Source organism: Sminthopsis crassicaudata, chromosome 1 (assembly GCF_048593235.1).
Source record: "Sminthopsis crassicaudata isolate SCR6 chromosome 1, ASM4859323v1, whole genome shotgun sequence".
Taxonomy (NCBI): domain Eukaryota; kingdom Metazoa; phylum Chordata; class Mammalia; order Dasyuromorphia; family Dasyuridae; genus Sminthopsis; species Sminthopsis crassicaudata.
The window spans coordinates 293,004,199-293,076,287 of NC_133617.1; the positions used below are offsets into that span (position 1 = coordinate 293,004,199).

Here is a 72,089-nt window from a genome sequence, read left to right on the forward strand (position 1 = left end):
AGCTGAGTTTGGCCTGGGTATAGTGGACCAAGCCAGTGATAACAGTGATAGCTAGGTTCACTGCCAGGGGAAAGCATGAAACCCAAAGAAATGATGAAAGATATGGTAATTTAAGTTGAATAAAACAAGTCTCTTTGTCACTATTTTCTGACATAGCAACAAACTCTTTGGCTTGATGGACCAATGTTGTACTAATTTCCCCACTTCTGGGAAATTACTTTGAATTTTGTCAATCTGAAGAAACCTATTGTTGACCCAATCTGGCCTTGTTTTATTTTTGCTTGTATCCTATTCAGGTTCTTGCCCATTTACCCGAGAACATAGTTTTCTCCTAATGTAATGTTAATTTTTCCTCCTTTCCTCTCCTCCCCATACAAATAAGGAAGCAAGAGAAACAAAATCTATTAGAAATATATCAAGTCATGCAAAACAAAATATCACAAAAACCATGTTACTAACAGCCTCCCCAACAACAACAAAAAAGCAAGAAAAAGAAAAAAAGTTTTCATTTACATCTGAGTCCGTCAGTTCTTTTATCTGGAGGTAGATAGCATTTTCCAATATCAGCTCTTTGAAATTATGGTGGGTCTTTATAATAATCAGTTACTAAGTAATCTTTCAAAGCTGATTATCTTTACACTATTACTATTAATCTTGTATCTTTCTCCTGTATTGTTCTCCTGACTTCACTTTTTATCAGTTTATACTGGTCTTCCTGAAACCATATCCTTCATCATTTCTTACACTATTTCATCACAATCAAGCATGAAATTTGTCCAGCTATTTCCCAATTGTTATTCCCTCAGTTTCCAATTCTTTGCTACCATAAAAAGAGCAGCTAAGATTATTTTTGTATACATGGGTCCTTTTTCTTATTTTCTTTTAAATTTTCTTTGGGCTATAACTCTAGAGCAGAATATCTAGGTCAAAGAATATATATTGCACTTTTAACAGAGTTTTGGGCATAATTCCAAAATACTTTCCATAATGGTTGGACCAGTAAGTTCATAGTTCTTCCAAAAATGCATTAGTTCCTTTAAATTGCTAACCTCAATGATAAAGGATTATGCAGTTTTAAATGAATTCATGAAAACCCTTTTATACTTGCTGCATATAATTTAAGCAAAGTTCTATTGATATTTTCTGTTTTTATATTACAATCCTCAAAAATCTGACACTTGGAGATCCTCCTTCCCCCCCATTCCATCTTCCTCCTTTCTATCCCCCCCACCAAAAAAACCCAAAACAAAATTTAAAAACACCACCATCATAAACAAAACAAAAAACAACTAAACATAAAAAACAAAAAATCTCCAAATAAAAACATATAGCTACCTTCTCTACTGTGATGGGTTTCCAAGCACTACTTAAAACTTACAGTGCTGAGACCTTTGGCCATGTTCAGCCTACCAGCACCTACGTACCATGTATCTCTGCCCCCAAGTTTTTCTTCCTGTTTTCCTCTGTTCCAGGCTATAACACTGTAGAATCCTTTTCTAGGCCCCTTATCCCACAGGTATTCCCTTTCCTGGTTCCTTCCCTCTCTCCCTTCCCTATGGGCAAATTCACATTAAGTTTAAAAAAAAAAAATCATTTACAAAGAGGTCTGTTGAACAGTCCAAGTGATAACTGTAGTTTATGAACCTTATAGGTATGTATGTATGTATGTATCTATCTATCTTTCCTGGATATGTAGTCTGAAGTGGTGATAGAAATGTAATTTCTGTCAAACTGCTATCCTGTTTTGATAGTAATTTTGTCAAGTTCTTCTCCATTCAGGAATGGGGGCTTCTATGTTTATCAAGCAGCATACGTGTTTGCTCTTTTTTGTTGTGTACTACTTCGCTTACCATTCATTTTTTAAATCGGTGCCAAATAATTTTGAAGATTACTGCTTTGTGGTATTTTCTGAGTTCTGCTATTGATAGATTCCCTTTCTCTTCTTGGTTTTTTCATTAATGAAATTCTTGACCTTTTGTTCCTCTCATATGAAATGTTATTGTTTTTTTCTTACTACAGAAATCCTCTTTGGGAGTTTGGTATAATAATGAATAAATTTATTTTAATTTAGAGAATATTGCCATTTTTATTGTATTGGCTCAATGTCCCCAAGTACAATTTTTTTTAGGTCTGTTTCTGAATTTTAATTCAGCTCAAAAAAAATTTAAATTTAGTAATCAGAATTATTTATTTTAATTTTGATCTCCTTTGGCTATAATTGTGAAAGGAAGAGACTTGAATGATATTTAATGAGCTATGCTTTTCTTCCCCCATGAGAATAAATACTTGTTTTTTATTGCTTTGAATCAAAGCAAAACTTATAATTAAAAAAAAAAGTTATTTTCATGGTACATTGTCTATTGGAACTTCTATCTGTTATACTAACAAATAATTTCCAAAGTTGCTCTTTTCACATGAATAATATTCAAGTTGGTAGTTACATTTGAAATTACTATACCTATGCATCGAAGACTCAAAATCATCAATAATATGGAACGTAGATTTATGGGAAAAAAATTCTATAAATTGTACATTTAAATTTCATTCAAATTTACACTAAGGAAGTATGGGATGGAGGAGAGGAATACATACAAGCTAGGTAGAAATTTTTTAGAGATAAATATTTTAGGAGCTATAACTCTGGCTCATTTTAAAATAAGTAAATTATATTACTTCAGTAATTGGGCAAAGATCAAATTCAGTTAAGAAAAAAACATTAAATATTTTGAATATTTCTAATGAATTTCTTTTAATCACAATAATTCATGAAAGATGTTCATTAAATTGTGAAAGGTTTTCAGTTTTCATAAAAAAAAAATAAAGGCATACCCATATGAAGTCATATTCTTGAAAATATTAGACACATTTTTTGGTCCTTCTGATAGGAATGTGAACTCCTTTAGTGCAGGTACTATTCTTCATTTTTTCTTATTCCTTAACAGGTGCTTAATAAATACCTGTTGTTTTCCACAAAAACCTAAATTAGATTGTTGATACTTTCAACCCAGACTATTCTAATTTAGAAATAAAGGTGAGCAACATTTTATTCTTTGAAAGTGTTATTAGAATTTTAAATAGGTATTTGTTGGTAGTAATGGAAGAGAGAGAAAACAGATAAACAGTTACAAAAATGGACAGTCACAACTTTATTTATCAATTTCTTTCCATTTCTAGGAAAAAACCACATACATATATACATATATATGTACACAGCCAATACATTAACTTAGTTTTAAATTATGCACCTTAGTCATGCTAGCATTAAGCAAAACCATATGGGCAAAAAACATGAAACAACTTCTCACTGGGGGAAAAACAAAGGCACTTCCAATAACTAATGGCAGGGCCAAAATAAACATTAAAGAAGTTTCACGAAGTTGATCCACAGAATTCTAAGACTTCTGTAACAGTTAAATATTAAAGGCACTACAAAATCATTTTTCCTAACTCCTCTCTGTAATGAAGCTATTAACCAATTAAACTTGGCACAAAGGAGTTTTAATCATTGTAAAGTGCATCACTTGGCTAAATAAATACATTCTGGAAAAAAAAAGTTATATGCTGAAACATCTCAGCTACACTGAAATAAAAATGCATTGCAATTGGGAACAACCTAGATATTAACTTGGCAGAACTATGGCTTTCTCTTTTGGTTATAAATTAATTATCTTTAGATAATCTAGAATACATTTTCAAAAGAGCATACCTTATTTAGTAAGAGGTAGTATTTGGGGAAAAAGGCAAATTCATTATCCCTATAGTTCAAGAATGAGAGATAAAAATAAACATGTAATACAGAGTAATAATAATAATGTAAATAATACAATATCTGTATATCAATTAGTTATTTTTATCAATTACTATTTTACTACTTTCTTTCCAGCAACCCTAAAGGGAGAGTTGATTGTTGTTATTTCAGGTACTTTTTATTTGGTAATAACAAGTTCTTCTTTTTTTAATGCATCAAAATGAAAATTTCTTTAAAAAAATTTAAGGTACTTAAAAATCAATGTCTTAATTTAAATAGTTCTTATATCTTTACTAAAAAAAAATGCTATTAACTTATTTTAACCAATTAAAAAATATGTATGAGATAGAAATAAGTGTGCTTCACACATACTAAATTTTCACGACTAATATTAATGGTGATGTTTATGTGTCATATACATGTATATACAGCTTAAAGCATATTGCAAAATTTCATAATCATTTATTTACAATATTTAAGAATATAGGTCTAGGTTAAAATAATCCTAACTAGACCTTTTTAAATATATTAAATATGAAGGCTAGATAAAGCAATTTAAAAGCAGCACTGAATATTTCCTATGCCAATAAGTTATAATTTTGTTTATGTAAACATCTCACATGTGCACCCTTCCTTCCCCCACAAATGCTTTGCAGCTACTTTTCTTTTTTTAAAACAGTTTTTGCTAAAATATAATCCAGTCCAAACTGCTAAATTTCCAAAGATTATGGCAGCTGATGCTGATCTCTTACTCTTCTTCAGCAGCATAGGCCACTTCAGCTACCTCCACTTCGGTTACTGAATTTTCAGGTTCACAATCACTCCAGCCAACCTTGGGAATCTTATCAGACCTAGAACAATAGCAAAACTTATCTAATGAATGAACTCAATATATATTCTTATTATCTTTAAAAGTCTTATTGAAACTGCCAAATGAAATGTATCTACCACAAAGCTACAACATATATTTACTGCTGTGAAAGCAATCTTGTAAGCACACTAACCCTCGTTTTATAAAGAATCCGTTAAAATAACTTATTGTAAAATTTGTCACATTTGACTTACCATAGAACATTTTGTTGGAATGACTTAATTATTGCCAACAAAATATTAATAAGATTACCTTGGCTACTATAATACTTCACTATATATCCCACATACATTACATTTTAATCTCTCCAGAATTCTTTTGGAGCACATTAGGTGATTGCTATTATAAAATTCAGATATGGTTCAGGTGAGTTGTCCAGATTTACAAAATTCACAAAAGGCACAGCCAGAATAAAAAACCCAATCCTTAAATTCTAATCTAAAATTATATAAGTGACATCAGTGACAAGAAGCAGAGGGCTTGTGGACTGGTTAGTGCTCAACACGTGGAGGGTGGTATTCTGTTGTACATGTCTGACTCCTAAAGCTTCTACAGACTATAATGGGCTCCAATCCATTCCCTTCAATCTTATCAATTTTCTTAACTCTCCCCCCCCCCCCCCCATACAAAGGACCACTTTAATTAAAAGAGAAGACTACTAAAATGATCAAATCTACCCTCCTCTTTTTTTGCTTAACAACTTTAGCATTCGGTTGGTTCAGTTGTATCAGATTCTTCATGAATTCAGCTGGGGTTTTCTTAGCAAAGACATTGTAGTGGTTTGCCGTTTACTTCTACTGCTTAATTTATAGAGGAAATCTGGGCCAAGTGACATGCTTAGGGCTATTACCTAGCTATTAAGTGTCTGAAGCAAATTTGAATTCAGGAAGATGAGTCTTCCAGAAATTAGCCAGTTTGGGAAATCTTTCTCTTAGATTTCCATGGCCAAGATATTGTAAAAGAAATTTTAAGTTTAGGCTACTGGATGGATTCCTGTTCACTGCATTTTACTCATACAAGTCCGGGAAAATGTTGATTCTTCTTTTTGTAAGACAGGTAATATGAAAATATCGATGTCTCTTTGACCAAGATTTGAATCACCCAAGTACTACTTAATAAAGTCCACCTTTACAATGCAATATCCATTTTCTCATTAATTGTTAACCCAAGTTGACTGATACCTTCAGGTACACCTACTCTTTCAAAAGTATATGAATTGTGAGCCCATCGTGAGGGACTTTTGATCTAAGAGGGACCATACTTTTATCAATGTATTAATTTATTAATAATCATGTTAGCATTATTAATAAAATGATTAAATTACCCAGAAACTATGTCCCTCAAATCTTTTAAACATCACAAAACTCTAAGGCTGTTGTTGAGGAAGAGCTCTTCAGATAGTGTTCAAAAAGTCTTATTGTGGTGGTAGGCTATTAAAATGTAAGTTACTTTATTATTCTAATGAATAATAAAAAATTGAAAATAGCCTGCATATGAAAATATGCTTATATATAATGAATAATACTATATAAATGTCAAAGTACTGCTAGTGTTCCCTTCATTCTCAATTAATTTGCTTTATAAATCATTTATAAAAATAGGTAACATATAAGTCAAAGTTTAATATTGCCCATTCAAATTATCACAAATTCAAAATTCATGATATTTCATTATACTTTTAAAGTTACTTACCAGAAGGAAAAAACAAAACAAAACTAAACTATCCATTAAATACTGGATATAGAGTTAAAGAGATATTAGAAAACATCTAGACTAATCCCCTCATTTAAAAAAAAAAATGACTCAAGGAAAGCAACTGGCCTATAATGGTATAACTAGTGACAGAAAATACAATATTGACTTGGCTAGCTGAATTGGATAATGATTGGAATTAATGCCTACTACCATAAGACCTTCCTAATGCAATTATTATTCATTTATTCTCTTTTCTCCTGATAACAATGGACAATTTTTCATACCTTAGGACTAACAAATTTCCAGATCTTGGTCCCGGGAAAATTTAATTCAGAGTTGCCAAAAACTGAAGCAAAAACCTCTTTCACTTCCACCTGTCCCTGTACTTTCATTCTTATCCAGATTAGCCCTAATATTTCTTAGTCCTTACTTCTCTTCTGTTTTCACCTTCCATTTTATGTTCATTCTACAGATAACACGTAACATCTACCTCTTCGGCCCCCTTCCCCAGCATCCTTCATCTTTTCCTTTTAAATTCTTTCCATAATCTTATAGGCATAGAAAAATGACCCTTTATGTCCATTCTATGACTAAGTTACACAAAGGGATTGTCAGACGAGAGTCTTAATACTCCAGTGCAGATTTGAAGATCAAATGACATGTATGTAAAATGCTTTACAAATTTTATCAATGTCAGTTATTACTGTTCCTCATTCTTCTTTTTAGAAACGTTTATTTATTACTAGAAGTTTCCCATTTTTTATAATCTTTTCCCATTCAAAACTCATTTGCATCTGAAAAATTTTTATGTAATTTCAGGTACATAGGTATATAAAAGTGAACATTTACTGATAGAAATTTATTTTAAAACAATTCTTTGGTATACATATAATTGTACTATTTATCAAAGATGAAAGAAAGTTGCATACTAAGGAGATGGACATGCTTGTTTATTTTTACATAAAGAATTAAATTGTTGGCAGAATATTCTGATACTTTTTATTGCTGTCAAATTTTTCTGATACTTTTTATTGTTGTCAAATTTTTCTGATACTTTTTATTGCTGTCAAATTTTTCTGATTCCCACATTCAGTTATGCAACCCCATATGGGATCACAACCCACAGTTTAAGAAGCTTTTGCACTAAGTATAAGTAGTAGTCTTCTGTTAGGTTCCTAGCTATGTCTTATATTCGTGCTCCAGGAAAAGAGCAACAATCTGGCTATTCTCAGGTCAATAAATAGCTATCCCAGTATATTCCTCAGCAGGGTATCACTAACTTTTATTTCTTCTTTCCCTAATTCTACTGGAGGACTCATCTGCTAGACATCTGTAGATTTAAGAGATCATTCCCTGGAGAATAAACAACTAACCACAGCTTCTGCAAGTCCAGCTCCACATTTTTTTGGGGGGAAGAAATTTATTTTATTACTTAAGGCCAAATGTTTTTCCTCTATGATATAGTTATACCCTCCAATCTCCTGACGTAGATCAAGACACCACTCTGCCTTCTTCAGCTTCTTTTTTTAGAATACCTTGTTCCCTACTGCCATTTCCAGGTTCTCCTATACCACTCAATTTTTTTCTTTGAGGTTCATACAACATATCTATTACCTAGTGAAAATTTTGGTAGCTATTATCTATAGACTTCTAAGTTACTCCCCTTTCTTCCACTGAGTTCTGTACTTGGCTCACAATTTTTTTCTTTTTAACTCCAGCTCTCATACTAGGGGACTACAATATACATATTAACTCTCCCTCCAACACCATTACCACTCAGTTATACCATCCATTCACTCTCATGACTTAGTCCTCTACCTACCCCTTCCCCCAAAATGGTCATATAAGAATACTGATATTGCCATCACCAACAAGACTCCAAATTCCATGTTTAAGAATTTTTAAATCCCCATAATCTAGTGGCTTTCCATCTCTCTTTGCCTTTCTTTACTAAAATCTAATCTTTACACCCATCATAACCTCTAATTCCTTAACTACTCAGGTATCTAGCAGGCCACTGATCCTATACTAGCCATACTTTTCTTTTTTTCCATAGTAAACCAGTTCAACTCTGTGCTGTCCTTTTCCTTTGATTCTTGCCCTTCTTATTGAACTTGGCCAAGTTTAGGCCTTGGGTTATTCTCATGACTGATTTGTTCCCTTTGCTCCTACACATGTACACTACTATTGAACATGACATGTGATGTAGTCCACTACAAATTTGTTATACAACTCCAACTATTCCCTCACTGCCCCAAAGCAGTTCTCTACAACACTCTTATCAACTCATTAATCCACTCTCCACAGCAGTTCTTACAAAGCTTTTCATTCCTCCTCAAATCTCTTATGACTCTCTCTCTATAAATGTCACCTAGTCTCATATTTTATAGAAAAAATTGTTAAGACCATTCAGTATGAGCTCCCCCTTCTCTTTTCTTCATTTCTTTCCACTTGAGTGTCTTTTGCTATTATTTCTTTCTTCATCCCTGTATTATATAAAGAGATGACTTTATTCATGCAGAAGTGATACAATTCCATCCTATTTCCTCTAAGACTGCATCTTCTGTCATCTCCATTCTATCATTCTAATCTTTCCCAACCAGCTCTTTCCCTACTATTTATAAACATGCCCATGCCTCCCATTCTCAAAAAATCTTCACTCTTCTGAATTTTATGGCTAAATTCTTGAGAAGGCATCTACTATGTAGCTTTACTTCTCTTTTTTAACCTCTTACAATATTATTTTTGATTTCATCATTGCACTAAAACTGCTCTGTTCAAAAGTTAATAATGATTTCTTAATTGTGAAACCCAATGACCTTTTTTTACTCCAAATTCTCGACCTTTCTACAGTCTGTTAATAGGGATATGAGAGAAATAGTCTATTATGTTCTCTTTGATACTCTCTTCTCACTAGATTTTGGGGACCCCATTTCTCTGCTGGGTTCTTCTATCAGGCTGTTTATACTGTTATTTCCTCATTCAGGTGATATCTTTTAACTGTAAATTTCCCACAGTGCTCTGTCATATATCTCTTCTCTATATCACTTCATTTCATGATCTCATCAGCTCCAATGGATTTAATTATCATTTTTATGCTGATGATTCTCAAACCTATCTATTCTCCCCCAACCTTTCTGTTATCTAGTTTCAAATTTTTAACTGCCTTTTAAAAATCTTGAACTAGATGCCCAGAAGACAGCCTAAACTCAATAGGTCCAAAATGAAACTCATCTTTTTTCTCTCAAAATTTTCTCTCTAAACTTCCCTATTACTGTTCAGGGCTACTCCATCCTCCTAGACACCATACAACCAAGTTGTTACCCTAGGTTCCTCACTACTCAACCCTTACATCCAATCTGTTGCCAAGGTCTACTGATTTTGTCTTTGCAATATCTCTTAAATATATCTTCTCTCTTAACACCATCATCATGTCACACTTGCAATAACCTTCTGGTAAATCTGCCTACTTCAAGTCTTTGCCCACTCTAATCCATATTCCATTCAGTAGCCAAAATTGAGTCTCCTGAAGTGTATGTCTCATTATGTCTGATCCCTCTAACTCAATAAACTGAAGTAGCTCCCTAGCACCTCCACGATTAAATACAAAATCTTCTGTTTGGTACGCAAGCCCTTCATAACTCAGTCCCTTCCTATCCTTCCAGTCTTCTTACAACTTATTTCCCACTTAACTCTTTGATCTAGTAACAATGGATTATTCCACAAACAAGTCAATCCATTTCTTGGTTCAGACTATATTTTCTGGCTGTCTCTCACACCTAGAATACTGTCCCTCTGTATCACTGACTACTGACTCCCCAGGCTTCCTTTAAGTCCCAATTAAAACTATCCTTTATAAAAGTTCTTTTCTATTTATGCTACCTAGAGCTTATCTGTATATATTTGTTTGTCTCCCCCATTGAATTGTGAACTCCTTGAAGGCAAGAACTGCCTTTTGCCTGGCTTTTTTTTTTTTTTTTTTTGGTATCCCCAGAGCTTAGCATGCTGCCTGGCTGATAGTAGGTACTTAATAAATGCTTATTAACCATGTGACTGACAATTCTCTTCCCCTCAAAGAAGCTCATTCTCCTTGTCGATTTAGAGAGGACCCCTTTTACCTTTTCTACAGGGAGGGAGACCAACTTGCATTTTGACCATACTTTTCAGAAAGGCATATATCACACACATTATACAAATAATTTCAATTTCCTGTTTGCTATAGAACCTCCATTATTTTGTTGGAAAATTTTTACAAAAGACAATTCTTCTAAAATGTTCTACAACTTGAAATCACCTTCCCTTAATAATTTCAATTTAGTAAAGTCACGTTATGTTATAGTAAGATTATATTATGTAACATACCTGTTTTTTTCACCCAAGGTATCTTGATCTGCTTCAATTGCAGAAGACTCTATCTTTCTGGTACATTCACCTTCTCTTGAAACTCTAAGTGTTTCTTCATGTTCTAAAGACAATAACCTAATGAAATAAGTTGGCAATAAAAACCAGTTTATTTCTATCAATATTTAAAATGCATGATAGTTTTATTTGCAAAACACAAATTAGCAGTCCTCAGCAACAGCTGTCTAGAGGTTTCCAAAACAAGAACATTACTCTAGGAAAGTAGCCCCTTTTATGTTTAAAATGATATTCTATATTTTACACACTCAAGCTCCCCCCCGCGCCCCTTTCTGTTAAGAATAAAGGAGCCATTTCCTGAATGTGTATATTTGAAAAACTTAATTTGGAATTGAAACCTTTTAAAATAAATTATGCAATTTACCCATTTTTTTTTTCAAATTCTAATTTTTCAAAAGAGAATAGCACAGTATTAGTAAATGACTCTTATCTTTTCCTCTTAGGGCTTTCATAAAGATCAAGGTTGTGTTTTTCCCAGAACTATAAAATGAAGGAAAAACTATCATGGGGCACAGATATATACATAAAGCTAAATGATAATTTTAAAGAGTGTATCTTTGTGTGGGGGTGTGGCAATTAGCCTAGGGGAAGATTTTTTTTCTCTTTAACTATTTTATATTGGTTTTAAAATTATAAGGGAGATATTCTTGGGAAAATCATTCACAACTAACCTTTTACTTTGAATAGATATGATATTACATGCTTATAGAAATTTACAGATTCTTAGGACATGATTGGCATATCAAAAGAAACTGTGAACTTGAGGATTTCACTCCTCCCCCTTTTCTGAGGGCTTTTGAAAAGAAAAAAAGTAAGTATTAATGTTTAATAATTATGCCAATAAAAAAAAAAAGAAAAAAAAAAGTATCAATGACACTTTGGCAGCCAATGATAAACCAGGTAGTTTAATTATTAGCTTGTAAAATTTAATATACACTTATAACCAAAACAAATATGTTAGTTTCATATGATCCATGTGTGTTGATTTTTGTCAAGTTCATAATGAAAGGAAAATTGTGTACAAGAATAAGAAGAGTTAATGTGGGGCTAGAAAAAGGAGAAGTATCATTCAAAATTCCACTCTACTCCCCCACAGCAATCCTTTCTCCCAAAAACACATTCAAGAATCTTTTTTTACTATTTAAAGAAAATTTAACATTGTAAAAACTCTACAGCATGTTCCAATAAATAATAATGAAGATATGAACTATGGCAAATTTATTCCAAGTATAACTTGCAGAACTGAAAATATGTTTTTAAGGTTTTTCTACCAAGTTACACACAGTTATTCTTTACAAAGAGAGAAAACAAGTACAATAGAAAGGCTATTCAATAATGCATGACATTATAACATACCTAATTCTGTTTTCTATAGTGTCTATGTGAAGTTGTTTCTCATTTAACAATTTCTTCAGCGATTCTACCTCTTTTTGTCGTTCAAGTAGTTCTTTTTGTAATCTATAGTTTGTTTCTTCTAGAGTTTCACAGAAAGCCTTGAACAAAAAAGATTCATAAGGGAGATAAATAAGATTTATTTCCTTGAAATAAAGATTGTATATATTTTGTCTATGTTCAATTTGCAATTTGTAAACTAATCTTGTAACTTGGTTTTTAACTAGGAACATAACCCACTACAATGATTTAAACCAAATGTCATACTTTAATGTTTCAAATAATAGCTATAAAATATTTCTAAAAATGTATCATTTCCATTAAAAAATCATACTGAAAAACTTATGTAAACCATTTCCTTTTATTTCAATCATCCTTACTGTTAATTGTTAATTTGTTTTGAATATTCAAAAGGTCCAATTAAAAAAAATTATGCTTAAACAGTCCGAATAAATTCACAAACCGATCAGCAGACTAAGCTTTTTCTTTTAAACTACGGCTGATCCAATCCAACAAACTTTAGAATGATTGCTATCTATGTAACATATTAGGTACTGATAGTATAAACCTAAGACAAAAGTAGTACCTTGCTCTTTAAGCTTATACTCTATACATACAGATCTCTATAACGTGGAATCCTATAAACCAGGATTTCTTGGCAACACAAAGTTCTCTATACTGAAGTTCACTAGAGCAGTGTGTTTAGTTTACAGAAAGTATCAATAACAGAAACTGTTTACATCCATGTATTATTTAGTGTTGGATATAAAACTGACTTGATTTACATTACTGGATTGCTCATGGGTTTTATTGTTCTAGTAAAACACATCTCTCTTCTATACTTCCTTATTTTCTTTTTTCAAGATTGCCACCATTCTTCTAATCATGCAGATTTGAAACTAAAATCATAGTAGATTATTAAATCTGTCACTCCTCAAGTTTACCATCATAGTTTAGGTTTTATCATCTTGCAAAAGCTTTCTATTTTATTTCTCTGCTAATTTGTTTTCTTTCTCCAATCTATTGTCCATACATCTGCCAAAGAGATTTTCTTAAATCACAGATCTATCACTTTCCAAACTCCAGGGGCTTCAGATTACCTTAAACACCAGAAATAAAAACTCTTTTGTTTGTCTATTGAGATCATTCATAACTTAGGTCCAATTTACAATTTCTCTTACAATTGGAATATATTTATTATTTCTCTTCACACATCTTATAGTTTATCTACATTATCACTTCACTATCTTTCATACATGTCATTCCTATTTCTATTCTATGCCTTTGCATAGGCTGCCCTCCTTTTATTCACTCCTTCTAATACCCAAAGATTTTATTTCTCAGAATCCTGAATTTCCTTCAAAGCTTTCCTCAAGCGTTGCCTTCTACAGGGGGTATTTTTTTTGATCCTTCTAGCTTCTAATATATCTTCCTCCAACCCCGTTACTTAGTATTTGTTATACCCTTTCCTTTGCCCTACAACCTTACACCCTTTCCCCCTCCAGAATAATTTTCTGAGGGCAAGGACTGTTTGTATACCCAGCAACTAACACAGCATCTGGCATATAGTAATTTAATAAATGCTTGTTGATTTCTAGAGGCATACACTATCATTACGATGTAGTACAACTTTTAAAAATAGCAGTTTCATTATGATAGGTTTATAAGGTAAGAGAATCTTGGGGAAAACCTATGGAAATTGAAAAATATATATCTCAGGCAAATTTCTTTTCAGTGATCCTATCCTAATGAATTTGGATATGTGGAAATGATTTCTCTATTCAGGATTTATTATATACTTGACTATCCTAATGAAGAGAAAGTAGATTATAAAGAATTCATTTTTTTTTCTCCAAATGGGTAGAGGGTACTAATCAACTTCTACAACTTAGTTTGCTCTGGGAAACCAACTTCATGGCTTCCCATATAGATTACCATATTAAGGGCTTTTATTCATGGAAGGTGAATCACTAGGCTTTAGAAATTACAACAATGCTGAAACTACTGAATAATCTGTGTTGTAAAAAATCCAACATAGTTTCTTGGAAGCTGACATTATTACTCAGGAATAGAAGTAGGACTGACCATAATGGAAAATATAAATAATTATATATAATAATACTAGACATGGCTGACACACTAGTAGGTATTACAGGCTGTTGGTCACTAATATTTAATTGAATGTAGAGAAAAATGAAATGTGATTTCAAATGACAAGTGGCCACTTAAAAGAAAGGAAATTTATTCTTGGCTCTGATATTACCATTATTGTAACTCTGACAATTTATTTTGCATTTTGTTACAGGTCTGGACTAAATGAAAACGTAGAAAAAAGTGACTGTGTGTGTGTGTGTGTGTGTGTGTGTGTGTGTGTGTGTACATATGTGAGAAAGACATGAATTCAAAGCCTGCCTTAGACACTTCCCCCCCCACCCCAGGCTGGGGTTAAATGACTTGCCCAGGGTCACACAGCTAGGAAGTGTTAAGTTCCTCCTGAATTCAAGGCTGGTGCTCTATCCACTGCGCCACCTAGCTGCCCCTTGCCTTAGACACTTAATAGTTGAATGACCCTGAGCCTCAACTTCCTCACATGTAGGGAGAATAACAAAATAGCAATTATCTCATAGTGCTCAAGGAAGTAAAATGTACAATACTATATAAATGCTAGCTATTATATATACATATCTTCTGATGTACTTTTAAAAGTATTTTGGAAGATATTGCATAAATGACATTTTCCTGACTTTTATTTCAAACTTTAAAGCACTGCAAAAATGAGTTATTTATCAGAGAAAATGATGTTAGTGCTACATATATACCATATTTCCCAACTTCTCTGAAGGTAGAATGTCCTTAACCTAATGTTTGTTAGGCATGAACTAATTTTTTTTGGTGTTAAAGATTTTTATTAATTTTTTACCTAGTAAGTAGTTTACTATTTTTCTTTATTATTCCCAACATATAAAGCCATATTTAATATAATCAAAAATCTATGACCTAAGTATCCTTTAGCTACATTAATACCTTTAATACTTTATTGAAAATTGATAGAAAATTATTAATGAAACCAAGAATTTTTTGGCTTTTTAATCACTTTTTAAATACAACTTGAATTACAAAAACTTGAAAAAACCCAGCTTTTTAAATTTAATGTCTTTTCACAAGATGAAATAAACTGGCACAGAAAAACCTCTATAATCTATATTCTGTTAATTTGAAATTTGAGATAAATTTGATCTGCCCTGGCCTGATGTTAATCTTTCTATTTTCATAAAAAACAAGCGTAATAAACTTCAAAAGAAACAGAAGTCTTCAACAATAATTATTTTTATATAAAGGTATTTTTCATAATAAAAGACTGATTAAAGCTACTTGGAGTTTACCAAAAGTTAGTTTCAATAATCTTATAGTTAAAGTTTAATTCAATTTTGGGATTTTCAGAAAAGCTATATGACTAGGGATGTTTTTCTCAATGGAAGAAGATAATATCTAAGGAATTCAAAATTTCCTTACAAATATCTTCATAACTTGATTGCAGAAATATATAGGATCATAGCTAATGGGGATAGCTGAATCAAAAAGAGGTTTTTAAGGGCAACCAGATGATATGAAGTGGATAGATCATTCACCCTTCCTAATCTTTTCTTTATAGAATTTTACAATTTATAATTATACAATAGATATAATTTAGAATATTAGCTCAATCCTTTATAGTTGTTACTCATTAAGGAAAGGATGTGCTTAGATTTATGAATTTCAGTAAACAGTTCTACTGTAACAGAATAAAACTTATAATTTAATGGGAACCAAAAAATACAAAATGAAACGGAAAACAAAAAAATTTCCTCCAAACCTGCTATGGACCAAGAAACTGCTGGAATCAGGAGGGCTGAGTGAAGACTCCCCACATTCCCATAACCCCCAAGGAGAATAATGCTGGACACTAGGAAGTTTTGATCATAAGCCTGAGGCAATTAAAGTTAACTTTGTTTCTGGATGGGATGGCTTGAAATTAGACTGAGTTTGAACAGGAAGAATATGAAGGCACTTAGTTCTTGACCCTTAGCAGTGAGTCTGAATCTCAAGGAAATCTCCTTGCCAGCAGCTTTTATCTGTTTCTTTCTGAGCTTCTTTGTAGCTATTTGGAGAGTTGCCTCTATTTGTGGGCACTTGAACAGCTTTTAGTAAAAGGGCTGTTTGTTAGACCTTGAGGCTCCAAGTGATCCACTGTAACTGATGTGGAATAGCGACCTGGGACTTTTCACCAATTATGCATAGTCCATTTCAAACATGTAAAGCACTAAGAAAAGAGTTGCATTTATAATTAGGTGAGTGACCATTTAGATATTCCACTTATCCAGGTACCCTATTATTAACTAAACCTACTCTGTGAATCTAGCTATTGTTTAAAGATATGTGTCACTGAGACAGACGTCATTTAAAGTAATTTGAGTCACACTAGGAAAAAGTTGAATTTATGAGATATACCATCATAACTCCCCTAAAATCAGGGATTACTGCTGTGATCAGCATTCATTATTTTGACTATATAGGTGAAGAAAACTTCAACATGTAAAAGAAGATTTAAGTATAAATCTGACATTTTTAAAATGTGGTATTCATTTTCCCCTTTTGTATGAATCAATATGAATTATTTTGGCTAAAGAATACCAACATTCAAGGCAGTCTCTCTTTCTCCAGGAGTTCAGCACTTCATCATCTCTTCCTCTTCTCTTAATTCCTCACTTTAAACTAGACTATTAACCAGACAATCCTTGAAACTCCCAATTTTTTAGTCTCTTTAAATCCAATTACCTATACCATTCCACTTCAGTCACAAACATGCTCAAACTTTTGATTTCACTATTTCTCCAGAACATAATTTCAAATCATCTCACTTCTGTGTCATTTCTATTCTTTGCTCTCACTGAAAGATCAAATTCCTCCCTTTTCTTCCCAGTACTTTTTCAAACCACTATCCCCATTCTGAATTCATTTTTTACCTTTCCAACCCCAACCCAATTTAATGCTACCCATGTTTGCCCTCATGTCCTATTACTGCATATCTCTTAACCAAAAACTGAGCTCGTGATTATTCTAATCATCTAATTCTTCTATTCCTGAATGCAATTGGAAGAAGTCTCATGACTGTGCTGATTATGTTCTTTACAAAATTATATTCTCTAACTTCAATTTTACCCTCACTGCACAAGGCAATCCTTTTACTGATACTTAATTGGTATCCTATCTCACACCCCACAGAAACTATCCCAAGCCTTCTCTTATCTCCTTAAACCTACCAAAACTTCCCTACCTACCAGTCCCTCAGCTGAGGGTTATCTCCTATCTTATGGGGGAAAAAAAACAAACAAAACTGAGCCACTTGCTGGGAATCCCTCTCTTCCCATTCTCTTCATCTCAGTAGCCTTTGACATCATTCCTTATTCTTTCCCCTTATTCTCCGACAATCTCCAATAGACCACATCCTGAAAAGTCATTCTTCTTGCTTAAGTCTTCAACTTCTCTCCATCAACTACTTTAAAATACACCTAGGTCTACCTTCACTTTAAAAACAAACTAAAAAACTCAAAAAACTTTTCACTGGATTCATTCTTCCCTATCAATCTTGTATTTCTCCTTTCCTTTTAAGCCAAGCTTTTAGAAAAATCTAACTATGCCCAATTCTCTTTTATTCACTTCTTAAGCCTTGTTTCTGACCTCATTATTCCATTGAAACTACTCTCTCCCCATTACTAAATCTAATGATCTTTTCTCAGTCCTCATCCTTGACCTCTCTGTTGTATCTGATACTCTTGACCACCTACCCCAATTGCTCCTGGATACTCTCCCTTTCTTGGTTTTTATAATACTAGTCTCTTCTGGTTTTCCTATTACTTGTCCAGCCTTTCCTTAGTTTCTCTGGTTGATTCATCATCCAAATAACACCCATTAAGTATGGGCAATTCTTCAAAGTGTTGTCCTGTGCCCCCCCAACTCTTTTCTCTATTATACATTCAGTATAATACTCTTGAGCTTCAATCTCACATCACCAGAGTTTACTGAACATTTAAAACTCCAATGTTCTGAAAATATCTTAAACTCCATGTATGCCAAATTAAACCAATTGTCTTCTTCCTTTTCTAAACCCTTGCTTCTTCTAAGCCTCCCCATTTCTGTCACAGGCATTATCATCTTTTCACTCTCCCAGGTCTGTAATCTTGCTATCTTGATTCCTCACTGCGCTTTAACGCCAAATTCAATTAGGTGCTAAATCTTAAATGTGTCTATCTGCAACCTCTCTTCACTTACACAGCAGTCATCTTGATTTAGGTTCTCTTCATGTCACCATTATTTCAACTATGCCCTAATTGGTTTCCTTGACTTAAGGAGACTGACTTAAGTCTCTCACAATTCCAAGTGATCCTACATACTGCTGGGAAATTAAAATTTCCCTTCAATGCAGATCTGATCATGTGACTCATTTACTATAGTTGATTCAATAAAATGTGAAGCTTCTAGAATAATATATAAACTTCTGTTTTTTTAAAAAGCCTTTTACAATCTGAACCTAATCTATCTTTCCTATGACTCCTAGTCCTGTACTCTATGATTCAAATAAACAGGTTTCCCGGTTCTTTACTTATGAGGCTTCATGCCTTTGCATGAGCCATTTCTTCCCATATTTGAAACATGCTGTCCTTACCTCCTCAAAGAATGCCTTTTTTTTCTTTTAAGTAGATCAAGCACTATCTTTTGCAATAAGTTTTTCTGGATTCCTCCACCCACCTCAATTGCTAGTGTCTACACCCCAAATTATGCATTTAACTTCTTATATTTATCCATTTTGTATAATGTTGAATATATTTATAGTTGTATTTGTCTTTCTTAGCAAATTTAAGTTCCTGGAGAGCAAGGATTGTTTTATTCTTGGGGCCTGTATCCTCAAAAGCTAGTGCAGAATTCAGCACATTCTGTGTTGTTGTTGTTTTTTTTAATCTAATCTATTATAACATCAATATTTTCTACTTAGAATTATATAATTTTAAAAGATGGAAGGAATCTTACCTACCCTACCCAAATAAGAATCATATCTATAATATACCCAACATATAGTCATCTGGTCTGTCCATGAAAAAAAATTGAGTGACAGGGAATTAACTGGGCATACTCAACTGGATGTAGTATCCAACATGCTGTGTGATCAAGATAGAGGGACTATGTTCCTGTGCTCCTGATGTTTAACTTTTATTAACATAGATTAAGATCCAATTAGTTATTTGGAGAACAAATGATGCTTTGTGTTATACAGCTATCTCATTAAACTTGTAGGCTGCTAAACCTCTACATTTTTTTCACATGTAGTTTAGTTTAGCTATGTCTCCTCTCATGTTACACTCAACTTAAGTATAACACTTTTGCCTACTTCAAAAGATGTCATTAATATGATAGTTTTAACAATTAAATAGTTCTATTACATGAACAGTATATATCTTCTATAGAAAATTGCTACCACAATAAAATATGAAAATTCAAGATATTCTGGTTTTTGACACAAATCTTTCAGGCTAGTCTAAGAACAATATGCTTATTGAACTTATACATATATGTTTTCAATATGACATAATATGGCACTTACCCTACTTTCTTCCAGGCTATCAAATGGACCTGGTGGATCATCCAGACAAAGAAATTCCCTTACTGCAAGGCTTTTCAAAAGAAAAAGAAAAATCTATCAGATGGAGCATACTAAAATTCACACAAAATATAAAAATGGATTTTGTAGTAAACATAACTTATATCACCATACACATTAGCTGATAAATATATTTGACAGTATTTGGGTCTTCCCCCTGTAAACCCCATGTCTGCAGGGACTACTCTTTTAATTTAAACTTTGTATTGTTCCTAGTGCACAGCACAGTAACATATACAGAGATGCTTGTCAAGTCAAGAACTATACAAGAATGGTTTAGACCTGAGCTTTTACTGGTACAGGATTTTTCCCTTTTGCATTTGGCATTGCCCACTTATAAACTAAACATTACTGAGGCCCCCATAGTAACAGCTGTTTTAAGTGCCATTTGAAAAATTTCTCCCCTTCATCTTTGCATATGGTAGATTTCTTCTAGGTGTGTTCTAGCTCCTAGGAAGCTACCTTCTTTTAATTTAAACAAACATGGATAGACTTCAATTTGTATAGCAGGCCTAATATCTTTCTCCTAAACCCACCCTTATTCTGAATTCTCTATTTCTGATGAAGGCATAACGTTCACTCAGATTGCAAATCTTAGTGTTACTTTTGATAGTATATCTTGCTTATTCCAAATTTAATCAAAATAGTTGCAAAATCTTAAAATTCATTCTCTAGATATCTCTTGCCTCTTTACTTATTTACCTTTACTTATACAATCAGCAACCTAGTTTAGGGCCTTGTTAGCTCTTATCTGTACAACCATAATGGCCTTCTAATTGGTCTCCATGCTTCAATAATCTTATTCCAACCCATCCCCTACATAGAATCTATTATTCAGATATTCAATGAATCTTAACTATTCTTACTAATTCTAGGATTAAAATATTTCCTTTTTTCTCTTTTCCTTTTTGAATTTTTATTTTTGTGCGTATTTTATAATTATCAGCATATAATTCAGTTATATAATTTATAAATATATACTTAATATGAATACATCCTTTGAGTATGATCAAAACTATTTGGCAACTACTGCCCTAGACAACTGTCAAATATCCTAAGTTACAGAATAAGCTGCTGATCAGCATTGGAAGAAAAATGTATCAATGATATTACAGCTCCAATTTTATTTATTGATTGTTACCAAAAGATATTTTGATTTATGAGAAAAAGTTACACACAAAATGAAGAGGTAAAATAAGTACTAGGTAATATGGTAAATATGAAATAGATTTGGGAAAGCATGTAGTTAACAGGAAAGGGCTTTTAATCAGAAAAATCAGAAAAACGAGTTCCCTAGTGGAACTCAAAATTAACTAAGAGAAAGGGAATACATCATGAGATAGAAGTACACCAAAGAACTGGCAGGCTAAAACCATACAAGAGTTTAGTACCCTAAAAGACTTAGTTAGCTTTAGCAGGAAAAAGGCATCATGAGCCATAGTAAAGGGGCTAAGAGAAAACACACTAGGAGGCAGAAAACTATGGTGGGCTAACCTAAAATGGACTCAGCTGACATAGCTCCAATTTTAAAGGTTCAAATAGGATCCTAAAGAAGTATGTGAAATAAAATAATATCTTATTTTTTATGACCTTATTTAGAACTGTCTTATTTTAATTTTTGACCAATATCTAATTGGAAAATGAGCCTCAACAAAAACTGTTTTTGTTCAGATTCTAGAATAGTTAACGATCAATTCTGGTGAAGTTTAAATCCATCAGAACTGTTATTTTCAGAATAAATCAGAAACTATCTTTGGCGAGTCATTTATTATCATTTGCTTCAGTTTCCTAATTTGTAAGATGCCTACCACATACTTGTTGAGGCTCCAATGGTAATACAAAAAAATACAAGAGAAAAGGCCATAGATGCCAATAAGCATTATTACTTCAAAACTTAAAACAGATCCTATGCTACTTTATTAAGGTATGTTCCTCTCTGTGTATTAGTAGTTTTTGAAGGCAAAGACTTCACAGCAGCTAGCAGAGTGCCTAGGTAAGAGTAGCTATTTACAAATGCTCATTGATAGACTCTTTTTCTGATCATTATTTTCACATAGATCCTCAAACAAAAGATTTATTCAATATGCTGAAGGCATTTATTATTTTCACTAATTAATGCCACAGAAGTAGCAGGGGTGAAAACCTAGGTAATGTTGGTTGTTCTACTGTTTTTTTTTTTCTTTGCTTAGTTTAATAGTGCTATTCTAAGGTGGAATGGGATAATGTAGAAAACAGCATTAATTCCAATCATTGGAGATCTTCTAGCAGAGGCCGAATGATCCCTTATGGAGGATCAATTATTTGATAGGGATCTATTACATACACTGTGTTTGCACTAGGAATATAATTACAAAAGTGAGTTATCCTGCCCTTAGAAAGTAAACATTTTATTGGAGTAATGTAACATATTCACAAATAAGTCCTATGATAGATACAAAAAACAGAAAAGTAATTTTTCCCCCCTCAGGGGAGAAGAGGGAGCACCAATAAGTTTAATATTAATTAAACAAAATTAAAATTAAAATAAAATAATTAAATAAGTAATTAAACAATAAATTAAGACTGCTTCAAGGAGCTGAGTCTTGAAGGGAAGTAGAATTTCAAGAGGTAAAAGTAAAGAGGAAACGCATTTTAGGTATAGTACATACTATTTGTACAGACACAGAGTCAAGTGGTGAAATTGCTTGTAAGAAGAGTAGCAAGTGAGCCAGTTTGACTGGAGTGTAGTTTGAGGGCAAACAAGTATAATCATTTTGGAAGACAAGATGATTTCAGATCATAAAAAGACTTTTAAGTAACAAAGCTGGAGTTTTACTTTATCCTGGAGTCAATAGGGAGCCACTGAAGTTTCCAGAGCTGGGAATGACAATCATTAAGTAGTTATAGAGAGGGTGGCTAGAAGAGGGAGAGATTAGATAAAGGAAAAAACAGTAAGTTCACAGAAGTGAAGAGGTGATAGATACAAGACATCCTGAGAAGATTGTAACAAAAAGACTTGGCAACTCTTAAGACTATAGGAAGGTTAAGTGAGAATGAAAAGTAAAGAAGACTCTTATGTTGCAGGGCAAAGTCTTTTTCAAATATAGATTAGTTGTGTAGTATACACAATTGCAGAGATTATAGGCAATTAAAAAAAATCTGCGATTCTGTAAACAAAACAAATGAGGGAAAATTATACTCAATTTTTATGCTGATACATCTTTTTAAGACAAAAATTTTTTAAATGTGGTATTAAAAAAATTCTTCTGGGAAGATGTTGGAGTAGGTCAGAAAATTCCAAGCTTTCTACATTTCCCCCACAAACAGAACAAATGTGCATGTCAGGGTGAACAGACTGGTGAAAACAAAGGAGACTTGGGGCAGAGGTGTCCTCCTGGGGCAATCCAAGAAGACCAAAAGACTGATCCCAGAATAGGGTGCAAGTATGTGTATAAAGTGTAACGCCTCTAGGCTAGCTCCACAGAAATGATGAGAGGACTACTAGGGCTAGTTGGGTTTGTCTGGCACCTCAACCCAAACCTAGGAACTTTCCCAGACAGTATGGAGAATTGGAGCATATGACTTGGCTGAATAGGAACACTAGGCCCAGCTGTGCTGCTAAGACAGGGTCCTGGGCAAAGAAGAACTAGGAGATCTATTGAGTGAATAAATAGCAGAGGCAAAAATGCTACTGGCTGCAGGAGGCTGTAGCTTTTTTGATTCAGAGTACTATCCCCACAAACTCAGGATTAGAGATGCTTACATCAAAGGTTCTCTTTAAAAAAAAAACACATCAACAAAACTGTAATAGGCAAAGAAGAAAGAATGCAACCATAGAAATTTACTATGGGAATAGGGAAGAATAGGGTAAATCTTCAGAGAAGGACAGTGAGATTAAAAAAAAAAAAAAGCCTTTTCTACCCAAGAGTAATGTTTAATGGCTACCTGCCTAGAAAGAATTTATAAAAAAAACTCAAAAAAGACTTTAAAAATGAAGTGAGAGCAACTGAGGAAAAACGAAAACAAAGAAAAGGAGATATAATCTTAAAGAAGAAAATAATTCTCTGAAAATTAGAACTGGGTAAGGGAAATCCAGTAAAGCTATAAGAGACCAAGAAATTAAATATATATAAAGAGAAAAAATAGAATAGAAGATGAAATATCTTCTAAGGAAAACAACAGATCTGGAGAACAGATCAAGAAGAGAAAATATAAGAATAATTGGATTACCTGAAAGTCTTGACCAAAAAAGTACCCTGACACAATAATGCAAAGAAAACTGTCCTGGAGTGATAGAATCCAAGGGGGAAATAGAAAAAAAAAGAAAAGAGAAAAGAAAAAAAAAAAGAAAAAAAAAAGAAATTACCAATCACCAGTTCAGGGAGATCTTTTGTAGAAAACAAATAGGTATATTTCTGCTAAATTTTGAAAGAAAAGTTTGCAAGAAACAAAGAGAAAACAACAAAAAAATTCAAAATGCTAGAGCTGCAATTAGAATTGTACAAGATTAATGAGCAGCCACATACAATAAAGCATTGCAGGTCTTGGAATAATATATACCAGCAATCAAAAGAACTAGGCCTGTATCCAAAAATATCATATCCAACAAAATTATTCATAATATTTAAGGAAAAAAAAGAACATTCAATGAACTTCAGATTTTCAGGACTTTGTCTTAACCAAACCTGAACTTTATAGAAAATTTAACATACAAAAACTAATATCAAAGATTAATTTAAGAAACTCAACATGGACAAACTGTTTTTTACATGGAAATATTTACCATACATTTTAGATTGACATCAGTATTAACTGGGTAATTAAAAAGAAAAATTGGGACAAAGTTGAGCATGATCTGATTCTAAAAAACAAAACTGTCTAGGAAAAGATAAAAATAATAATTATGTTTTACAAATAGGGTGCAGAGAAAGAACTGACACAGAGGCATTAGAGGGAGGGGGGAAGAAGGCTCACAGTTCTCAAAATCTACTCACATAGAAAATGGGTAAATAGAAAACACTCTCAATATATACCATGAAGAATATAGCATTCTCCCAAATATATAAAGAAATAAGGGAATAAGATAAGATTGCTTATACATTTATAGCAATAGAACAAGGTGTATAGATTAATGGGCAAGAGATAAAGAGGAAGAAAAAGGGTGGCAAAGGTAGAGTATAGAAGGATGTTTAGATTAACAGGGTGGGATAAGGTCAATAGATTAATGGAAATGGGATAAAGAGAAAAAGAAAGGGTGGGAGAAGGAAGGTTAAGTAATATTAAAGCAAGTTAAGGAACAGAATTAAAGTAGAGGAGTTAGCAGAGATAGGAAATAGGAAATACACAAAAGCACTATAACAAGGATTAGGAGTAGAATTTATTAGGAAAAAAAAAGTAGGATCTAGAAGTCTAAATTATATGCCAATCATATTAATAGTTTTAGATGCATATTTATATATGGGTAAATATGTGTATATGTACATATGTGTCTCAGTATATGAAGGTATATATGCATGCATGTAGGGGTGTGTGTGTGTGTGTATCTATTTTTCTATCTATGCTATATCAGGCTATAGCCTGCTTGGAGGGAGAAAGGAGAAAAAAAGAATAAAGTAAAAAGATAGGTAGTCATGAATATATTATTATATGTGCTTTCTTATATATTTTGAATCCTTCCAGATGTTTTGCTGCTCACATGACAATGTGTTGCTTTATTTCTTTTAACTGTTCTTTTCTCTTTTCTCTTATATTGAATTTAGTTCAGTAAAAAAAAAAAAAAAAAAAAAAAAAAAAAAAAAAGTCTATCAAGATTTTTCCCACATTACCTGCCATTTTAATAATCAACCTCCATTTCCTATTCTAACATTAATCCCCAAGCAACATTTACTAAGCTCCATTTAAAAACCAAAATACTATTAGAGGGAACCATGAAAAAAAAAAATGACCCTTTTTACTTTTGGTAGAAATTTGCTTTTATCATTACTATCTTTCTACATACAGACTGTATATATGTACTTTTGATTTTTTGACAAGATGTATTATTTCAGTAGCATAAAATCATGATATTATGACTTTTAGAAATCACTCCACTGGGGGTTAAATAAACTTGGTAAAGTGGAAAAAACTATTAACTTGACTCAGGAAAGACTGGTTATTCACTAAGCTCGAAAATGCCTACTTTTCAGAACATGTACAAAGCTGGCATGACTGAAGCATCCTTCAGACTGGAAATATGAACTTAATTGGGAATGAAGAGCCAATATGGAATCTAGGCTGTGAAAAATTCAAAAGAAAGCCGTTCATACATAGCAAAACAACCTGAAGAGGCTGATGTAATAATGCTGGTCAATTAATGGAAGTGCTTGCTACCCAGATTATAGAACTCTCTAGAGAAACTGGACCCTAATGCTAACCTAGAATAATAAGAGAAACTGATTAAGTTATTAGTCTCAGGGCAGCTAAGGGAAAAAACAAGAGAAAGAGAAGCATATCAATACAAAATGGCACAAAGTTCAGGGTAGAGTCTGGAGTCATCTAGTATTAAGTCAGCTAGAATTCTCAAGAGCCAGGAATTATAGGACAAAAGAAAAGCACTAGCCTAGTATAGCATGATGCCCAGGGAAAGAACGGAGGATGAAGTGTGGGGTAAAAGAGAGAAGAAATGGAGGAAGAAGGAAAAAATGTATGAATAGCTAAAGATGTATTCCTTAAGGGAGATGCTTACCCGCTAGAGATAAACAGGTTCAAAAAGGTGTTGAAAATCCTTTCATAGGAACTGACCCAAACTTACTTCTTACTAGAAGACTGAGAACTTGGTCTAGCATCCAAATGAGATATAGAACACATCAATATGATGGGAGAAACAATTAATATATATTAATAAACAATTAATATATAATATCACAAGTTGTCTTTAAATGATTTTATAAATCAATAGAGAAGAGAACCTATCTATGAGTGATGTCCTTTTTATAATGACTCCTGAAAGCCTTTTAAGACTTGTCTTTACTTTGTAATCTATCACTTCTGTTAATTTAAAATTGTTTTTCTAATTAAAAAGAACTAGGAACTTCTACAGATAAGTGGAGTAATGATGAGGTTCACAATCTACTTGCACCAAAGGGGAAATAAGGAATTGATGATGTTATTTGCTAATTCAAGTACTTTCTGGTTCTCCTCTAGAAAACTATTAGGGGAAAAAAGTTTCCTGTTCCCTAACAATAGTAGTGTTCTCTCCACTCAAAAGACTGGGATCTATTCCCAACTATGGTGTAACCTGAACTCTTAATTGATGGGGCAAATAAGGTTTGTTGTTAGCAAAAAAAAATTAACTTTGTAACATTGCCCTAATTTCATTTGCTTATGTAGTTTCAAATGACAACTGTTGTCAAAAGCAACAATTTATGACTACCATAGATATTTTCCCCCTCTCCTTTTAGGATACTTACTATCACTATTCTGGTTTAAAATGCCCTATTTCCTTTAATTCCTATAATAACCAGATTCTGTTCATTTCTTTCCTTGAAATTGCTTTTTGACATTCAAACATTAATCTAGCCTAAACTCTCAGAACTGGATTTTTTGAGAGGGTAGATTTCACACTAGTGATTTTATTGATGTAAAGAATTCCTCTATAAAATCCTTCTGTAATATTACGCTAGCCCTCCATCTGTTTCTATGTCTCAAATGGTCTTCCTCCCTACTGTGAATGGGGTGAACTCTCCCATAAAGCATAAGCAGATAGCAGACTAGATTAAAAGCCAGAATCCTACAACATGTTGTTTACAAGAAACGCATTTAAAGCTGAGCAATACATATGGAGTAAAGGTAAAAGGCTTGAGTAGAATCTAGTATGCTTCAGGGGCAGTATAAAAAGCAGAAGTAACCATCCTAATCTCAGACTAAGCAAAAGTAACAACTGATCTAATTAAAAGAGATAAGGAAGTAAACTATATCTTGCTAAAAGGTACCATAAATAATGAAGCAATATTAATATTAAACATATATGCACCAAATGTATAGCATTTAAATTCCTAAAGGAGAAGTTAAGAGAACTGCAAGAAGAAATAGACAGCAAAACTATAATAGTGGGAGATCTCAATATTGCTCTCTCAGAACTAGATAAATCAAACCACAAAATAAATAAGAAAGAAGGAAAGATTTAAATAGAATACTAGAAAATGTAGATATGATAGATCTTTGGAGAAAATTGAGTACACTTTCTTCTCAGCAGTTCATGGAACCTATATAAAAATTGACCATATATTAGGACATAAAGATCTCAAAATTAAAGGCAGAAATAGTAAATGCATTCTTTTCAGATCACAATGTAATAAACATTCAACAAAAAGCTAGAGGTAAACAGACCAAAAAGTAATTGGAAACTAAATAATCTTATCCAAAAGAATGAATAGGTAAAACAGTAAATATAGACACAATCAATAATTTCATCCAAGAGAATGACAATAATGAGACAACATACCAAAATTTGTGAGATGTAGTCAAAGGGGTAATAAGGGAAATTTTTTATCTCTAGATGCTTACTTGCATAAAATAGAGAAAGAGAAGATCAATAAATTGGGCTTGCAACTAAAAAAGCTAGAAAAAAGAACAAATTAAAAATCCCCAATTCAATACCAAACTTGAAATTCTAAAAATAAAAAGATCAATAAAATTGAAACTAAAAAAACTATTGAATAAATAAAACTAAGAATTGGTTCTATGAAAATAAATAAATAAAACTTTAGTTTGCTTAACTTTTTGTCAATAAATTTGACAAGCTAAGTGAAATCTACAAAAATATAGACTGCCCAGATTACCAGAAGAGGAAATAAATTACTTAAATGAAATAGAACTAGCTATTAACTCCCTAAGAAAAAAATCCCCAGGGACCAGATGGATTTACATTTAAAGAACAATTAACTCCAATGTTGTATAAACTATTTGAAAAAATAGGGAATGAAGGACTCTTACCAAATTCCTTTTATGAAACAGACATGGAACTGATACCTAAACCAGGTAGGTTGAAAATAGAGAAAGAAAATTATAGACCAATCTTCCTAATGAATATTGATGCAAAAATCTTAAAATCATCCCCAGGATAATACATCACGACCAAGTAGAATTTATATCAGGAATTCAGGGTGGTTCAATATTAGGAAAGCTATTAGCATAATTGACTATATCAATAACCAAATTCACAAAAACCATGATTATCTCAATAGATGCAGAAAAAGCATTTGATAAAACCCAATATCCATTCTTATTAAAAATAGTAGAGTGTATAGGAATAAATGGACTTTTTCTTAAAAGTCAATAGCATCTATTTAAAATCACGAGCAAGCATCATATGTAATGGGGATAAACTGGAAACATTCCCAATAAGATCAGGGGTGAAACAAAGTTGCCTACTATCACTGTTACTATTCAATATGGTATTAGAAATGCTAGCTTTGTCAATAAGAGAAGAAAAAGAGATTAAAGAAATTAAAGTAGGTAATGAGGAAACCAAATTATCACTCTTTGCAGATGAAATGATGATATACTTAGAGAACCCTAGAGAATCAACTTAATATTATTAGAAATAATCCACAATTTTAGCAAAGTTGCAGGATACAAAATAAATCCACATAAATCATCAGCATTTTTATACATCACTAACAAAATCCAAGAGCAAGAGATACAAAGAGAAATTCCATTTAAAATAACTGTTGACAAGATAAAATATTTGGGAATCTGCCAAGGGAAAGTTAGGAACTATATAAGCAAAACTACAAAACACTTTCCCTTTTTTTCCCCCTACATTTTTGCTGAGGCAATTGGGGTTAAGTGACTTGCCCAGGATTACACAGCTAGGAAGTGTTAAGTGTCTGAGGTCACAGAACTCAGGTCCTCCTGACTACAGGGCTGGTGCTCTATCTACTGCACCACCTAGCTGCCCCTACAAAACACTTACCACATAAATAAAGTCAGATGTAAGCAATTGGAAAAATATCAAGGGCTCTTGGATCGGTCGAGCAAATACAATAAAGACGACAATGCTACCTAAACTAATTTATTTATTTAGTGCTATACCAATCAAACTCCCAAGAAACTATTTTACTGAACTAAAAAAAAATAACAAAATTCATCTGGAAGAACAAAAGGTCAAGAATTTCCAAGCAATTAATGAAGAGAAAAGCAAATGAAGGTGGCCTAACTGTACCAGATCTAAAACTGTATTATAAAGCAGCAGTCATCAAAACCATTTGGTGCTGGCTAAGAAAAAGAGTAGTTGGTCAATGCAATAGGTTAGGTTCATAGGACAAAATAGTCAATAACTACAGCAATCTAGTATTTGACAAATCCAAAGGCCTCAGTTTTTGGGATAACAATTCACTATTTGACAAAAACTGCTGGGAAAATTAGAAACTAGTATGGCAGAAAGTAGGCATAGACTCACACCTAACACTATATACCAAGATCAGATCGAAATGGGTTCATGACCTAGGCATAAAGAATGATATGATAAACAAATTAGAAGAACATAGGATCGTTTACCTCTCAGATTTGTGGAGGAGGAAGGAATTTGTGATCAAAGATTATATTGATCACAAAATAGATAATTTTGATTATATTAAGTTAAAAAGGTTTTTTTTTTTTTTTTTTTGGTAACAAACAAAACTAATGCAGACAAGACTGAAGAAGGAATAAACTGGGAAAACATTTTTACATCCAAAGGATCTGATAAAGGCCTAATTTCTAAAATATGTAGAGAACTGACTCAAATTTATAATAATTCAAGCCATTTTCCAATTGATAAGTGGTCAAAGGATATTAATTTTCAGATGAAGAAATTGAAGCTATTTGTAGTCACGTGAAAAGTGCTCCAGATCACTATTGATCAGAGAAATGTAAATTAAGACAACTCTGAGATACCACTATACATCTCTCAGATTGGCTAGAATGACAGGGAAAGATATTGCAGAATGTTAGAGGGGATTGTTGGTGGATTTGTAAACAAATCCATTATGGAGACCAGTTTGGAACTATACTCAAAAAATTTATCAAACTGTGCATACCCTTTGATCCAGTAGTGTTTCTACTGATATTATATCCTAAAGAGATCTTAAAAGGAGAAAAAGGGACTCACACGTACAAAAATATTTGTGGCAGCCCTCTTTGTAGTGGCAAGAAACTGGAAACTGAGTGGATGCCCATCAATTGGAGAATAACTGAATAAATTATGGCATATGAATGCTATGGAATATTGTTCTATAAGAAACAATAAGCAGAAAAAAAAAAAAGAAACAATAAGTACAATGATTTCAGAGAGGCCTGGAGAGACTTATATGAATTGATGCTAAGTGAAATGAGCAGAACCAAGGATATCATTGTACACGGCAACAAAAAGACTACACAATGATCAATTCTGATGCATGTGATTCTCTTCAACAATGATTCAACAACAATGATTCAAACCAGTTTCACTTGTTCAGTGATAAAGAGAGCCATCTACACCCAGAGAGAGAACCAAGGGAACAAAGTGTGGAATACAACATAGCATTCTTATTCTCTCTGTTGTTATTTTCTTGCATTTTGTTTTCTTTTTTGGTTTTTCTTTCTCAGTTTTTCTTTTTCTTCCTTCTTGATCTGATTTTTTGTGTGCAGCAAGATAACTGTATAAATATGTATACATATACTGGATTTAACATATGTTTCAACATATTTAACATGTATTAGACTACCTGCCAGCTAGGAAAGGGGATGGGGGAAGGAGGGAAAAATTTGGAACAAAAGGTTTTGTGAAGGTCAATGTTGGAAAAATTACCCATGCATATGTTTTATAAATAAAAAACTTTAATTAAAAATAACAGCAACAAAAAACAATAATTTAAAAAAAAAGAAGAAAAAAAATTCCTTGATTTAGTCTTTCAGGTATTTTTGTATATTAGAATGCTTTTAATAAATTTTGTCTTTTTAAGAAGTTACTTACCAGTTAGCAATGTCTTTGTGAGCAACTAAATTCTGTAGGAATGCTTGAAGTCCCAACTGTCTGTCTTCTAAGAAATCGGCATTGTAATTATCCTTGAACCAGCGTTTTGGTGGAAGAGCTAGTCGAAAGCCTGGAAACATTTCTTTTAACTGAAAATAGCATAAAAGTCAGCAAAAAAAAAAAAAAAAAAAAAAAATTAAGATTTAGTATGACCTTTAAAAGTCCCAATAAATGTGGACTAATTCTTGACAGATCACTGAATACACTCAATTACAAAATTAAAAAATACAAAATCCTTTGTTACTCTTGATCGTCACAATGTATTTAATAGTTTATGTTAGTAAGGACTTTGTAGCAAAAAATCCTTGGAACCAAAATGAAAAAAGTGACAGGACATAAAGATCTGAATATATGATGTAAGAAAATTTTATAAGCATCATGATATAATGAAAAGGAGTACTGGTTCTCAAATCAGAGAATATGGGAATTCAAATCTCATCCTGATGATGTATGAAATTGGAAAAAAAAATCACTAAAGCTCCCCATACTTTGATTTCTTTATCTATAGAACGGGAAGATGATCCCTTCCAGTTTTAAATCCATGAAAAATCTAGATTTTGTATATTAGTATGTGATTTATCATGACATGTTCTGTCAAATTCTTGACACATAGCATATATGCAAATTTTCTTACTAAATAGATTTCTATTTAATCACATATGCTGAGCAAATGTGTGAGGAATGCACCCTTTCATATAAGTTACTACAATGAATTAGAAAACTAGAGTCACAAAGTAACAAAAGGAAATTAGGATTAGTTTTATTATCTCAGTGCTAAAAAAAATTTATTTATGTAGATACTTCAAATATAGAATTTCTAATTTCCTCTCCTCTAAACTTTTCTCTCTTCTGATCTCTAGCGCCTAGTTAAGTCTGAATTACTCTACCACATACAGTTTTGTTTTTTTCATCTTATTTGTGGTTTCTTATCATGTTAGTGTATTGTTTATGCAACATTGTTTCCTGGAGGTAAAGTCTGACATAAGTTCATTTTCTCTTAAAGAGGCTAGCACAGTGCTAGATATATAAATTAGGGAAAAAGCATGACTTTTTGACATGTGGACAATTTGAACCAAAATAGAAATCCCCTATCTATGTAGGAGTTATATGGAGCTCTTTAAAGTCACTAGCAGCCAAAATGATGCTATATAAGAAAAAAATAGGCAATCTAGTTGAACCATTATCTAGCTAGTAACAACAATGGTGTGTGTCTATGGCAGGAAAACAAATGGTTTTTGCTGTTTTAAGTTATAAAATCTTTCTTCAAATGGCTTTAAAATTCTTTGGAAACCTGAATTTGCTTAGGATTAAAAGTATTCTGACAGTGAAGATTAAATTATTTGGATAGAGATAACGGGGTAAATATTTAATACTGGGTAAGCCATGGAAAGGAAATGGGCAATAAATATGAAAAGAGCAAATAGCTTTCAAATGGACCTTTTTAAAAATCAAGTTATGATTAAATAAAATTATTACAACTATGTAAGAAAGCTCAGGATTAAAATTTCAATTCCATATTATAATTCTAGTTATGACAAAAATTACTTTGTCACTCCTCAATCTCCATAACTTAACAGTCTTTTAAATGCTATTGAAACTCAGAAACATAATGAAATTTCACACAGAACAGTTATTTCAAAAACACTAAATATTTCTTTTAGGACACACCTGATTTATTTTAATACCACTGTTAAATTTTATTCAGAGAGGAATGTTAACAAAAGACAGTCTAAGAGAGCTTCTGGTTCTAAAATAATCTGGTATTCAAAATGACATCTTTTCTCTTATATTTTGAAGAATACAGAAGTAGTCATATGAAATAAGAAAGTCAATAATAAAAATTTTTCTTGCAGCTAAAATCTAATTGTCAATTTTTTCCCCCCTGAGGCTGGGGTTAAGTGACTTGCCCAGGGTCACACAGCTAGGAAGTGTTAAGTGTCTGAGACCAAATTTGAACTCGGGTCCTCCTGAATTCAGGGCTGGTGCTCTATCCACTGCGTCACCTAGCTGCCCCTAATTGTCAATTTTTTAAATGACCCAGAAATTCTGATGAATATTTTTCTCCTTCCTTAAAAGCCAACTTCCAACTAACTTTAAGTTTCAAGGACTAAGTGAAAAGTTGGATTGGGAAAAAATGTTTCTGACTACATATGGCAGTATATATGAAATCTGGAAATAATGACTGTTCTCAGCTATTAAGGCTCCTATAAGATTCCAATTGTGAGGAAATTTTTTTCAGGATTAAAGTCTCCATTAGTACTCAGCATTAAGTAATCTATACTAGTCCATTGTTTGAATATAACAGTGGGCAAAAAAAGCCAGTTGTTATTAAAATTGTGTCATTTTGGACAATTCTAGGATGGCTCTAGTGCCATAAACTTTTGGTGAAAATGAAGTAATAAACCAACAATCAGTGGGAACAAAATATATAAAATATGTAGTATCATTATTTATCAAAGACAAAAAGGAGTTCTTGCATAGTATGATTGCAGCCCAATTTTTTTTTTTCCATAGCAAAGGACTAACTAGAATTTGCTCATTAGCATCAAGAAGAAATGTAAAAAATAAACTAAAGAAATGACAATACAATTAACAACTTAAAAGTTAATTTCAGGAGACAGAGCAATTCAAATTACTTACTTTGTCATTCAGTCTAGAGAAATCTGTATACCTTCTGAAAACTACCCAGCTTTCCTCTGGACTTCTTCTAATTAGCACTTTATATACCTGTACATAAAAGCGTATGAAAAAATATGAAAATTTTAAGCAGAAAGATTAAAAGAGGCATACTAGAAAAGATATATTTAAAAGTATAAAATATCAAAGCTAAGGTTTAGTTGTTTTCAAAATTAATAGAAAATGTTGGTATGCAATGAGGAGAACACTATGTATTAATCCTGGTTCTGAAACCATCTAGCTTCTATATATTATATTAACTGCCATCAATTAACTGTTTCAATGTTGCCTATAAGTTAATAAAGGGGCAAAAATAAAAAGGAAAACTAAATCAATTTAGCTCAAAATTATTAATAGTGAACTCTCTAGCTACTTGAATATTATTTTAGATCAATAACATTTAAAATTACTGATTAAAAAAACTAATGATAGTTGGAGCAGCTCTGAAAGAAATACTCTTTCAACTTTCTGAACACCAAAGTTTTCAAAAATACATTTTAATATTTAAAATAAACCTTGAAACAGAAAATACCATCTGTATCCAGAAAGAGAACTATGGAGACTAAATGTGGATGAAAGCACAGTATTTTCACCCTTCTTTTTTTTTTTTTTTAAAAAGATTGATGAAAGAGGTTTATTACGGGGTTTGGAAGTAAGGTTAAAAGGTAGGAAGACATTAGAGCCAGGGTTGGTCCTGATGGGCAGAAATCCTTGACACGACCAACGTAAGGATGCCATGTTTGGGATCTCTGCCATTTTCACCCTTCTTGATGAGGAAACTCCAACTCTTCTCCTAGGACTCTGTCCCACCCAAGCACAAAGTTTCCTCCTTATCTAAAAATCCATTGAATTATATTCAAATTCTAACCCTGGCTGACCTGGAGTCCACTCTTTGCAGAAGTTCCAAACATGGCATCCTTATGCCGGCCATGTCAAGGATTTCTGTCCACTGGTGCCAGTCCTGGCTCTGGTGTCTTTCTAACTTTTAATCTTACTTCCAAACCCCATAATAAACCTCTTCTATCAATCTAAGTTTTCGGGTCTGTAAATTCCTTTACAGAGGAGTCTTGCACTGCTACTAGACCCCATTTAACTTTGTATCTTTACGCCGAATCCAAAGGGGTTGCAGGGGAGCTCTATTTGACTCCCTGTACCCCGAACCTGCCACTAGACCTCAATTAAACCTAATTTCATTTAGATACTCCTTATCTAGTTCTCATCATTCTGTTGTTCTGTTCTTTCTCATGGTTTTCCTCTTTTGATCTGATTTTTCTTGCACAACATAACAAATGTGGAAATATACATGTTTAACTGTATTGTATTGATTAGAGAGAAGGAGAAAATTTTGGAACAAAGTTTTACAAAAATGAATGTTGAAAACTATATATATATTTGGAAAAAAAATACTATTTAAAAAATAAACCTGGGAAACAAAGAATATTTATTAAATTATATTTTTGAATGTTCAAAATAGAAATTTATACTAAGTACTAATACCTGACTAATGGAAGGCAATATATTTCATTTACAAACAGAATTTGAAGAATTAGTATTTAAGATAAGATTTAAACGAATAAGTATGTAGTGTTTTTTTTTTTAAAGCACAGCATTTCTGTTACATGAATATGGAGAAAATTCTGTCCCCTAAATCTGTTGTCAAATACAGAACCCTTTATTTTGCACTAGTAATCCCAGTCATCTTACAAAGACACAAAAAGTTATATCTCTTCCTTGCCATTATAAAGTTCCTTTGTTTTGAAAGATATGTTTTAAAAAGATACATTTTTATTGATAGTTTTAGTTTTTACGGATCACCTAGATTTCCCCTTGTAATCCTTTTCGTGTAAGCTATCCCCTGTATCTTCTTTTCCCTTATGTATTTTTAAAAAATGAACAATTATAAAAAAAGAGAGCAAAACTTATCAATACATCAAAAAAAAATTTGACACCATAAGAAATCTTTCACACCTGTGGATCACCTGCCTGCAAAGGAGTGGAGGGAAGTGTTGTCTTATATCTCCTTTGGGGTCATACTAATTCCTTATAGTTTTGCAATATTCCTTTTGTTTACTGTGGTGGTCTCTGTTTACATTACTTTCATCAATGTAAATGGAAAGCATATTGGTTTCTATATAGTATCTTGGTTCTGCTTCATTTTGTATCAGTTCATATAGGTCTTTTTGCTTCTGTTTCTCTATTTTGCTTTGTCATTCTCCAATCAATAGGGATCTACTTTATTTTCATTACTTCCACCAAAAACGTTGCACACGCTCTCTCTCTCTCTCTCTCTACATATATACGTTCAATATGAAGCCTTTTTTTTCTTAAACTGTCTCCTTGTAGCATATTTTAACAGTGGAATCCCTGAATCAAAGGGCTAGCAACACCCCTAAGTACTGTCCACATAAGATTAAAATATAAATGAGAAATATTTAATAAACAAAAATACAATAAAACATACATAATATTCTAAAACTAAATCAACGTGCCCTGCAGGATTCCTTATGTGCAGGTATATTTTGCATTTGAAACCATTTGTATAGATTAGTTTTGTTATTTTGTGTAATTTTAAGTTGTTTCTGGAATAGTTATGGTAAATTAAAAAATCTACTAACAATGCATGAGTTACTATCTTCTCACAACTTTTCTAACATTGACTATTCCCAACATTTTGTCATGGGAGCCTTTCTTTTTGGCTACTCCACTTTTCTATCAAAAAAAGTAGCTAAAGGAAGAAAAGTGAGAATACCATGTTAGTTCATTCATCTACCTAAGTTACATAGACCAAATTATTTGGACACCCTTTAGATTTTCTATCAACTTTGAACTGTAGTTAAAATGAGAGCAGGCAAATAAGGGTTTTAGTTCCAGATCTTCTTTGTTATTTAATATTAAAAACAAAAAACTTTAACAAACACAAGAAATAGATGGAATTTTTTTTTTTTCAGTCTAAGTGATTTGCATATGGTCAGTGTTAGAGGTGGGACTAGAACACAAGTTTCTCTAGATAGTGGCTCTAATATAGTACAATGCCTTTCTTAATCTGTGTTAATATCCTGTCAACTAAATTATAAGCTTGTTAGGGGCAGTAACCAGATATTAAAAATTTTCAATTCCTAGGGTTACTTCTACAGTAGAGCAATATATTAGGGATATTCAAAATATATTCATCAAAGAATTAAAATTGAAAGCACTCTCAAACAGAAGGCAAGAGTTTGCCTGTAGAGAGTTATAATTTTCATTTCTTTTGCATCTTCTAATGTAGCACTATGAGATTTTCAGATTTCAAGAACTCAATGTTTTTAAGCAGCAAAAGAGCCAAGAGTTGAACTTTTATTCTTTATCAAGTAAATATAATTTATGCTTCTCAAAGCTGCTTCAAGCTTTTAAATCATTTACCACAGTTTAATATTCTTTGTAATACTGAGTCAACAAATTTTTAGTTTTGGTTTTCTCCCTATTGCTTTATTCTCTTCCTTGACAGTGTCCTTTTCAAATACTTAGTCTCATATCTAACAAGAGAGCTTTATCATGCTCTAATAAATGGGTGGTGAAAATGTTTGGTTAATATATATTCTCTTTAAAATGCTTTTCATGAAGTCTGTGTTTTTGTGAAGGACTACAAAAACATAGGCTTGAGGATAAGGGCAACAAAAGTTACATGCAGCATTTTTAGGGTTAGATCAAGAATTCTTAATCTTTTATTGTGTTGTGAATACCTTTGATAGGTTAAAGCCTTTGAACCCCTTTTTAGAATGTTTTGAAGTGAATAAGATAAAACACACATAATTTAAAAAAATATTCTGAAATAGCTAGCAAAACATTAAAAAAAAAAAAGTCCATAGACATCAGGTTAAAAAAAATAAGATGATACCACCAGTAAGGTGAGATCTAGGACAGATGTTCAATTTCTACTGCCAAAATTAGAAACAAGGAAAAAGAGGCTAAACAATGAAGCTTTTAACTTCATGTTTTCCTAGTCAGAATCTTCACATGGGTAAAATTAATATTGAGACATTATTTCACTAATCATCTCTATTTCCTTATCTAATTCTTTCATTTCACTTTTACCTATATATTGAATAACTTTATTTTTATATAAATATAAATCTAACAAAAGTCCTAATTAGAAAATACCTGATAGTGTAGAAAAGATCCCAGTTCTAAGTAGACCTATTTACCTTATAGCTGAAAGTGAGAGAGATGGCAACAAAACACTTTAGACCATAAACACAAATGTTACCAATGAAAATGGGACGCTTTTCTACATGATGAATCAGTTGATGTAACACAGAAGAAAGTCCCCAGCGCTTTGGGTGGAAGTTACAAAAAGGCAGAGTTAAAAGTCACAGAAGTAGAGCATAGACGTAGATGAGTTGTGATTTTCATCAGAGTAAATACATAAACTTATTTGATCATATAATCTTTAATCATCATATTTAACTTTCTCAAACTGTTGTCATCTTTATTATTTTATTTGATCCTCACAACAATCATATGGGATAGGCCAGTATAGATTGCTAACTATGCAAGTCTTTCTCACCAAAAAGAATCCTTAGCCAGATTCCCTGTCCTGTTGGTTTAAATTTACTTTTTGGTGATACAACTCAAGAGTACAAAAGGTGAAAATTTCTTCTGTAATGCCTAAAGTACTTTTGCAGTCTTTTTCTTTACCTCATTTCCTTTCAATGGTGCTCTTACTTGATTTCAACACCTTAGAAAGGTAGGGTAAGATTTCATTGTACAAATGGAAAATAACTATAAACTATTTGGCCATATCAAATACAGTTAGAGATGGAACTAGAAAGTCCAGAGTTTTCTAAAGTGTGTTTGTGTTCACTTGTGTGAACTTTATGACCTCATTTGAGGTTTTTTTTTGGGGGGGGGGGCAAAAATACTGCATCTGCTATTTCCTTCTCCAGTTCACTTTACAGTTAAGGAACTGAGGCAAACTAGATCAAATGACTTTCCCAGGATCACTCAGCTAATAAGCTGTTTTGAACTCATGTTCTCCAGACTTCAGAGCTAGCACTCTTTCCACTGTCCGATCTAGCTGTATTAGTTGTTTATTTCCTTATCTCATCCTTTCATTTCACTTTTACAAACAGCTTATGGAAGGATTTAATTTTTTTTATAAATATAAATCAAACCAAAGTCCTAATCAGAAATCACTTGGTAGTATAAAATAGATTCAATCCAAGAAGCTCTCTTTAAGCTCTATGGTGATGGCAGTCAAGTAGTAAGAATAACACTTTTTAAAGATTATGAATATTAATGTTTCTAAATTAGCTTGTGATTATATTTGAGGTAAGAATTAAAAGATTTTTGACCTCGATAATAGGAATTCTTAACCTGGTGTTAAGCTCAAGGGATCCATGAACTTGGAGAAGGGAAAAAATGGCATTAAACATTCCCTTATAATCAGAACTTACTCAAATTTAATCCAATTTTACATCATTCACTAATATAATGACTGATGCTCATTAAATGACAATGAATTAGTAGATATTGATTAAATTGAGTAAGGGCATCAAAATTATCCTCACACATAAGACCAGGAAAAAAACTGGGTTGATTCCATAGTGAAAGTGAAGAATAAATAGCTTGATAGCAGCCTTGGTAATCATGAAATATTATAAAAACCAGAAGAAAACTTCTAGTATGTTGGGTGAATGTTGGGTAAAGGATTTATGTAAAGATGCATTATGGGAAATCAAGGAGAGGATGTGATCTATACCAATTAGACAAAGTACTCATATTAGTAAAATTATGGATGTAAGATATTCAATGAAACCAAGGATAGATAGAAAACAAATCCAGTTCATATACCTATCTAGAAGAATACATACTATATTTGGTGAGAATTAATTCCTAAAAATAGACAGCTGATTATAACATGACTTTGTAATAATTCATTTAAAGTACTAGGATAATTACCCTTTTGAATCTATACCTGTAAATAAATTTTATAATACTGGAAAATAAAATGGGTAGCCAAATGAAAATATTTTGGGGATTTTCCCCCATTTTTTCAAGTATTCTCAATACTTACAGTAAATTTAGCCCTTTCTTCCATCACCTCATAACCCAGTATAGTAGGTGTAGAGGGTCTTTCTTCCCAATTCACAGATTCTGAACTTTGTTCTTCATTTTCGGCTGGCCTAGTAGAATATTCAATGGAAGATTCTATACCTGTAAATTTAGTCCTAATAAGGGGGCTGCTACAGATAGATGAATTGCTGTCCATTTGATCTGGCATTGTTGTCTTTTTGTAACTACCCACATTAGAGTCTTCTGGTTGGCCTTTGGAAGAATTTGAACTTGTTGAAATACTCCCAAAAGAAGAACTTCTTTGGCTTCTGTTTGTGGTAAAATTTGAGGAAGAATTTGCTACTGGAATAGGCACAGGGACATAAGGAGTTGCCATCCTCTTCAGAAACCCTGAAGCAAACCTAACGATTTTTGTAACCTAGTTAAAGTAATATGGGTGCCATTGTTTTCTTCTCAAGAATCCAATGTCTAGAAATGACAGAAAATATACATAGAAAAATTAACAGGTAAACAATAATTTGTAAAGGTCTGTTACTTTCAAATAAACAACACATTGATTTTTACAGTTGCTCTACTAGGGGATCATACCTTCTAAAATTCCTTTCTGCTTCTATGTAAGACTAAGTTCATAATATTATATAAATGGAACATCTTTTTTTAAAATTAATTTTATAATTATAATTTTTTACAGTACATATGCATAGGTAATTTTTTTTTTACATTATCCCTTGTACTCCCTTCTTTTCCAAAATTTCCCCTCCTTCCCTCCACCCCCTCCCTTAGACGGCAGGCAATCCCATACATGTTAAATGTGTTACAGTATATCCTAGGTACAATATATGTGTGCAAAACCAAATTTCTTGTTGCACGATAATAGAGATAAAAGAAAATAAAAGTAACCTGGGTAGAAAGACAATAAATAGAAGATCTTACTCATAAAGTAAAGCCATAATTATTTCAAAAGGCAAAGCAAATACAAATAACTTCCCCCTTTTTCACTCCCCTAGAGGTGTATGTTGTCCTTTTGAGACTTCACAGTTCATTTTAGGCTACTGATACCTTACTTAATTTAAGAAACAGAAACAAAGCAATATGTAAATTCCTTTATACTAAATATAATAAATTCTTTCCATCAAGTTTTTATTTTCCCCACTGACAACTTTGTACCAACTGCTGGGACTCAATACATGTCCATGAATACTCTCAACATTATTTTTACTTTCTTTACTGCTGTTTTCAAAGATACCAGCAGACTCTCAAATAGGGAAAATGAGAAGCCAAATGTTTACCTTTCTTTCAATTTGCGGAATAATAAAGTAATCACATTTATAGTAGAATACCAAAGGTTAGGTAACACACCTTAAACTATTATATTGATGCTTGCAGCCTGAAAGTAGTCAAGGCAACAACCCCCAAGCAGCAGGACTTGCATTTATTAAGTGCCTACAGCGGCCCAGGTATAGTCCGAAGGGTTCGGGAAATAAAGTCACCTGGAGCGGGAGGGGCGGGGAGGGAAGGAAAGGGGGACGTAACAATACTGGATTTCACATAGGCTTTTAAGATTGCAAAACACTTTAAATACTTCAACTTATTAGATATCTGATCCCCAACTCTACCACAATCAAGACTAGAATTACGCCCCCTCCCCCCATTTTCTTCCTCTCCCCCGCTCCCAGGCTACCTTCCCAATCTCCTAAACCCCGCCCACAGGAGCTGCTGAATCACACGCTAGGCAACTAAGAAAATAAAAAAAACTCAATCCAACGAGCCATAGCAGGAGAGCGTAGCCCCACCTGCCCGCCTAAGAAAAGTGAGGCAGGCAGGTCAGGGAGCGGACACGGCCGGAGGTGTGTGCATGCACCCCACGTCGGAGCAAACTAACGCGGGGATCTTGCCTGGCCGCACCTCGGGGCAGGTGAGCCCGGGCTGAGTGCACGCCTGGTGGAGGCAGGCGGGGGCATTGGGTCTACACTTGGGAGGCGGCAGAGGGGGCAAAAGAGCCCGCCCCGCGGAGGCCGCGCGAGTCGCGAGCGCGCCCAGTCCGGGGCAGGATTCCGGACAACGGCGCGAGCTCGGGTCGCCCGGCCTCACACACGCTTCCCCTCTCTCCCACGTGGGGCCAAGCGCGATGGGCTAGCGCAGTAACGGCCTAGCCCGCGGCCAACGGCTGAGGGGGGCGAACAGGTGCGGCGCTCCCGAGCCCGCTCTTCTCCTCCTTCCCCGCTCCGTACCTCAAAGGGCAGCGCCGTTTCCTCTCCACACCGTTAAACGAGTTCCGAGCGGCACTCCGCCGAGCGGCCTCACGTGACCCTCAGCCCGGCCCCCGCGCCCTCCGTCCCTCTTTCCAGCCGCCGCAGCCCCTGGCTGGCAGGGACAGGACAGCAGAGGGAGCCCCCGGGAGCTGGTGCCGCCACTCGCTGTGGTGACGCTACGTTCGAGGGGCGGGTCGTGGCCTAAGAGGAAAACAGCTGGAGCTGGGTCTATCGGAGGAGGAGCCTAACGTCTCTCGACTCTGTTTGTTTTTATGACCTAGAGTCTCTGGGAGGCGAAAACTGCAACTCCCAAATCGCCGTAGTAGGCGACCGGAAGACTACACTTCCCAAGATGCCATGTAACATCGCGGGAGTCGCATTTCTGCCCGACCTAGTCTGCTTTAATGACTCTTTTTAGGCTAGGGGTGGGTGGGTGTATAGTGATATAAACGACTTAGGACCTCGAATGTTAGCCAGAGCTGCCCTTCCCACTCACAAATGGATGACATTCAGCTAGTTTGGAAGCAATATGAAGCTTATAGGCAAGAAACTTCTAGTGGAAATCAAGATGGGGGCGGGGAAGAGGCCATGAGAAATCTTGTGGAGGGAGAATCAATGAGCCTCTAATGATTGATGGGGGGCATGAGATCTGAGTCCGAAATGTTAAAGACAATACCAAGACTTTTCACGTGGGTAACTGTGATAGTACCCTTAATAAAAATAAGTTACAGGGAGCAGATTTTGGAGAAACTTAATACTCTATTTTGGACAGGTTAAATTTGAGCCATCTACATGGTGACACCCTATGTTCATTCACTTATAAATCCGTGGCAGAAGTGGAAAGGAAAAAAAGGACAGTTATGGTCATTTCACTACATTAGTTTTGAATGTATTAGTTTTTGTTTTTCTTTTTGCAGTTTGTTGAAATCTGTAGATCTAGCACACTGAAAGCTGAGAATCCCATTACCAATATTTACTAGCCATGTGACTATAGGCAATCCACTAAACATCTCTATTTCCTCATCTGTAAAATGGGAATAATATTTGCAGACTGCAACATCGGGCTGTTGTGAGCTTCACATGGGGTTAGTGCGTCTGCTTTGCAGACCTTAAATGGGAGGTAACTTAAGAATGAAGGATTGTGGATTTCTGGATTAAGACCCAATTGACAGGAATGAGAAGCTCCTAAAGCGTGATGCAGTATTTGTTAAAAATGCCGATGAGAGTGTATTTTACTGTAGTCCCACAAATCTTTTCACCAAGGCTTTTAATTGAGAAAGGGGTATGGAGAAAATGGCCTGCCTTTAACCACAAACAAAGCTGGATGGCACAGAAAGTTAACAGTGTAGAAAGAACAGTAGAAATGCCCACAAATTCACAGGAGACAAAAATCCAAGAAAGAAGGCATAAAATCCACACATTCACAAAATAAAGACCAAGAGACAAAGTGAACTTGCATTTGAAGACAGATTTTGATTGCATGAATTTTGCTGAGACTTGGTGCAATGAGATACATGAAAGAACTGGATAGCTCTGCAGGGGTCAAAAGAAAAGATTAGACAGGCAGCAAGGTTCCACTGAAAAGAAGATAAAAAGTTGTAACTGGAAATCCAAAAGGGGGGGGGGGGGGAATTGAGTGAGGTGGAAAGCATGGTGATGAACAGGTGAAAATCACCAGAAGGAGACGCATAAGTAACACTGAACACAAACGGGAAACAAATTCAAAAAACAGCTTATGGGTCTGATGCAGAAAGATAGTGATAGGAAAACTTTTGATATCAGAAAGATAGTGATAGGAAAACTTTTGATATCAATAAGAACTCTGCCAAAAGCATTTAACTTGCATGAATGATTTCATCTTTAAAAATATAGGAAAGTCAATTAGGGGAATTTCTATTCTGGATCTGATCCTCACCAATAAGGAGCAGTTTATTGCTGAGGCAAAAAAATTAAACGTGGTGGGGGCTGGAGGGGGGAAGAGAGCCTCTTCCTCTCACACTTTTTACATAGGCCTAATATAGTACTTGGTGTAACTCTAACTTGGATGTGGATCCCATATAGCATGTAGGACTAACCCTAAATTGTACATGGATCTTATTATCAAGACCCTCTGTGAGTCTTTATCTACTCAAAACTTTAGCTTATAAGTTCCTAACAATGTCATCTAGAGGACAAAATTGAGGCATTTTTCTGAATCATGCCTACATCAGATCAGAGACCATGCCTTAAAAGAGTTCTGCCCCAGAACTTCTAGCTTGGCTTGTCTGCTGCCTAATATATGGGTGTTTTCCCTGACTGGTTATTTCAGGCAAGCTCCATGTTTTTCTTCCTGATCATCTTTTTGATAGGTGCTTTGTCAACTTAATACTCTCATTTCTCTCCCCCACCCCAGCTCTTCCCTTTTTCCAGGACCAAGATATAAAAAATCAAAATCAAACAAAACTCTGCCATTACTTCTGGAAGAGATGTGTTAATCCCCTCCTTTACAGCTTCACATTTACTATTCCAATAACTTCTGGACAGTGTCCTAACAGAGTCATCAACAAAAGTTGTATATCCCAATTAGAATGTAAGCTCCATGAGGCAGGAATTGCCTTTGCTTTTGTGTTTATATCTCTAGTATGTAGCATAGAGCCAGGCACATAGTAAGCATGCTTTTTTCCTGATTCACTGAAATAGCACAAGAGTGATAAAACATATCCCTACCATAAACTTGGGGCATGATTCTCCCACAAATAACATAAGGAGAGTGGCCCTGCCTGAGAAACACAGATGAAGGATCATACATGTGGAGGGATGCATCTGTAAACACGTGGCCAGGTTACACCACAGACTTGAGATTTAACACCTACAAAGGAATAAGGATGTTATCTTCTATCATTCTGCTTCTTCTGACTCTTCTCTCTTTGGTCCTTTGTGGAGAGCATTCTCTGCCATGCATATTACAGCCAAGTCTTACTCCTTAATGGACTTTCAAGATTGATGTTGGAGTATATTTTGTTGGTCCCGTGATAATTGCCCACTGCTTCCAGGTATGGTTTTGCTGGGCACAAAATTCATTTTGTTTTTACCCTCTAGTTTCAGTTGGTGTCCTTAGCTAAACAGCAAGTTCTCTGTAAGAGAATGAGTGAGCTTTTGGACCTTTTTTGAGTGTAAAGCCAGAGGCTTAAATTAGCTTTTTTTTTTTTTTTTTTTTTTTTTTTTTTTTTTTTTTTTTTTAAGGCTGTGTTCTCAGATGCAGGATTAGCCAAAACCAAAAGAGAAAAAGACCTTAGTAGCTTTTCTACCCACTAAGAAGAATTTCAGTTCTCAGAACTTGGCTATAATAGCTATTTTTCCCCCAAAAGAGATTCTTTGCCCCAGACATCAAGTTTGAAATACAGAAGTTTGCCAAATAAAACAATACTAAAGTTTCTTGTCATGGAGAGTTAAGACTATGACTATATTTTTTAACTTGAGATTAGGATGTTTAATTGTAGCCATTCAGCATCATTTTAGAGTCGTCCATTAAGCTACCCTTTGGTTTGTCTGGTTTGAACATCAACCTTTCACCTGTTAACCTCAGTTTTCTCAACTATGAAATTATTTGGACTTCTAAGCAAATGGATGGGACCAGGATGAAAAGAGATAAAAGCTCTGAATAGATTCATTTGAAGTGTGTGTGTGTGTGTGTGGGGGAAGCATTGTTCTTGTGGCTCAAAACCTTTCCAAATTCTGAGGGTTTTAGAGCAAATATATGTTGGCTGGAATGGATATATGTGTTATATAAGGGGAATTATCTCATTGAAGACACAATGAAAATTTTTCCAAGGAGACAAGAATGATGGTTATGAATGTCTTCTGGTCATAATGAAAATCTTCCAACATTCCCCTCCTATGCCCTTCAGCAATCTACCCTTGGACTGTTATATATCTCTTGACTGATAAATCATCCTTCAACCCCAAGAGTTAGAAAAAGGATAGAAGCAACTTTATGTGATCTGGACAGGAAGCAAGGACAAATACCTCTGAGCAGATAAAGACACCTATTATTGGTTTATTGTGTGTTAAAGGTGCCTATTTGTGGGAGGAGAGACATGACTACTACTGATACAGGGAGCCCTAAAGAACGAATGCTGAGACACCAATTTAGGAACTAGATAATCTGGCTATTCAGGAACCAAATGAAATAGCTACATATTTCTGGAAACTTTTATAGACTGATGAGAATAAGCCTAGTGATTTCACATTTCTTTGTCCTTTTTCCTTTCCAATATTACTAACCATTTTTAAAGTTTTGCTTCTGTTGAACTTTTGTTTTAAAAGACATGGTTAACCATTGCATTGTGGATTTATTTGTTTCATTACTCAAATCATAAATAGTATAACAATAGGGGAAGGACCTCCAAAAGAGAGAGGGCTGGTGAGAGACTGGGAGTCGGGATAAACAGTATTGGGGCAAAGGAGAAAGAGAAAATACAGGTTGAAAACTTGGGCTAAAGAAAGGAAAATATTAATATTTCATAACTTCCCAAAGCAAGGAAAAAACGGACCTGGATATTTTAGCTAATGAATCAGGAATGTGTTCTTTTTTGGGTATAGTAGGAGTGAGCTAGGTGAGTAAGCTGAAAGGTTGGGACTCAGTCACTTTCCCTTTGTTCTTTTTCTGTGTGAAAAACCAGGTTCTTTTGGGGGAGGGGTGAATTTGCCTGAGTTAATGAGATAAGGAATTTATTTTTGAAAGAAAGTTGTTTCAGAAGGAATGATTCATAAAAGGGAAAGAATATAGATGTCCATAGAGTTAGAAGTCAGAAGGAAATTGATAGTCTATGTCAATGCTATCTCTCACACCAATGCTAGACTACAAATTCTAATAAGGAAAAGGGATATCTGTTAAAAGAGAATGATATGAGTATGCATGGAACTTATAAATCAATTTAATTTCTCAAAAGGTATCTATAGAAGATAGAAAAGCAAATTATAGAAGATAAATACAAAAATGACAATCCTTTAACAATGGTATCAAAAGTCCTAAAGCTCAACATGACATAAAACTAGTAAGAAAACAAAAGACAAAAAAAAAAAAAAAAAAAAAAAAAAAAAAAAAAAAAACCAAAGCCTATATTGTGGAAACAAAGCCAGCAGAGGTGATAGAATTCCAGCTGAGCTTTGTAAAATCCTAAAAGCATATGTTAAAATGTTGCACTCAATATGCTAGCAAATTTGGAAAACTCAACATTGGCCATTAGATTAGAAAAGATCTGTCCTAAAATAACGGGAAAAGCCAAAGAATATTCAAAATACCAAATACTTGCACTTATTTCACACACCAGCAAGGTTTTAAGATTGCAAGCAAAATTTAAGCTGTATGTAAACTAAGAATTCCCAGAAATCCAGCCTGATTTTCAAAGAGGCAGAGGAACAAGAGACCAAATTGTTGACACTTGGTTGTATTATAGAGAAAGCAAGAAAGTTCCAGGAAAAAAAACCCACAAACATCTGCTGCATTGACTACACTAAAGTCTTTGACTCTGTGCATCTCAACAAAAGGTGGCAACTACTCAGAGAAGCATAGATCACCTTGTCTCCTGAGAAACCTGTATGTAGATCAAAAAACAACTTGGAACAACTGATGGACTTAAGATTTGGAAAGGAATATGACAAGCCCTGTATATACATACATTCTGATAATACAAAGTGAAGAATTAAGAATCTTTTTGATGAGGGTGAAATAGGAGAATGAAAAAGCTGGCTTGAAGCTAAAGAATAAAAAAAAAAAAAAACTAAACTAAAATGATGCAACTGGGTCTCATTACTTCCTTGAAAGTAGAGGGAGAAGAAATGGAAGCAGTGCTAGATTTTATATGACTCAAAGGTCACTATATAGACTGAGACTATAGCCATGAAATTAAAAGATGCTTTCTCCTTAGAAAGAAATGTATGGCAAATAGGGACAGAATACTAAAAGGCAGAGACATCATCATCTTGTCAAAAAAAGTCTAGATTGTCAAAGTGATGGTTTTTACAGTAGTAATGTATGTCTGTGAGAGTTAACTATAAGGAAAGGGAAGCTGAACCAATACTTTTGAATGATGCTAGAGAAGACTTTTGAGAGTCCCTTGGACATTGAGCTTATTCTTTAAAAAAATTCAGGCTGTTCCTTAGAATGATAAAGATAAAGCTGGTTTACTTTGATAATATAATGAAAAGACAGGACTTATTGGGAAAGATACTAATTCTGGGAAAGGTTGAAGGCAAAAGAAGGGAATGAAATGGTTAGTGTCATGTATGCAATGAACATGAGCTTGGTCAGATTTTAGTAGATAGTGGACTGTTAGAAGGGCCTAGCCATGGTATCACGAAGAATCACAACTACATATTATGGGGAAAGGGTAGAATCAAAGATATAAGATAAAATAATAAATAAGGGAAAATGATAAATTGCCAGAGAGAAACCAGATTGCTCAATTCAAGTACCTAAGAAGAAGGTGATAACTTAAGATCACAATAAGAGAGTACCTTAAGTAGTACTCTGATGTCAAGTAAAAACATCCTTGGATACTAAAGGAAGTGTTATATAGGATTCTTGAACTATTTTTTAGTTATCCTTGAAATATGATGAATTAGGAAGATACAGAAAGATTTCAAAAAAATTGGAAGAGATGTAACATAGGCCATTTAGAAGAGAGGAACAAGCATTTATTAAATACCTACTATGTGACAGGCACTCTGTTAAATGTTTTACAAGTGTTATTTGATCCTCACAATGTTCCTATGAAATAAATGCTATTATCCCCATTTTACAGTTGAGGAAACTGAAGCAGATTAGGGTCACATAGCTAGTGTCTGAAGTCAGTTTCAACTTATTTTTATTGACACTAGATTCAGCACTCTATTCCCTGTACCATCTATCTGTCTTTAAGAAGGTTGATTTCAATTTCAGTTGTAGAAAATAATTCTTTAAGGGACAATTTGTGAATATATGGAAAAGGCAGTCGTGATCACAAAGACCCAGCATGACTCTGTGAAAAATAGATTGTGCCAGAACATCAATTTTTTAATAAGGTTATTAGACTGTCAAATTAAAGGGAATGCTACAATTTATATTGAGATATTAGGGAAAGTATAAGTATTTTTTATAGTAATGATGAAAAGAGTAGACTAGGTGAAATAGATTAGCTTGGAACTGGTCACATAGACCCAAAGAATAGTTATTATTCTGTCATTGCCAGTGCTGAAATGTTTTCCTTTACCTTATGTGTTTGTAATAGAGGTATTTTTCTTTATTTCTCATTTAAGGAGGTAATGTAGGAAAATGAGAAAGTAGATTTTTGTCTGTAAGGAATCTCTAGGGGAGTATCCCAGGGATATATCTTTGGTCTTGTTCTATTTAATATTTTTAAAAAATCAATAATTTGGAAAAAGAGATAGCATATAAGATTTGTGGCTAACTCAAAATTGGTAGAAATAGTGAAAATATTGACAAGACACATGATCCAAATACAAATAAATTCAATATAATAACCATTAAGTGCCTACTATGTGTAAAGAACTGTGCTATATACTGGGTTTTTTGTTTTGGTTTGTTTTGTTCTTATATGATTATAATGGTATAATTTCTGGGGAGTAAATCTCTATACATGTAGATCTCTAACTATTCTGCAATGTTAATATAAGAGATAAAAAAGTAAGATAATCCCTGCCTTGAAGGTATTTATTTCATTATTCTGGGATGGTACAAATAATCTTAGTAAGTACAAAGTATGCTGTTGTTTGTACTTCTTTCTCAAAGAGGATCAAAGACATCAGGAAAGTGATCCTATGACATGCTTGTGAATTAGATTTAAGTGAAGGAAGGTTGTGCAAAGTCACCTGCCTTACTTTCCCCTCTAGAGACATCTGGGTCCCAGTGGCAAGTTATAGATCAGGATGACTGGAGATGCCCTTGGATGCAATAGGAGACCTTGGCCTTTTAAAGCTAAGGCCTTGAACAGGTCTAAAGTCTCACTTATTCAGTGATTAAGGCAAAAAATTTCTTCTTTTCATCTAGTCAAAAAAATAAACTCCAAACTAACTAAATCTGGGAGGGGAAGACCCTCAGGGTTTCTGTCCAAAGCTCAAATGATATCTTGTTGGTTTAATGACTAGATATCTTAAGAACCATGCCTTAAGAACCAAAATCTTTCTGATTCTCTTTGATTGATCTTGATAGGTCCTAGGCCAACCACCACTTGGCCATTGTTTGAGTCCTGATTAACAAAGTGTATACAAATAAGGAACACTAGGGAAAAGAAAAGGCCTAATTGAGGAAGTAGTATCTTTGCTGGTCTTTGAAGGAAGTTAGGAATTACAAGAGGCAGAGGAAATAGACACAGAAAATTCCCTTCACTAAGGTCCAGAAGAGGAGATGGATTGTCTTGCACATAAGAAAGATTTCAGATAGGTTTGTCTGGGGAAAAAAAAGTGTTCAAAAGAAGTAATATGAAAAGCCAGAGTAGAGTGTTGGGCCAAATCTGCTGAGATTCATTAAGGATATATGTCATCATATATTTGTATTTCAAAAGTCAAATCATAAGTATAAGATGGAAGAGGTGTGGCTAAACAATAGCTCATCTCATCAAGATTTGGGTGTTTTTTGATGGATTGTAACTTTATTATCATCAATTATATAATATACCAAAAAATACCCCTCCCTCAAAACAAAAAAACAAAATATCAAAAAAACTATCTTAGAATGCTTTGAGGCATAGTGTCCAGGTGTCCTAATGGAGCACACCCAGAGAATTATGTTCAAATCTGGATTTTATGAAAGACATCAATAAGCTGGAGAGCATGTATAGAATAGGGCACCAAGATGGTAAAAGACTTTGACATAAATGCCATATAAATGTAATAGAAGCATTAATTGGGTGGGATTTAGTTCATTTAATCCCTAAGAGATTGTGATTTCCAGCTTTGGGGAAACATGGAACATAATGAAGGGACAATCAGTTCTATATGTCCATTGCTGACTCCATGTAGATCTCCTTCCTTCTACTTTTTTCTCCTCACTCATCACTTCTTTGGTATGCCATATACAGTATCCTGGGTTCAGAAAGACTGTCAATTAGTAATGTGTCTCAACATATAGCATGCAACATCCATATTATATAAAAAGGAGTTTTAAAAGACAATTATAAATTGGATAGAGAAGTTTTAAATCTAGCTGTCTTTTTGAAGGACTATCACATGGAAAGTAAATTATTCATTTAAAAGAATCAGACTTTTTCTGTTTGACTCTCCAGCACAAACCTAGGAGTACTGGGTAAAAGTTCTATACAAGCATATTTCAGATCTAAAAACAAAAACCCACAACCTGCTAAAAATTAGAATTATCTATAATAAGAGAAACTTCACTGAAAATCTTTATATTAATAATGATGGAAGGTCATTGAGCATGTTTTAAAGGATGGTACTTTTTTAAGGAATAGTTGGACTAGATCAAAGCTGTGATTCACAGCCTACTATTGAGTTGTGTAAGTTGAATGTGGGGATTGTGAAAATTTTGGCAACAGTAAATGATATCAAATGTTCTGCCAAGATTTAATTCTTTATGTAAAAATCCCCCTCTTACTATGAAATTTGCTTTCATTTTTAATAAATGGTAAAGAATTATTTTAAAATAAATTTAGTAGTAAATGTTTTATTATAGACTTATTTTATATACTTATATATCCAGAGTCAAGTAAAAATTTTTTGAGCTAAAATGGGTCATGAGTAGAAAAAATTCCAAGAAGACCTAGATCTCTGAGATCCTTTTCACTGTGGAGATTCTTTGATTCTGTAAATATAGTTCAACTGAACTGTCCCCCGCCATGTTTCTTTCCTTCTTTTTGTACAATTGATTTTTTTTTTTTGAATGAAAGTGTAAAGCTATCTCTTTTATCTATTATTTCTCTATTATATTTCATCTCTATTATTTATCTTTTATTTATTTATCTCTATTATATTATATCTGGTTAGCTGTAGTTCACTGTTCTAGTCTGTTGAGATCCTTTTGGATCTAATTTCTGTACTGATTACCTTTCACTTTATTTTGTCCATATATTTCATAAGGATGTCTAGCAAAGCAAGGACAAGTATAGGACTTTATAATATTTTCCTTTAATTTTTTATCAGTCCATTGATCATCATTTCAGTCAATCTGACATGACAGTTCTATGAAATAATCCATTTGGGCAACACCAAGTTTTATATGCATATTTGTAGTTCTGTAAGCATAGTGCAATAATAACTGCTATATATATATATATATGTATGGTGCTTACTCTGCACTAGGGTTCTATAGTTATCTAATTTGTACCTTATTATAACCGTGGGAGGTAGGTACTATTATTATCCCCATTTTACAGATGAGGGAACTGAGACAAATAGAGATTAAGTAACTTGTCCAGGGTAACACAGTATCAGAACTTGGATTTGAATTTGGGTCTTCCTGACTCTAGGCCCAGTGTTTTTATTTACTGAGCTACCTAAATGCTCAAAGCAGACACTAAATATGTTGAATGAAAGCTTTTGTGAAAGAGTTAAGAATTGAGCTGGCTTAAAGGATTTGTAGGGCATGCCAGACAAGGAAGGAGAATAATGAAATAGGAATATAAATATAGCAAGATTGTGGACCAACATGTGATCAACCTGACTAAAGTGGAAAGACTAAGCTGAAAAGTAGTGACAAAGTTGGTTAAAGTAAGGTAGGCTCAGTTTACACAAGATTTTGAAAACTAAGCAGAATAGCTGAATTGATGTATATATTTTCTCTATATACTAATTATGTCCATATTACCTGCTTTGATATAAAATGTATGCTTGTAAAAGCAGAGACGTTTTATCTACTGTACAGAGCATAGTCTGGCACACAGTAGGCTCTTAGTAGTAGGTGGCTAAATGATGAGTTCAAATTCATCTTCAGACACTTACTATGTGTGATCCTTGGCAAGTCACTTAATCTCTTGTCACCTTCAGTTTCCTCACCTGTAAAATGGGCACAATGTAGCACTTAACTCTCCAGGATTATTATGAAGATAAGATTAGCAAATATTTGTTAAGCATTTTGCAAACCTTAAAGTGCTATATGAATGTTAACTATTATTATCATTAATTCTATTGATGTGGTAGAACTTGGAAATCATAGATGATTTCTCAGGGAGTGGTAGAATGAACATGGAATTTAAGAAAAGTGATAAAAATATTGGAAATTTATGTTAGAATTTGGGAATTTTACCATTCTTCAGTTTTCTGAGATAGATATGATCAGATAAGGTTAAAGTTATTAGACAATCTATCATTTTTTAAAGGAATATCTTACCTGGTCAGAGTTATAAATACTTCTAGTTACTTAATTTTAGTGTCAAAATTAAATATAAAGGACAAGAAGAGATATTTTTTACAAGGCTTGGTAAAAGGAATACCCCTTGTGAAAGCAACACAGTAATCTACCCACAACATTTTGTATCCAATGTAAAAGTGAGAATTGTTTTCTGTGGCAAGAAACTGGTAACATTTTGCAGTGTTTCAATGGAGAAATTTATCACAAAGATAATTCTAGTAAGATTTTATGATAAAGTTGGTGGTAACTGCATATAATGTAAAACACTTTCACAGTTGTAAACCTTTAGATTGGAAATCTAAGCTAATTTATATATTGTTTAAGTCTTAATTCATCAGCTTGAAGTATAAAGCAATTGTGAAACAAATAGCTCCAGAAACTGCAAGAGTGAGTTGGACAAAACTTCGTGTCATCATGAAAAATTCAATTAATTACAAAAAAATTGGTTCTTGGTAAGATATTTTCATGAAAACAATGGAATTGTGTGGAAGTTTTTTATTTTGATGCCCATGGTGGGAGACATTTACATGATCATTTTTTCCCCTCTTGAATTGCTGAAGACTTATTGATAAGATTGTTGTATTATGTAGATCCAATTTCATGTAGCTCAGGAAACATTTATTAAATACTAGCTTCCCTGCCAGATGTTTGGGATATAAAAGAGTGCTGGATTTGGAATCTAGGATTTAGGTTCAAATTCCATCTCTTCTATCTAATATCTTGGTCTATTAAAAAAAAAAAGGGGGGGGTGGACTACATGATCTCTGAGATTGCTTCTAAATCTCTATCAGTAATGGAAGATAAAGATAATAGCTGACATATAGCAATTTAAAGTTTTCAAATCATTCTGTATGTGTTATCTCATTTGAACTTCACAACACAGGTGAAGTTGATTGTATAGATATTGTGGGGGTCAGAGAGATTAATTGCTTTTCCATGTTCACATAGCTATTGTCAAAGGCAAGATTTGAAACTGGTTCTTCCTCATCTCAAGTCCAGCTAAAACAAAGCATATCTGCAAAGAATTTATCATTTATTAAAGGGATATGACATACCCAAATAAGTACAACATGTAGTTGGATGTGATAGAGTGCATAGAAGAAATGTTTTTTAGGAAAATCTAAGGAGGAAAATTTCACTTTCAGGTCAGAGGATAAGGATTGGCTATAGGGAAGAGATGACATCTAAACAATGTGTTGAAGGATGAGAAGGATTTCAACAGGCACTTCAGGTATGGAAGACATATGAAAGAATATATATATATGGTAGTGGAAAGGGCAAGATGAGACTAGAACAATGCTAGTAGTCTAGTTTGACTGAAATATGGAATACATATAAGTAATAGAACAAAATAAAGCTGAAAAAGCAGATTAAGATCTGATTGTGGAAGGTCTTAAATTCCAATTCCTCTCTGGGCTAATCATCCAATTGGCACTAGAACTGGAAGGCTGGGTCCCCAGAGGGGGCTACTATCTTCAGATTCTAGGGTTAGTCTTGTGGGTGTCTTTTATTGTAGCTTAGAATCAACCACTGGTCTTCTTCCCATTACTCAGTAGACACAGAGCAAAGATAACAAAGCTAGCAAAGACAGCAAAAATCTTAGCAATAATAACAAAGATAATATAGTAATGAGAGTTATAAAGCATTTCTTCCATAAACTGGAGGATACCTTTCCACAAATACAATATATGTGTGTGGATTCAAATGTATAGTACAATAGTAGAAAGTCACACATGGCAAAAATATAGCTTCTAGTACTTCAGACTTTAGAAATCTTTTTTATAGTCTTCATTTCCTCACTTTTTTGTGTAGCATCTTTGCTAGCTGGGTTGGGTAGCTAGGCTCCTGGTATCTATAGGTATACTTTGGAGATATTGTGAATTTGGTCCTACACAATAAAGTAAATATTGCAATAAAGCTAGTCACATTAATTCGAGTGATCAGGGTGGTGGTTGCTGAAGGCTGGCTGTGGCTGTGCAATTTCTTAAAATAAGGCAACAATGAAATTTGCTGATTGACTCTTTCCTTTACAAAAAGATTTCTCTAGCTTGTGATACTGTTTGATTCTATTTTACTCACAGTAGAACTTATTTCAGAATTGAAATTAATCCATCTTAAATCCTGTTGCTGCTTTATCAACTCTGTTTATGTAATGTTCTTCAATATAGAGAAGATCTGAAAGGAAATAGGGAGATCTGAAGAGAAGAAGAAAGGAGGAACAGTTGGTAGGCGGAGCAAACAAATTTATTAGATTTGATGTCTTATATGAACATAGTTCATGGTGCCCCAAAACAATTACAAAAGTGACATCAAAGATTACTGATCACAGATCACCATAACAGATAAACTAATAATGAAAAAGTTTGAAATATCGTGTGAATGTGTTACAAAATGTGACATGATGTGAACAATGCTATTGGAAAAATGATGTCAATGGACTTGCTTGACCAGGGTTATCATAAACCTTTAAAATGTAAGAAAAAAAATCCCTGTATATTCAAAGTGCAATAAAGCAAAATGCAATAAGATAAGGTATCCCTGTATTCTCTTCCATGGTCCAAGTCTTACTTTTACTCCTGGGGATCACTTTCCCTGAAACTGACTCTTTACATAGGAGATTATATTTTTGTATTTTTGTTTTTCTAGAGTGTGTATCTATGCTCTATCCTGAATATATTATTTACTACTGGTACAGTAGCTCTGATGGCATGGCTAATAGAATGGGGAAGAAAGAAGTCCTTTTTACCCTCTTGTTGCATTCTGCTATAGGCACAAGGATCTCTTTCACAATCATCTTTACTCATCAACTATAACTGCTGGAACAATGTTACAGAAGTTAAGGGAGATTAGAGCACCTAGAAAGGAGGAATAAAGTCAGTAGCTTCAAATGCTATGGAAAGGTCAAGGAGATTGAGGAGAGAAAAAATAGATACTGAGTTTTGCAATTAAGAGGTCATTGGTAAAACTTGAATGGAATAATTAAAAAAAATTTTTTAATAGTTTTTATTTACCAGATATATGCATGGGTAATTTTACAACATTGACAATTGCCAAAACCTTTTGTTCTAATTTTTCCCCTCCTCCCTGCCCCCCAGATGGCAGGTTGACCAATACATGTTAAATATGTTAAAGTATAAATTAAATACTATATATACATGTCCAAACAGTTGTTTTGCTGTACAAAAAGAATTGGACTTTGAAATAGTGTACAATTATCCTGTGAAGGAAATCAAAAATGCAGGTGGACAAAAATGGAGGGATTGGGAATTCTATGTAGTGGTTCATAGTCATCTCCCAGAGTTCTTTCGCTGGGTGTAGCTGGTTCAGTTCATTACTGATTTGGTTCATCTCATTGTTGAAGATGGCCACGTCCATCAGAATTGATCATATAATATTGTTGTTGAAGTATAAAATGATCTCCTGGCCCTGCTCATTTCACTCAGCATCAGTTCATGTAAGTCTCTCCAGGCATTTCTGAAGTTAGGATGTTTGTCATTTCTTACAGAACAATAATAAAATGGAATGATTTTTAATACTATTTATGTAGTACCTTATAATTGGAAAAGCACTTTATATCAGTGTCCTTTTCCTTTCCTTCCCTCTTTTCTTTGACTGCTTTTGGGGCTAGGATGGCAGTAACTCTTCATCCTTTTGCTGTAGAAGATCAGGATCTTGGGAACTACCATCTGCCCTGCTACTGCTTCCTTATATCTTTCTGACCTTATTATCTACCCTTCCTCTGAGTCATAAACCCTCTAGGACTATCATCTACTTAAGAACTTCTGGGCCTCACCATCTGCTCCAATACAGTACTTTTAGGTCCTAAAGGTCTTTACATCTGCCCTGCAGTTCAACTTTGCCAAGTCTTGCAATTAGAGTATAAGATCCTTGAGAGTACAAATTACTGATATTTTTACTTGGTTGGCATCTAGTAAGCAATCAACAAATGTATTTTTATTCATTTGGTCCTTAAAGCAATGCAATAAGTTAGGTGTTATTATTACCATTTTGTTGTTATATTTTTTTAAAGACTGGGCCTGCCTATGTTGCTCAGTCTCGAAGGGCATGAGTTACAAGTGTGATTACTCTCTTCACCATGGGAGGTTGACCTCCCATTTTCCAAACTGCTCATGTTTCCTCTTCTTTTGGCCTGAATTGCTTCCCTTTCTCATGTGTTCACTATAATAATAATACTGAAAATAGTGCCAAGACTTCATCAGTTTGGATCATGACGCTTGGAACTCCTGAGCTCTAGAGATTCACTAATCTCAGAATTTTAGTTGATAGCTATTATAAAATTTGGATGTTCAAAATATAGAAGGACATACAAGAGCATCTTCTTTTTTTATTATAGCTTTTTATTTACAAGATATATGCATGGGTAAATTTTTTAGCATTGACAATTGCAAAACTTTTTGTTCCAACTTTTCCCCTCCTTCCCCCCACCCCTTTCCCCAGATGGCAGGTTGACCAATACATGTTAAATATGTTAAGAGTATAAGTTAAATACAATATATGCATACATGTCCATACAGTTGCTTTGCTGTACAAAAAGAATCGGACTTTGAAATAGTGTATAATTAGCCTGTGTAGGAAATAAAAAAATGCAAGTGGAAAAAAATAGAGGGATTGGGAATTCTATGTAGTGGTTCATAGTCATCTCCCAGAGTTCTTTCGCTGGGTGTAGCTGGTTCAATTCATTACTGCTCTATTGGAATTGATTTGGTTCATCTCATTGTTGAAGATGGCCACATGCATCAGAATTGATTATCATATAGTATTGTTGTTGAAGTATATAATGATCTCCTGGTCCTGTCATGAGCATCATCTTAATAGTGTTGAATGTCTACTATGTTCAGGGTGGAATTCTAGAGTCTGAGGGCTTGCTAGGCCCTTTTCAGGGCTGCTCATCAACCTTGGTGTCCATCTGGCACTCAACACTCACCTGTGGCTCCAAGAAGCTGTATCAGACCACCATCTTGGCAGACAGGATAAAACTAGGTTGAGGGTAACTGATAGAACTCAACATAGATGATTTAGTTGGGGAGGGGCAGGCTGTCTACTCCAAGTATGTGAAGACTTCCCTGGCAGAACTGATGGTTGAGAATGGTTAGTTTCAATAGCCATAAAGGCAGCTTGAAGCAGATAATGTGGGGCATTTAGAGCTTGTTTAGACATAGAAGATGTTAAGATCATTCACTGCATCATTTTTGTCAATTTGCAGAGTATGAAGTTATTTTTATTCCATTATTAATAATTAAAAACATTCTTTCATGTGATTGCGAATACTTTATAATTTGTTTTGAGAATTGATTGTTCATCCTTTGACAAGTGATTGGGGAATGACAATTAGTCCTATACACACACACACACACACACACACACACACACAGACATACATATTAACTGTATATATGTAACACATATACATACATGCATTAATGGTCTATACAAATATATACACAAATGAACACGTATACAACAAACACACACACGTGTGTGTATATATATGTATAGGTGCACCAATTTTGTCTTGCCAAAGCTTTTCAGTTTCAGGTAATTAGTTATTTTATTTTTATGTAATTGCCTTTAAATTTTGTTTCTTTAAGAACACATCTACCCAAATATGTGAGAGGCATATTATGTTTCTCTTCTAAGAAATTAAAAGAATAGTATTATCTACAACATTAAGGATATGTATCCATTTAGAATATAGTGTGTAAGTTGTTGGTCTAAACCTAATTTTTGCCAGACTGCTTTCCAGTTCTCCAGTAATTTTTAGTAAAGGAGATTTTTCCTAGATAATTTTGTTTTCCATGTTATCAAACACTAGATTTTTTGAGTCCTATTGTTTTTGATTTCTGATTGATTATTCTGTTCTATTAACTTGTCTATTTTTAAACCAATGCCAGTTAATTTTGGTGACTGCTGCTTTATAATACAATTTGAGTTCTAGGTGATATTCCCCTTTCATCCCTACTTTTTTGTATCATTTTCCTTGTTAGTCTAGATCTTTTTCAAATGATTTTTATTAATTTTTTTTTTACCAAATTCTGTAAAATTTCCCCTTGGTAATTTGATTTGTATAGCATTAAAAGGGTAAATTATTTTTGGTACTATGGTAATTTTTATTATAGTGGCATAGCTTAGCCTATGAGCTTTCTAAGTTGTTCATTTCTTTAAAGAACAATTTGTAAATGAATCTATGTAAATCTTTTATGTACTTTAGTATCTATCTCCAGATATTTTATTCACTTTGTGGTTGTTTGGAAAGGGCTTTCCTTTATTTATTTATTTTTTTAAAATCACATTTTAATAAAAAGTTTGGATTATGTTCACATTTGAATATGTAGTCTGCCCTTGTTTGTCAAATTTATCCTTCCTCGGTCAATCTCTACTCTTAAAGATTGAAAACACAAAAATGTGACTGTTTACTTTTGAAATGAAATTAATGATTTTTAATAATAGCTTCTTATTTTCAAAATGCATGCGAATATACCTCTCAACATTCACCTCTGCAAAACCTTGTGTTCCAAATTTTTCTCTCTCCCTTCCTCTATCCCTCTCCTAAATAGCAGATGATTCAATATATGTTAATAATGTGCAATTCAATTCACACTTCCATAATTACCATGCTGCACAAGAAAAATCAGATCAAAAATAAAAAAAAAATAAGAAAACAAAAAGCAAGCAAATAGCAAAAAAGGTGAAAATAGTATATTGTTATACATGAATCCCCATAGTTCTCTTTCTCAATGCAGATGGCTCTCTCCATCATAAGTTTAAATTAATGTTTTGTCTGCATTTCAACAATGATAATCTTTATTTCAAAGAGGCAATATAAAAAAACCCAAACAACTTAGCTTTTTAAAAATACTTCCATGAATCTGTGACATAAATCATAGGCGTTTTCTCTGATGGTAAGTCATAACTCACTCATTCCTGTCTTTTCATCCTATCAGGATTTTGTATTTATGTTCTCTTAAATCTCCAAATGAGGACAACTCAATAGTTTCAGTACCTTCTACTATATCTTTTGACATTATTTTAATAACAGTATATTATATAGAAAAAATTACACAGAAGAAAGTATAGTATAGATGGATTATAATTTGTACCATGGAAATTAACATTACATTGATGGGCTCATAAAATTGGGCATTGGGAATACAGAGTTTTTGGTTTTTTTTAATAAAAACAAAAACAAATTTCACTTTTTTTTTTTGATTAAAAAGCATTTATTTTCTCTTTCATAGTCCTCCTTAACTGGAGAAAAGTAAAAAAATGAATAAATAAACCTTTGTAACATATACTTATATTCAAACAAAATAAATTCCTACATTGATCATATCTAAAAGAATACATTCATTTCTTGATCTTATTTCCTTTGAGGCTGGTGCTATCAGTTCTTTAAATTTGTTGTTAGTCATTGCATTAATCAGAGTTCTTCAGGACTTTTCAAAGTAATTCATCTTTAAAATGCTACTGTTACAATTATTTAATATATTTGTTATAAATCCTCCTCTTTTGCTCACCTCACTTGATAGAAGTCTTCTAAGGTTTCTTGATAGGGCTAGCTAGGGAGCTCAGTGGATAGAGCACCAGTGCTGATGTCAGAAGGAATTGAGTTCAAATTTGACGTCAGACACTTAACACTTTCTAGTTGTGTGACGTGGGCAAGTCACTTAGCTCCAATTGCCTCAGCAAAAAAATAAGTAAAAATAAAATATACTTAAAAAAAAAACAAAAAAAAAACAACCCCAAAATGATCTTATTTCCTAGAGCCAAATAGTTTTTCATTATATGCATATGCCATAATTTGTTCAGCTATTCTGCAAATGAAGAGTATCCTCTAATTTTCATTTCTTTGTCACCTCAAAAGATTTGCTATAAATACTTTTGGTCATATGGGTCCCTTTTTCTCTTTGGCAAGATTGTGTAGTGGTATTACTGCATCAAAGGGTAAACATAGTTTAGCAACTTTTCAGACATAGTTCCAAATTGTTTTCCAAAATGACTAAACCATTTCATAGCTCCATCAACAATTGATTAATGTCCTTTATTCTTGCAGCCTCTCCAAAATTTATAATTCTTTTCTATCCTTTTTGTCAATCTGATGGGTGTGAGGTGGAATTTTAGACTTGTTTTGGAATATTTTTTCATATGATTGTTGATAGCTTGGATTTCTTTATTTAAAAATTGCCTGATCACATATTGTGGCCATTTATTAATTACGGAATTATTCTTAATCTTGTGAATTTTAATCAGTTCCCGATATGTTTTGGAAATGAGAATTTTTCTAGTTAATCACTTCCTAATTTTAGCTGTATTAGTTTCCTTTATATTTACATTTGTCTTTATTTCCAAATAGCTTATTTTGTTGTTGTAGTAATCTAGTTCCTGTCTTATAGATAGACCCCCCCTAAGTATTTTCTACATTCTGTTATTTTAAATAGAATTTCTTTTTCTGTTTCTGACTGACAGATTTGTCATAAACATACATAAACATAAAAATACTGATGATTTATATGAATTCATTTTATGTCCTTCAACTCTATAATTTTTTAATTTTCAGGTTGAATTTTTAGGCTTTTTAAATCAAACCTTTATATCATCTATGAAAAAAAATTATGATTATTCCAATTTTTCTTGTATTATTGCAGAAAGGGCTTAAAATTACCAATATCAAATATTAAAAATAATTCACAGGAAAAAAATTTTTGCACTATATCAAAAAGCAGTAATGAATTGGAAAGACTTCTAATTTATATTATTGCATATAATTCTGGTCATTGGTTTCAGATAGATATTATTTACAATGTTAAAGAGTGTTAGGTGGTTCAGTCAACAGAGCAGTGGACTTGGAGTAAGGAAGACCAGAGTTCAAATTTGGCTTCAGATACTTAACCAGTTTTGTGACCCTGGACAGTCACTTAACCTCTATTTGCCTTAATCCATTGGAGATAGAAATAGTAAACTACTCTAGTAACTTTGCCAAAAAAACCTCATGAACTTTGTTGCTTGACTGTAATCAACTGGGTCATGAAGAGTTGAATATGACTTAAGTACAGCAAGAATAATTTTACCATTTTAAGAAAGTCCTATTTTTAAAAAAAATGGAAATGGATATTTTAGTAAAAATATTTTTTACTAAAATTATTGATTTGCTCATATATTTTGTTCTCATTATTATATAGTCTATTTTTTATTAATATTTTTCTAATATTGACCCAATTTTGTATTTCTGATATAGATTAAATTTGTTTTTTGTGTATATTTTGTAATGTGTTGCTATAACCTCTTTTCTAATTAAATTTTTTTTTTTTTTTTTTTTTTTTTGCTCTTGTGGTGGCACTTGCTTTTAGCATCTATAGATGTATAGATACAATTTCTAGAGGCTCAAAAAAAAGAAAATTCTTGTTACTGAAGATTTTAGTGCTATTGAGTCATTCAGTATCAATTTCAGTATCTTTAAAATGATGCTGATATTATTATTAGTTTGTATTTATTAGTGAAAATGCATTAACTAGGGATGTATTACCTTCTTCTTTGCTACTTTCCTCCAGGTACCATGAGCCCTTTAAATCTGAGTTCTAACTTGAAACCTTAATATGTTTTTTTTCTACCATTAGTGAGTTCCTTTTGACAAAATATTTTTTTGTTTTCTATTCCCAGCACTTAGTTTTGTGCTTTGCATATAATAGCACTTAATAAATGCTTTTCCATTCATTCAGAATATTAACTTGCAGTTTTCTTTGTTTTGTTCTCTTTCTAGCTTAGATTACAAGACCTTATTTATATTAGGATAAATCCTATTCTCTTTGTTTACTCTTTCCCCCTTTTAAATAGTTTACATTAGAATTAATTGTTTTTGGTTATTTACTAGAATTTGTTTGCAAATTCATCTGGCCATGGGAGTTGTTTTTAAGGAATTTTATTTTTTTTTTATTTCTTTGAATTCTCTTTCTCATATTAAATTTTAATTCTCTATTTTGTCCTATTTTTGTATTTATAAAATATTCATTTTTTTGCTGTGTATTATTTTTAATATCTGATATTGGTAATTTTTAAACCCTTTTTGCAATCCCACATCCCCATTTTATTGCATTGTCATAAGTAAGAGATATTTAATATTTCTTCTTTTTTTCTTTTATGAAGTTTTTATGTGAGGTCAGTTTTTATAATGGTGCCATGAAGTAGAGAAGGATATTCTTTTCTATATCTTTTCAGTATTCTATAATTTCTTGCTTTTCTAAAATTCTAATTAGGTGCTAAGCTGCTATCTTTATATTTTGGTTAGTAATTTATATCTGAAAGAGGTACATTGGGGAATCCTCTCCCTCCAGTACATCCTTCCTGTCTATTTTTCCATATATATAAGTATATTATATATATATATATATATATATATATATATATATAAACTTAATTTTTTCTTTTAAACATTTTGATGTTATACCATTTGATGCACATGTGTTAAGTATTGAAATTATTTTATTGTCTTTGGTACCTTTCAGCAAAATGTAGTTTCTCTTTTAATCAAATCTATTTTTGTTGTTGTGTTAAAAGCATTGTGGACTTTTTCTTTTCTTTTTTAAGATATACATGTATTAGATTCTGCTTTCTAATTTTTTCTACTCTTTCATTTTGTGGGTAAGTTTATCCCATTAACATTCATATTTTTGATTAAGTGTACATTTTTTTCCCCTTCTCTTTGCTTCCTGCTCTCTTTTACAAAAAAAGAAGAGAGTAGTAGAGGAATGTAGTCAGTATCAGTGCTTGATGAAATCTGTTTCCATTTCCTTGCCCTTCTCTTTATCTCATCCACACCCTAATCACATTCTTTTACCTATTTTCTCTTCTTTTAACCCCTTCCTTAAAAATCTAGTGTCTGAAATTAGTTTGTCAATTTATCCTCCCTCAAACTGTCCTTTCTTTCCATTCTCTTTTTTCTGTTGAATTTACTTTATTTCTATATTAAAGTTTTTATGTATGTGTATGTTTGTGTCTGTTTTACCTTTCTTAGACCAGTTCAAATGGAAGTGAAATTCAAGTGACTCATTCCTTTTTTTCCTTTCCTCCCTTGTTTATAAAGATTTCTATATGTGTATTTTGATTATGTGCCTAATCATTATTTGTTTTTAAAATCTTTCCTCTGTCTTTGTTGTAATAGTTGTGAAAAGGATCTAGATTGAACTATCTTCCTATTCATTCACCTATGACAGTCTAAGTAGTGAACTTTTTCAGTTACCTTTGAATATCTTAGTAAATATTTGTCTGCTAAATGAGATATTTCTCTGACCTTGTATTGGTTATTTATGTAGTGATTGCAGAAGAAGAGGACAGTAGTCTTTTTATCAGAGTCAATATTCTTTTTAAAGATAGTAATGATTTTTAATTATTCTTATTAAAATTTGTTTTATTTAAATTATATTTTAAAGTCAAATAAGTGTCTTGCATTTAAAAACTTAACCAGAATTATTGGACTAGTTTGAATAAACTGTAGCCTATTATACATACATACCATCTTTTACTCCATGGCTTTGTACATGTAAAATGCACATTTATATGTACATTCTTATGTAAGATGCACTTATTCCTCATTTCTAATTTGTAGAATCCCCAGTGTTCTTCAAAGTTTACTTTATTAGAACCTTTTAGAGGTCTCTCTTGAACCCCATCCTAAATACCCAGTTGCTAGTGCCCTTCCCCTAGAAATTAGATGATATTCTCATTGAATATATTTGTATTTACTGATATGTATTTATATTGTTCATTTCTCCCCAATAAAATAGATCATAAGCCACTTAAGAATGACATCTGTTTCACTTTTATTTCTGTGTTTGTATGGGCCTACTAGAGTGCTTTTAGAATTTAAAAAGTGCTTATTGAATGAATTTTAATGAATATATGTACTGATGAGTTTTATATTTGTTTCTCATGTAGCTTTACATTCTTTACAATAAATGTAGATCTGTATTTCTAAGAGTGGAACTGGAGAAAGAACCAGCCAAGGTTAATACTCCATGACTTAATCTTCCATGGAGTATGGGAGGTAGAATCAACATAATTAACAAGTTGGGCCAGAATCAAGTAAGGGTCCTGTGAATATAAGTACTATTTTTGCCTTAAATCAACTTCAACTATTTGAACTTGTGATTAAAAAGCAGAGACAGGGTAGGAAATAAATATCACAACATATAAATCTAGCATGACATGGTACAATGATGGAGGAATGTTGGCCGTTGGAAGGCATAGTAGGTCTATTTAAGTCATAAACCTTTATTTTTTAATATATATGTACTTATGTATGTGTATATTTAAGTTTAAATGAACAGAAGTCTTCTTTTATCCCCCAAATGGCCATGTCCAAAAAAAGTCTTATTCTAAACTCTGAGCTAATTTGTCTTTTTGAAGATTGGTAGACCATTGCATCATTAATTATTTGAAATTGTGATTAATAATTATATCTATCAGTTACTCTTTCAAAGTTATTTTCTTTAATATTGAAGTCACTGTATAAATTTTTTTTTATTCTGTTCACTCTGCATCAAATTTTATAAATCTTTTTGAATTTCTCTGAAATGATCTTCATTATTTTCTTATGTAGCACAATAGTATTTCATTACACAAAATTATATATAATAACTTGTTCAGCAACTTGCAAATTTATGGGCATAGCCTCAGGGCCTCAGGTTCTATTCCTTGGTACCTCAAAAAGATGTAGAAATATTTTTGTACAACCTTAGTTTATTTTGCTTAGAAATATCTTAATCTAATTCCTTTCCCTTCTCCTATTTTCCCTTTGATTGAGATATATTTTTGTACTCAATTCTGTCAATGTATGTCTCGGTGTGTATATGTATGAGTATTCTTCACTCTTTTGACCAGTTCAAATAAGTGAGGTTTGAATGTCAGATAGTCTACCTAAAACTTCCCTTCCTTATTTGTATAGATGTCTTATATACCCTAATTATGTGTGATAATTTAACTTTTGTCTTCTAAGACATCTTCTAGCACTCCTGATAATTACTCCTGTTCAGTGGGAACACAGGATATTATCTTCTCTATCTTCTCATATTAGAAATGTGTTTATCCTTGTTTAGTTTTTTTTTATTAATTCATGTTTACTTTTTTATAGTAATAACTAACATGTTATTGCTAATTTTTTGTTTTCAAAGACAACCAACAACATCATGGGGTAATCTATTGACTACGCATGAATTGGATTTAAGTGAGGCAGAGTTGTGCAAAGTTGTTAGCCTCACTTTTTCTTCAGAATCACCAATGTCCAGTGGTAGGATAAAAGTCAAGCTGAGAAGTGATGGCCCGGGATGCAGTGATGACTGTGGTATTTTCTATGTCTGATCAAGCTCTCAATGCTCCATACTGCCTGTTTCATCTGCCTTTATGCCCATTGGAACAGATTATTCTCATCTGCCCATTCTATTGGAAGAAATCTTCACATGCTTGGGGTAGCCATTTTCCTAACTCATTGTCAAGTTTGAGGTCTGTTGGTTATCTGAGTGTAGGTATGTCTTTCTGCCAAGATGGCTTTAACAGAGTATGGCCATTGTAATGCATGTAATTGGAGCCACAAGTAAGGGTTGAGTGCTAGATGGATACCAAAGATTTGGTATTGCTTGGCAATATCAAAAAGAGCTTGGCAAGCTCTCATATCCAAGGTGTTACTTCACCTTGAACACTATATAAACCCCCCCCCCCCTCTCTCTCTCTCTCTCTCTCTCTCATTTGCTATGTGTCAGGCATTGTGCTAAAAGGGGCAGCTGCTTTACAATTTTCTCATTTGATCTTCAAAACCACCCTGGGAAGTAGATACTATGAGATAAAGTGACCTTCCCAATGTCCACAGTAGCTTCCACTTCTTCCCACAGTTAGTAAATATGAAGTTGCATTTGTACATTAAGTTTTTCTGACTCCAGGTTTAGCATTCTATGCATATATTTTTGTTTCTTTTGGCTCCTATGTTTGAAGTTCAAAGTTTTTACTAAATTTTGGTATTTTCACTAGGAATTCTTGAAAATCTTAAATTTCATTAATGATCTCCCTTGCTTATGATTATATTCAGTTTTTATGGGTAAATTTTCTTAGTTGCAAGTCTACATCCTTTTACTTCCTGGAATATCTTATTCCAAATGTTCTACTCCTTAAAGGTATGCTAAATTGTGTATAGTCCTTATTGTGATTCCTTCATTATTGAATTTTTTCTTTCTGGCTATTTTCATTTTTTTTTAATCTGGGATTTTGTTTATTAATGTTCCTACTCATTTTTGTTTTGGTGTTTCTTTTAAAAAAATGATCAGTAGATTCTATTTCTACTTTGCCTTTTATCTTGTAAGATTTCTTGAAATATGAAATTTTGGCTCTTGTTTTGATAATGGCATTCATCAAGTAACCTGATGAATGATAGACTGTTTTCTCCTTCATTTGTTTTCAAAGTCGATTGTTTTTATTACTAGCTATGGTACATTTTCTTTGATTTTTTCAGCCTTATTTTTTGTGTTTATTGTCTTATTAAATCATTGATTTCCATTTGGTCCATTCTAATTTTTGAACCTCCTGTGCCTAGCTATTAATTCCCTTTCTAATTCTTTCTTTATTATAGTGTTTCTTTTCTAATTTCTTCACTCTGTGCCTCTCATTTCATTAAGAGAAACATTTACCTCTATTTTAAGTTTTCATTTCATCTTTCCCAAAAATTCCAGTTGAATTTGTGCCCATACTATGTTCTTTTTTTGAAGTTTTATTTGTAGATGTTTTGGAATAATTTTCTTCTTTTGGGCTAGTGTCTTGAGATGTTGTTCATTTGTTTTAGTTATATCCAGCTCTTTGTGACTCCTTTTGGGATTTTCCTGGTAAAGATCTTGGAGTAGCTTTCCATTTCCTTCTCCAGGCATTTCATAGATGAAGAAACTGAGACAAATAGGTTTAAGTGACTTGGCCAGGGTCATCGAGTTAGTATTTGGAGGCCAAATTTGAATTCTGATCTTCTTGACATCAGACCCAACAATCTATCCATTATACCATCTTGCTGCCCATATCTTGAGTCTTGAGTATTCATTTCTTTTGCTATAGTCATTACCTATCTATCTATCTATCTATCTATCTATCTATCTATCTATCTATCTATCTATCTATCTGTTTGTTTTTGTGTTAGAATGTCATTTTTGCTCATCTTTCCAGCCAACTTTCTGACTTTGGGGCTTGATATTAGGGCTTGGATCTATATGCTTTTTTAAGTGAAAGTCTGGGATGGTCCTGTTGAGGCTCAGAGAAGATATTGAAAGTTGTTTTAGTCCATGCTTTCAGAAATATCTCAGGCTCCCAAAGTGGAATGATAGGGTAAAGTTTGCTTTACCCCCTTGACTGAGTTCTGTAAGTTTGTTATCTGAGCAATAATAGATTTCTAGTTCAGTATTATAAGATGATAATTATCAAGATAATCTGATACAATCATAGAAATAGTAGTGGATCAGTGGAATAGATATATAATACATTATAGCAAATGACCACAGTAATCTAGGGTTTGATGAATTTAAAGATCAAAATTTTTGAGACAAAAAAATCATTATTTGGCAAAAATTGTTGGGAAAATTAGAAAATGGTATGGCAAAAATTGGGTATAGACCAACATCTCACACCATGTACCAAGGTAAAGTCAAAATGTGTATAAACATAAATGAAATAGTTTGCCTATCAGCTCTATGGATAAGGCAAGATTTTAATACCAAGCAAGATGTAGAGAGTATTATGAAATATAAAATGGATACTTTCAGTTACATAAAAAGTTTGTACAAAACCAATACAACCAAAATTAGAAAGCAGGATAATGGGAAATAATCTTTTTTTATAACTTTGATAAAAGTTTCATTTTTCAACTATGCAGAGAACTGTCAAATTTATAAGACTATAATAAAGATTCCTCAATTGATAAATGATCAAAAAATGTGAAAAGGCAGTTTCCAGACTCTTCAAAAAATCAAAGCTATCGTCATAGGAAAAAATGCTCTAAATCACTACTGATTAGAGAAATTCAAGTTAAATACAGTAAAGGGGAATGACAAATACCAGAGGGAGGATGTGGGACTGTATGGAGTTGTGATCAGATCTCACTATTCTGGAGAGCAATTTGGAACTATGATCAAAGGAGTATAGAACTTGGTGTCCTTTGATCCAGCAATATCACAGTCAAATCTGTAATTCAACATCTTAATAAAGGGGGAAATAACCTCTCCATACAAAAATATAGCAAATCTTTCTGTGGTTGCCAAGATAGAAATTTAAGGGATGCTCATCAGTTGGGATTGGGGAATGGCTGAACAAGTTTAGTATATATAACTGTAACTTTATGACAAAACTATTAGGAGCATTTCTGGAAAGACATGAACTAATATAAAGTGAACAGAACTAGAATATTATACACAGTAACAGCAATATGGCATGATAGTCAACTATGAATGACTTGACTATTCTCAGAAATACAATAATCCGAGACAATCCCAAAGGACCAATGATGAAAAATGCTATTCAGCTCTAGAGCAACCACTGATATTGTCTGAATATAGACTGAAGTATATTATTTTTTTAGGCTTTTTTTTTTTAGTCTCTTGGACAAAATCACTTAAGATGGAAATGTTTTACGTGATTATGCCTATTACACACCTATAACCTATCTCAGATTGCTTACTGTTGCAGTGAGGGAAGAGGGGAAAAAGGATAGTATTGGAACTCAAAACTTAAAGAAAACAAAACCCAAACAAATGTTAACAATAGTTTTTACATGTAATTAGAGAAAAATATAAAATAATATTTTAAAAATAGATATTTTTGCTGGGGGTAGCCTTTATGACTGATCTGGGACGCTCTATTAGTTCAGAGTGATAGAACTGCAGACTACTATTTAGTGTAATTTTTGTCCTGATTATTTTTCTTTAGTCTTTAGAACCCTCAACTTCTGCTTCCTTCTGAACCTATTACATTGTACACTGTTCAGATCTTTTTTTACTAGTCACACCATCCCTGGGTGCAAGCTGCCTCAATATACTCTGAATCTGTGATCTGGAAAAGGATAGTGAGGCTCAAAGCTTCAAGTTGGTCCCTATCCCTGGTGAATTGCCTTTTATGTATCTTGGGATGACTGGCAAGGGTCTGGGACCTTTTCTTGTTCTGGGGAATAAATACTCATTTCCTGGGTGCTGGACTGCTCTATTGTTCTGGCTCCACCTTGTGGTGTTACTAGACCTCTCATCTTCCTTGACTGACCTGGGCTGGACAAAAATTTGTGATTTTTCTTAGATTTCCCCATCTAGATTTATCTGGTGAGTTTTCTAGATTCGTTTTGAGAAGCTTGCTGGTCTATTTGATTCAAATCTGTGATTTTTGGCTCAGTGTTTATAAGCAAGTATTCAAAGAAATAGGTAAACTAATGAATTTGAATTCATTCAAAAGGAATACTTTACAAATAGACTCCAATATAATGATTCTGATTTTAAGTATCATTTAAGTCCTATCTTTAGGAGCCATAATACTTCTGCCACTGATAAAACCTTATCTTGCCCTACTCTTAGAAATCATGTCTAACCTTAACTCTAATTTCTCTTCCCTAGATACAATATTTTCTATCTTGATAATTTTTATAATTTAATTTCTCATGCAATAATATCTTCCATTCCCCTTCTTAAATCCTGCCTACCTATTTAAATCCTACTTACTTTTAAAATTTTTATTAGTTTACTTGGAAACTATCAACTAACAGAAATATTCAAATACACAAGCAAAAAAAAATTTAAAACCTAAAAAAAATTTAAAACCTAACTAAATGAAACCATAAATTTTCATTATAGTTTCTTTAGAATTTTTTGTTGTATATTTTTAACAAGCTAGTAATGAAATAACTTTTGTTTCCATGTTCCTA

At 33.2% G+C, this 72,089-nt stretch overlaps 1 protein-coding gene across 2 annotated transcripts; it reads right to left on the minus strand.

Moving 5' to 3' along the window:
• Positions 1-3,133: 3,133 nt before the first annotated feature.
• SNX16 (sorting nexin 16) lies at positions 3,134-43,314 on the minus strand. Of its 2 annotated transcripts, XM_074278971.1 has the most exons (9): positions 42,464-42,800; positions 41,918-42,048; positions 40,560-41,026; positions 34,472-34,558; positions 31,772-31,920; positions 19,762-19,831; positions 12,090-12,226; positions 10,677-10,793; positions 3,134-4,599 (listed from the first exon to the last, which is right to left on the minus strand). In XM_074278971.1, exons 3-9 carry the CDS (start codon positions 40,932-40,934, stop codon positions 4,497-4,499), a joined length of 1,038 nt encoding a protein of 345 aa, XP_074135072.1. In that variant the 5' UTR covers positions 40,935-41,026; positions 41,918-42,048; positions 42,464-42,800; the 3' UTR covers positions 3,134-4,496. The 2 variants fall into 2 exon arrangements, with proteins under 2 accessions (XP_074135072.1, XP_074135071.1); XM_074278970.1 differs by lacking the exon at positions 41,918-42,048 and having other exon boundaries at positions 42,790-43,314.
• Positions 43,315-72,089: the final 28,775 nt, after the last annotated feature.

What these genes read in the sequence shown, in the direction of transcription:
- SNX16 (XM_074278970.1), bottom strand. Translation starts at nt 40,934, where the DNA reads ATGGCAACTCCTTATGTCCCTGTGCCTATTCCAGTAGCAAATTCTTCC. An exon ending in TCTCTAGACTGAATGACAAA is followed by an intron (nt 31,921 to 34,471) that starts GTAAGTAATTTG and finishes TGCTATTTTCAG; the next exon opens with TTAAAAGAAATGTTTCCAGG. An exon ending in ACCTTGGGTGAAAAAAACAG is followed by an intron (nt 4,600 to 10,676) that starts GTATGTTACATA and finishes CTATTGTTCTAG; the next exon opens with GTCTGATAAGATTCCCAAGG.